This window comes from Trematomus bernacchii, unplaced genomic scaffold (assembly GCF_902827165.1).
Source record: "Trematomus bernacchii unplaced genomic scaffold, fTreBer1.1, whole genome shotgun sequence".
In the NCBI taxonomy this organism is placed as follows: Eukaryota; Metazoa; Chordata; class Actinopteri; order Perciformes; family Nototheniidae; genus Trematomus; species Trematomus bernacchii.
Window position 1 is genome coordinate 3,490,455 of NW_022987705.1, and position 70,368 is coordinate 3,560,822.

At 38.8% G+C, this 70,368-nt stretch overlaps 3 protein-coding genes across 5 annotated transcripts; 1 reads left to right on the plus strand and 2 right to left on the minus strand.

Annotated features, from left to right (window-relative positions):
• Positions 1-4,150: 4,150 nt before the first annotated feature.
• On the minus strand, positions 4,151-30,280 carry ubash3ba (ubiquitin associated and SH3 domain containing Ba). Its single transcript, XM_034140059.1, has 14 exons — positions 30,153-30,280; positions 15,825-15,878; positions 14,107-14,293; positions 12,386-12,584; positions 11,666-11,835; positions 10,784-10,992; positions 9,282-9,420; positions 7,725-7,845; positions 7,518-7,640; positions 7,313-7,405; positions 6,680-6,824; positions 6,486-6,592; positions 5,924-6,033; positions 4,151-5,194 (listed from the first exon to the last, which is right to left on the minus strand). The coding sequence occupies exons 1-14, from the start codon at positions 30,278-30,280 to the stop codon at positions 5,057-5,059; spliced, it is 1,923 nt and encodes a 640-aa protein (XP_033995950.1). The 3' UTR covers positions 4,151-5,056.
• A 1,249-nt stretch (positions 30,281-31,529) lies between these two features.
• f11r.1 (F11 receptor, tandem duplicate 1) lies at positions 31,530-42,426 on the minus strand. Of its 3 annotated transcripts, none has more exons than XM_034140084.1 (11): positions 42,290-42,426; positions 42,075-42,177; positions 37,964-38,023; positions 37,767-37,883; positions 36,806-36,946; positions 35,045-35,247; positions 34,847-34,949; positions 34,212-34,319; positions 33,677-33,689; positions 32,940-33,009; positions 31,530-32,826 (listed from the first exon to the last, which is right to left on the minus strand). In XM_034140084.1, the coding sequence occupies exons 2-11, from the start codon at positions 42,124-42,126 to the stop codon at positions 32,791-32,793; spliced, it is 903 nt and encodes a 300-aa protein (XP_033995975.1). In that variant the 5' UTR covers positions 42,127-42,177; positions 42,290-42,426; the 3' UTR covers positions 31,530-32,790. The 3 variants fall into 3 exon arrangements, with proteins under 3 accessions (XP_033995975.1, XP_033995976.1, XP_033995974.1); XM_034140085.1 differs by having other exon boundaries at positions 42,303-42,403; XM_034140083.1 differs by having other exon boundaries at positions 42,075-42,330.
• Positions 42,427-51,679: 9,253 nt separating this feature from the next.
• On the plus strand, positions 51,680-57,156 carry si:ch211-215c18.3. Its single transcript, XM_034140437.1, has 4 exons — positions 51,680-51,715; positions 52,072-52,201; positions 53,891-54,238; positions 56,848-57,156. The coding sequence occupies exons 2-4, from the start codon at positions 52,129-52,131 to the stop codon at positions 56,952-56,954; spliced, it is 528 nt and encodes a 175-aa protein (XP_033996328.1). The 5' UTR covers positions 51,680-51,715; positions 52,072-52,128; the 3' UTR covers positions 56,955-57,156.
• The last annotated feature ends 13,212 nt before the right edge of the window (positions 57,157-70,368 follow it).

A 70,368-nucleotide genomic window follows, 5' to 3' on the forward strand; every position in this document is an offset into this window, starting at 1 on the left:
GCCAGGATAGCAAACCGACGTGTTTTTGCTGATGGGAACTTGCTATGATTCACTTTTCAGAAAGGTCAGTCATCCATTTGGTACCTTTTCTAGAGTGAAATATTTAAATGACAACCAGAAATCCAGGGTAAAAAAAGAGCCCTGGATAGTTAATTTGGTAGAGACTTTGCTAATTAAAGCAACCTATAGACGGCATCTCTGTCTGTGTGGCTGACATCTGTATCTGCTGCAGTATATTCTCATTCTCCAGCCAGCTCTGCCCATCTTGAGAACATGCAGTGGTCTCACTAACTCGTGACAGCTGTGTCAAACCCTATTAGAGGTCAGGATGACTAGCTCAAGGCCAAAAGATGTAATCACAAAAAAAACCTTCTATACAGACTAATCACAGCCTTCTTCAGGTATACGTGTATAAAAGTAGCCTAATCTTACATTGTCTAAACTTATCGTGTCAACCGAAACACTTGTTGCATTGCTTTGCTTAAGTATGGGACAGGTGTTGACAGTCCAGAGGCATGAAAAGTGTGACTTATTTATGTATAAACATTTAATAATGATTTGTATAACAGTCGCACCATCTCAAATATATATTTTTACAATGACAAATTATCATCACACTATCTGTCATGCAAATGTTGCTGATCAAAAAAGTTCAGTTCTCAGAAGGGTTTTCCCATTTCATATGAATGCTTTCCTTTTATTTTCTACAACTCTACTATACTGAATGACTGTCACTGCTCTCATCAACACTGTTTCGTGCCACAGCAGAAGGTAGCGTTCGGGATAACAGGGCTAAAAAAAGTGCTGTACGTTCAGTAAAAAAACAGCCATAGTGAATTTTGGACTGAAGGGGCAACTATTTGTGATTACAATCACCATATTAACAGTATAAGGTGTAATATGTCTGAGTTGTGTCTGCAGCGTAGTGTGAAGAAAACAGGAATGAGTTCACCCAAACCAGACAACACTGTTGTAGAAACCTGTCAATCCTTAAAGCCTTAAAGCTTACTCTGCTTTATATGTATTCTATTTTAGCCTAAAAAGGACCACAATCAAAATAGAAACATGCTGTATTGAAGCAGAATGGAAACTAGTTTTAGAAACCATAAACACAAGTGAGAAGTGAGAAGCGAGAAGTAGAACCACTGTCTCATAGACTTCTATAGAATCAGACTTCTCTTTTCAACCAGTGGAGTCGCCCCCTGCTGGCCATTTGACAGAAGGCAGGTTTAAGCCACTTTTTGCGCTGCCCGTTAGGAAAATCTGTCAGGTTTAGGATAAATCACTTTCTCTTAACCTGAGTCTTATGCCAGATGACAGCTGTAAAATATTACAGTTGCTCCCTATGCAACTGAACATGCATAACTCACAAAGTAACAAGCCAATGGGGGGTAAGGTTGTCAGAAGGCAGAAGCAGTGAGTCACAAACGCTTTACAATCAGCTTTTGGATATCTCTGACATCAACTTCAAATCACTGTCAGACGTCATAATATTGCTGAAACACTCACCGAAATACAGTCCATGGAGGGAGACGGAAACGTACCTTTTTCACACTCAAAATGAAGAACAGGTCCCATTTCTTTCATGAACCTTTGCCATTTTATTTCAGGGCTGGCAGAGTGACTGCATATCTTGAAAATATCTATCTGTAATTGTATATTTTGTCTGTGTGTATTAAATGCAAACTGTATTAGGAAAACAGAAATAGAGATAAGTTATGATAGAAAACACATCAGTAAATCAGTTTTTGAAGAGGAACAATGTTAAAGTTTGAATATATATAAATATATACATTACAAATATGTTTGTTTATGCATAGACTATTGTAGGAATATTGAAACCAAAATTAAAATTAGATCATTTAAATAAACTGATGTTTTAGATCTTCAAATTTGCAGCAGAACTACTATTTTTTAAATGGTATCACTGTCATGTGTTCTGAAAAAATACCCACTCTCAGTCAAAGTGCAAGATATGTTGAAGAGTGAATGCATCAGTGAACACCTACCTGCTGCCTGCAGAGATGTCTGTCCTAGCTGCCACTGCCCTTTGACCCCTGCAGGGAGATTCATGGATGAATGGTAAATCAACCTAACCGATAACTACCACACTTGTGTTACTCTTTCAAAAAAAGAGTGCATGTAAATTATAAAATGAATCAGCTGTTTCAGTGGTATTATTAGTAAGTGGCCATCAGTCATTTGGCTCTGCTAGAAAGTTGTCTAAGGACTGATTTAATAGACATACACACTAGCTAAGAGTTTATCATTAGAATTAAAAATATATATTACTGTAATCATTTTCTGAGTGTTTCATGTTTCGAAATATACCATATCTACCATGTGGTCTTGTTTAAAACCAAACAAAGTAACCAAAAAGTATACGTAGAGTTTTCTCATCACTGTGTATCATATTTGATGAAAAAGTCAAAATCACGGGGTCAAAACTATACACAATACCACATTAACCTTTTTATTTTATGAAAATATTTTACCTTTTTTAAATGTTTCTATCTGAGAAAAACACAAATTTTAGTGCACATAACCCCATGGAAGAGTTTAGCTGTATAGTATAAGTGTGAAGGTCTCTGCAGGAACTATTACTGATATTGGTCATCGAGCAGCACCACCTAGTGTTTGTTTTGTTTCACACTTAGTCTGTGAATATGCATTAGTGAGCAGATTTTGTAGGATATGTACTGTTGTCAACATTTTAGTACACAAAAGGTTCCTTCATAATCAATTCTGAATACATTATAATACTGTTATACTTTATATAGTATTATGTCTTCTTTGTTAACAAGTCTAACATGACTGCATGCCCTGAAAGAGAGAATTTGCTCTGGTACATTTAACACTTTTGCCTTTTGTTTGTCAAATCCTAGTTGTATTTTAGGCTAATTATGAATTGCATATCCTCTAAAAACTTAAGCAGCAAGATTTAGGTCAATATAAGTGTTCAAATACAGCCACATAACTTACTAGTCTAAGTAAAAGTATCAAGAGCATTGTTAAAAGGCAGTGTTTCTAAAGTATTATTACAATTATATATTGTGTAAACCTTTAATGTAATATTTGCTTGTTTTGATTATCATATTTTACTATACAACACAATCAACAGCTTGAGACAAGGTGCTGTAACAGTGTAATACTGGTGTGGCTAAATCAGCTTCTCTCTCATCACCTGTGACGTTAGCTAGAAATGTCCAACTGGTATGCTACCACTTAGCTACACAGGTTACAGGTGCTTGTTGTCATACCTTTATAGTTAATACATTGAAAGGGTAACTCACTTGTTGAGGTTAGGGTTTCAGCAGACACGCGAACAAAAAATCCCTTACCTGAGTTAGCAAGAGACGGGCTAGGAGGATAACGTTTAGCTTGTGACTGTTAGCTAACTAGTTAGCCAAAATAAGTCTCACTAAAGCAGCATAACTTGTATGTTAATTTATCGCACAAGTAAACGCTTTGTGCAGTTTTCATAGCGATGTTCTATATTCCTAGACTCACTTAAAGCTGTGAATCCACCTCAGGGTCCAAACTGTCCAAACGTGCTTCTTCCTTGAGGAGAGAAAGTCTTTCCTGTTGGAGATCCAGACAGAGAAGCCTGACAAAGAAGGCCAAATCTTGCAAAAACACCTAAAGCCAGTATTCTGAATGTATCATTAACAATATTACCTTATAAATCTGAATTATTGAATATAACTACTCACTAAAAGTCCAATAGGATATGTTGCCATTATTGCAGCAAAAGCACAGGTGCATTTAATAAGATTAATGATGATTAATGATGCACTCAATGGAGGGACTGGTTTTGTGCATGATGTCTCTTTCGAACACTGAATAGTACAGAGGCTCCAGACATGTTTTAAATACTCCTACTACTGCTTTGAATGTGACAATTAGTGCAACCTGGTGCTCTGTAAAGTAAAATAAGATTGTCAATGTTAAGTCGGGCATAAACAGCACATTAACACAAGATTGTCGTTAAATGAGTTATCTCTTTGTTCATTGCAATGCCTGCATATCTTTATTTAATAAACAACTGCAAAGCTATTTGTGTAAAACAGTACCAAAAATTAAGAGCTACTTAATTCTCACTAATATCTTATGTAAAGAAGTGATTTTTTACAGAACACATGGCACAGGCTTATATGTATAGGCCTTCATATCACCACATCCTTGCTTTATTCATTTTTGAGAGTATCAATAGACGTTTTGACTCAAATAACAAACAGTTGGTATAGGCAGTAAGCATTTAAATCATCTGACATAACAAAAAACATGAAATTCAACAGTGCTGCTGTGATTAACAAGCAAATATTTTAGTCAATGCACCCAAAAGCGGTCTGTATTAAATTATATTAATTTTCTTAAGCCTTGGTTGCTCCTGTGGTGGTAATAAAACTGCATTGCAGGAAAGTAAAACTATTCATGTTGGCAATTAAATGTTAACTTAGAGAAAATCACTTAATGATATGACATTTACAGGAATCATAAACCACCCATCTCGGCACCAGAAACAATGAAGATCAGTTTTCCCCTGTCTGATTGTCAACATTTCTTTTGTGCTTTTTTTTTTTTTTTTTGCGGGAGGGTCTTAGCTACAAGTTAAATAATAATTTCTGACACATGGAAAAATATTTCTGTGGTGGAAGTCTTTCTCGTCTACTTCTTGTCACAGTGTGTGTGAAGGCAGCAAAACACAAAGTCTTCACCGCCCTGCCTGAAGAGGAGTCACAGACTTAACGTCTTTTTTCATGGCAATAAACCTGATTCATCAGCAAGTCTTAAGAAATATCCACAATTCTCAAAACACCAAACTGCCATTCTATCTGTGGCTTTTCTCATTCCTGAGCAGTGTGTCTGAATACATTTGCTTCAATAAATGCATTTATTTTTTTGCATGATATCTTTGAAGGAAGCCAGACGTGGTTTTTCTTCTTTCCTTTTTTTTGGTAGTTGGGCTGGATTTAGAGCAGAGTGGGTTAAAAATAAATATTTCTTTCAGCAGTTCAGGGTCACCAAAAGATAAGAGAGCCAAAGAGCAAATCCTTCAGTCTTGCATTAGCATTTCCCTCCAGTTGAAGCTGTGATTGGGTCCATGTGTCAGAGGCAAGATGGGCGGGTCGACCAGCTGCCACACCCCGGTCTCTCCCAATTCTTCACAAGCACAAAAACCCAAGTAAGGAATCTGCAAAGAGAGAAGACAGATGTGTGTGTTATCACAGACAAAAAGATGAGAAGGGGATACAAATGAACAAGGTGTTGTAACTAGAGCTGTACCAAATGGTTTGAATCTTCTTCAATATAAACGTTAAATAGGCCCTATTGTGCTAATTTGCAGGTTCATATTAGTATTTAGTGTCTCTACTGTGACATGTTAACAAGCTTTAATGTTCAAAAAGCTCTTTATTTTTCTCATACAGCCTGTGCTTCAGCACCTCTTTTCACCCTCTGTCTGAAACCAGAGCCCAGTCTGCTCTGATTGGTTTGCTGGCCAGCTCTGTTGTGATTGGTTAACCGCTTAGAGAAGTCCCGCCCTTTAGCTTATCACGTACAATATGTTGGAGCGCTTTCCAATAGAAGCGCGAGTGTTACTTAGTGATGTCATAATGTTCTGTCAGTAAACATAGAAGTCCAATAGAGGCGTTTCAGGAGTGTGGTAGAGAAACTCCCTCTGTAGGGAATTTTGGGATTTTAGCCTTAGCAGACCATTTACATGCACAAAAACCGGAAAGGAAGGGAAAACTCCAAAAAGCATAATAGGGCCCCTTTAACCCCAGAATGTTGTAATTAAATGACGTAATATTCCAAAATTCACAACAAGTTATTACCAAGCAATTTTTTCTGATTCAATTTATAATAGTTTTTTTAAATAACATTGAGTACAGCCCTTGTTTTAAGTTAAGCGCGGACTGACCTTTCGGACAACTTGGATAAAGTCCTTGGAGTTCTGCGGGCTGAGGCCCTGTATCTGACGAGTGCAGGCCTCCAGGGAGGAAGCATGGGCCACAATCAGGACCGTGTTTCCTGTGTGGAAGAGGTAAAGAAAAGTATTCCACAGATATGCATAAGCTTCTATACTGTTTGTTTATGGGCACTCAGCAGATGATGATATACAGCTTGAAAAATGTTCAGGCTCGTTAATGCATTGCCTTTTATTTTGAGATTTGGCCCACATCCAAATCAAACATCTTGATTGAGAAGGCCAGCAGAGTCAAAACAAAGTGCCTATTGTGTGACACTATTCCGTCTCAAGGCCTTATGATAGAGTGTTAAGCGTCAGGTGCATTTTTCTTTGTTTAAGGCCATCAAGGCAGGAGCCCATTGTTTAGTTTTGATTTCATTAGCTCATGCTCAGTGTAAAGTGGCCTCCAGAGATTGCATTATGCACAGAAAGAATGGGAAGCATTTAAGTGTAATCATCTCAATAAAAGAGCTGGCATTGTAGTGAATGCTGCCAAGAATTTGTACTCCATTACCCAGGTTTTTGCTGTCTGTCAGGATCTCGCGGGTTACTTGGAAGCTCCTGCTGATGTAGGTGTCGTAGCTTTCTGATACTGTCAACTTGCTTACGGGAATATGAGGTCTGGGGACAAAACAATATATATAAGAGGTTAGAATTAAATTGTAGAATCACAGATGAAGGTGTCGTGATGCTTTAGGGTTGGTGTACCTGTACGTTGTGTCCACATTCAGGTTAGCAGCAGCCAGCTCAGCTGGGGGGATCCACACGGGTAAACTTGTGCCTGAGACCCACTTGGTCCATTCAAACAACCCAGGCTCCACACGGATTTTTGTCTTTGTCTCCTGCTGGAGACCTAACATACAGTGAAACATAGAGAGAACATTGAAATATCTCTACATCTATTAAGTAATGTCACTCACCTCAGTTTTTTGGGAAATATACGAATACTTTTTCACATAAAATGTAAGACTTTGTGCAAAAAGTAATAGTTTTGGTCCTATGTTTGTTAACATGAAGAAATACAGTAAGGATAAAAAAGAAAACATGAAGTAAGTGTTTTTCTGTGGTCAAAGGAAGTAAGTATGGGAAAGATATATACCTTCCGTAAACCCCCCAACATTTTTCCTATCAGTTTTTTTTGCTAATAATTTATTAAATGTTTATAGAAAAATTCGTATTGGATGTGCGCAAATCTTAAAGATTCAGATCCAAAACTAACACTAATAGTCCAACATTGTCGTGCAGCAGTAGCTCTGAAATCAGCTCTGACATGTGAGTATAACATCATGGCAGTTAAGAAACTGAATAGATGTTGCCGTGAGAATATTAACTTGGTCTTACCCTGCAGAATGTTCTGAGCAGTCTGGACGCAGCGAAGAGAAGGAGAGCAGTAAACAAAGTCTATTCCTGTGTGGCTTTCCAACAGAGCTTCACCTGAAATAGACCAAAATACATTTAAAGTGTACCCTTTACTGTATTCAACAACCCTTCAAACTATAGTAACTTTTCAACAAGATAAAATGTACTTTACTTCATATGTACTGACCTACAAGTCGGGCCTGGGTGGAGCCGAACACAGTAATTGGACAATCTTTATCGTAGTCCCGGTAACTTCCACTTCTGGCTGGCAGGCTGGACGGCATGTTGAGGTTGGAGCGAATGTATCGGCCTACACAAACACAAATGAGGATCTTACTGAAGAAGGAAATACTCAACTCAAAAATGTGCAATTAACATCCCCCTGCATGCTTACCTTTGGCGTCAAAGCACTGAGAGACCCAGTTTTTCCCAAACACCACGTCCATCCTCTCGCCATGGCGACACACAAACAGTCTCATCTTGGAAAGGGAAGACTGACAGGTTGGCCTCAACACCTGAGAAAAAGATTCAATTTAAATCTAATATAAATAAAGCCAATAGAACCACAAGAGTTACATAGTGATGTAATTATGTTACAGAAGTAAACAAAGGAGTCTAACGGAGGTGAATCAGGCAAAGGGGGGAGTGTGTGGGAGAGAAACTCCCTCTTTTGCAGACCATTTAAATGCACAATAACCCATATAACACACTACAGCAGGGGTGTCAAACTCAAGGCCCGGGGGCCAAATCCGGCCCGCGACTTCATTTGATGTGGCCCGCAAGAGCTTGCAAAGAATATAATAAGTTTATTATACGGTTACATGCCACTTTACAGAAGCAGGTTGCCCATAAACTACATGTCCCACAATGCATCTCGTTTTGTGACATGCCACTGAAGAAACTTGCAATTATTTGCCCTGGACTTCTGCTTTCAGACGTAGTTAATTACTAAGTTATTACCCTATCCGATAATAATCCAATTCAGAGGCAATAATGTCATATAATACATTATTTTATATATATTATATATTTATATATGTCTATTTATATAGTTACCACCGGCCCTTTGAGTGCAACCATAATGCTAATGTGGCCCGCGATGAAATTGAGTTTGACACCCCTGCACTACAGGAAAGGGAAAACCCCCAAAAGCATAATGTGGCCTTTTTTATTTCATGCTACAAGCATACAGTTATAATTCGTTTTTAACACACTCAAAGAGGAATTGACAAAAGGACTGTGCTGCTTTTGGGGCTGCTAAACCTGTGTAAAAAGACAAAATAATAATTTGCTTTAATGCATCCCTAACTTCACTGCTGGGCAAAAAGTATCTTGGGGCTCCTTTGCTATTTGCACATATTTAAATTAGGTAATATGCATTTGCAGCAAAATTGGTCTCTTCGTATGCAAATGATCAGCACTAGCCGCAGGCAGTTACAGTCAAATTATTAGCATTTCTGAGAGTTGGGAACATTTATAATGGATGTCTGCTTGAACTAATTCATTTTAGGATGCAGTTACAGGACGCAATGATAGTTGGGTCATGATATGGTCATATATAATACAGATGCACGCATTTGTTATGAATTTGTGAGGAAAAACAAGGACATTAGGTTTATAAAAGGTACATACTAAGCTATGTCATGTTTCAGTTAATAATATACTATTATTTCATACTTCAGAATACTTGCCCGACATTTCTTCAGCTACTTGCTTAATTTTTTATAATTAAGTTGAATAAATACAGCATATTTTGTTAGTTAAACTGTACTTTTACTATACATGTCCCTTTTTTACTGTCTAAAAGGACACTGTTGTGGGTTGGTTTCATTACCCTCTACCAAAGGTTGCCTCTTGTACCGGTGCAAACACTTCAGAGAGAATTGTCATTTAGCATGCAGCCTGTAAGCCATAGGGAGTATTATTCACATAATACAGGAGTGCTGAATACCTGCATAGGAGGACAGAGGCCAGTAAGGCCGGGAGGATCCATGTCAAACAGACTGTCGTTCAGCTGTCCGTCAAACAATGACCCCGCCACGCTGCTGCCGGAGTTAGACGGAGAGGCACTGGTGAGCACGGAGTGAGACCTGAGGATCAGACAGAGGACTCCATTTTATTCAAATAGCCGTTTAAAAATAGCACTCATTATCCACAGTGAAGAGAAGGAACATTAGCAGACAACCAACACACCGGTACAGTCATATGAGAGTAAGGAAACACAGGAATAAGCAAGGCACAGATCAAATTAAGTGAGTAAAGTGTGTTTACGTGCCTTGAAAATATGAATATAGTGAAGAATAAATGGGTAGAGCAAGGGAGGAAACACAACCTGTTCAAAGACAGTTTTAGAAAAGAGGAAGATGACTCATTTTCCCTTTAATCTTTGCATTCAGCTTAGTAGAAACGTTGTGCATCTGTGCTTAAACTGTAGAGAACACACATTAAAGGGATCTGTGGATTGTCAGTTTGAGGAGGATACGTCCCCTCCTGACCCAGAAAGCGACGCAGCTTCTGGTCCAGGCTCTCGTCATCTCACGCCTAGACTACTGCAACTCCCTACTGGCTGGTCTACCTGCATGTGCCATCCGACCTCTGCAGCTCATCCAGAATGCAGCGGCTCGTCTGGTCTTCAACCTTCCTAAATGTTCCCACACCACACCGCTCCTCCGCTCCCTTCTCTGGCTTCCAGTAACTGCTAGAATCCACTTCAAGACACTGGCACTTGCGTACCATGCTGTGAATGGTTCTGGCCCTTCCCACATCCAGGACATGGTTACACCATACACCCCAGCACGTGCACTCCGCTCTGCATCAGCCAAACGGCTCGCTGCACCCGCACTGCGAGGGGGACCCAAGTTCCCATCAGCAAAAACACGTCTGTTTGCTATCCTGGCTCCAAAATGGTGGAATGAGCTCCCCATTGACATCAGGACAGCAGAAAGCTTACACATCTTCCGGCGCAGACTGAAAACTCATCTCTTTCGACTCCACTTCGAGCAATAAAATGAAAAACAGAAAACAAAAAACAAAACTAAAAAACTAAACAAAATAAAAAGCACTTACATACTAACAAAGCACTTATATACTAACAAAGGACTGGCTTATCTAAAGCCTGTTGAGTAGCACTTAAAATGTTTTGGCTCTATGAAACCTGATGTACTTATATGATTCTGTTTTCTTCTAGTTTGTATCTTCTTGGTCGAATGCACTTATTTTAAGTCGCTTTGGATAAAAGCGTCAGCTAAATGAAATGTAAATGTAATGAGATAACACCCACTGATGTCTTTGTGGCTTTGAGGGGCAATCAGTGATAATATGCTACGTCTGTTTTTCTACTGTATTTGCGCTTTATCAGTCTAACCCTCATCCCAGGGCCTCCCAGCTCCTCCGGAGAATTTTGCAAATGCAAGAAACACATGGCGATGGATTTACCCCGCTTCCTTTTCTTACCCGTGGACGACCCAGGTGTCAGACTCATCAGCGCGGTTGACGTAGTTCTCAGGCAACAGGCCGGACAGCCCCGTGCCCAGCGAGGTACCGAACACCCAGCCCTCACTGGCACTGCTCTGCTCCACAGGGGACATGAAGATGAAGTCTCCCTGCGCCAGCTCCAGCTCGTCGTCATTCTGAGGCACGTACGGGTACATGACTTGCAGCGTCTACAGGGGGTGAAAAGAGCCATTAGAGGGAAGCCATTTCAGGGATTTAGCCAGGCAAAAGTACTCACATCCTTTACTCAAGTAGAAGTACAGATACTCGTGTTTAAAAATACTCTGGTAAAAGTAGAAGTACTGACTAAACTTCTTTACTCAAGTAAAAGTAAAGAAGTATGGGCTTTGAAATGTACTTCAGTAAAAAGTACCCATAACTAGCAGCTGTTTTAAAGAGTACCTGACCTCCCTTTATATTAATAGAACAATAATGTCATTGTTAGCTAATGAATGTTTCCATGCTGAACAACGGCAACATGACAGCGTTTTCATTGGTCCCTCTTCTTTAGAGAAGACCAGGAAATGATGGATACACGGATCGTGTTCAAATCAATAGGCACGCAATGACTCTAAATAATAATGATCACGCCACCAAACACACATTCAAACTAAAGGAACCAGCCTGTTTGGAAAATGTAAGAAGTAAAAGTAAAAAGTCGTCAGAAAAATAAGTGGTGGAGTAAAGTACTGATACCAGAAAAATGTACTTAAGAACAGTAACAAAGTGTTTGTACTCCACTACTTCCCACCCCTGGATTTAGCAACATTTATTTGGCCAAATATCACACACAAAACACACATTTCAAGAGGAAGTAGTCATTTTCAAAGGAAACAACTCTACCTCATGATTAGCAAAGCGAATGTCCCGGGAGTAGAGCACGGCCAGCCAGTCGCAGCCTGAAGACACCTCCACCGTTTTGGCCAACTTCTCCAAATTAGGAAGGTGACTGGCTTGGAAGTGGTACGCCAACGTGACATGAAGTTGTTTCTTATGAGGCTCGACGTGAACATCTGGACAAAGCAAAGAGAGAAATGTGCACAGCAGATGTTTGTATATGTATACTCATGACAATGAAGTATTGTTTCCATTCTATGGCCTACTATATTCAATACACTGAAAATGTATGGTCTGGGGAAACTGCTAAAATATGGTTACAGGATATGCTGTAAATTCACAACTGTCTGCATGTATCTTTCTTTTTCGGGTGATACATATTTAAATAAAAAGTGTACACGTACTCAGTAAAAGAAGAAGTGAATTTTAAGTAGGAATAAACAAATAGAGAAGTATTAGGGAAGAATAATTAAAAAAAAAAATTGAATAAAAATAAAAATAATCATTATAAAATATAAAATAAATAATAGGGTTAGGGTTTACACAATACTTATTAATTCCCTATCCCATTGTTGTCCTATTGTACACCATTTTCAGGTTAATGCCCCTTCTCCCCAAACTTCGCATGTAAGTTGCTTAATTTCTTTTACTTTGTATTTGATGTTTAGGAGCAGTTCCCCCTGTAAAGACAGTATTTCCATCACAGAGACATGGGTGGTCTCTAACCTGCTTTAGCTGTGGCTTCGGTGGCAAAGTCCAAGGCGAAAGTCTTCAGCACCTCGGCCATCTGCTCCTCCACAAAGAGGCCGATGAAGGTGGAGGAGGTGTAGAGCTCCAGAGGGAGGGGCATGGGGATAAGACCCTTCCACTTGGCCACGGTTGCCTGCAGAGCTTCGGTCAGAGCCTCCACCTTCCCATCGGCACACTAAACAACAGAAGAAGTCATTAGGGTTAAATATCCTAATTCTGAATATTGAAAAGAAAAGTGGTTTAAAGGTCAAAGATGGGTTCAGGTAACAGGGAAATGTGTTCAAAATGGATGAAAGGAATATAAAAAGGTTTCAAAAGAACTATAATTTCACAGGAAGACTAGGGGTAGAGCAATGTGAGAATTTGGTTCGGGATATTGTCAAATATCTGGAACAAACTCCCAGAAACATGCAGGTCCGCTGCAACTCTGACTACTTTTAAATCCATCCTGAAGACTTTTCTTTTTGCCGCTGCTTTTAATTGAACTATTCACATCTCACACTGCACTGTAACTTTTATTCATGTACCTGAGTTATTCATGTCTTTGCTTTGTAATGTTTGTAATGTGTTTTATGCTCTTAATGTCTTTCATTTTTGTGAAGCACTTTGAATTGCCTTGTGTTGAAAAGTGCCATATAAATAAACTTGCCTTGTTCTTTTTTTTGAGAATCGGAGGATGAGACCCTCTTTAATGGTCACACATGTGCATGCACACACCACACACAGTGAAAGTTGACCTCTTAATTTAACCCATCCTCGTAACAGGAGCAATGGGCAGCTATTGTACAACTTATAGATGTATTTATTTATTTTTCATTTATTTGTATTCACTGCACTTCTAGATGGTAAAGCACTGGTTCTTACTATCATAATGCTTCAGGTATTGTGTGATCATTTTGTTGATGAGGGGGAGTGATAATGTCTGTAATATGTTGATAATAATAATAATAATAATAATAATAATAATAATAATAATAATAATAATAATAATAATAATAATAATAATAATAATAATAATACATGACACTTGTTGGGGAAATATTTTCCAAAGCCCATAACTTTGACCCAGTTGATCAGTTACTGTCCTGACTGAGCACACGCACCTGTAACCTTGGCTGCTGTGCTCTCAGTGTTTTGTCTCCCTGTTCCTGCCTGTTGGCGTCAGCTGATAGAGGTGTTATGATTCTATCTTGTTATGCTCAATGTTGATTATTCTCTCTGCACTAGCTAAATACACGGGTCTGGGGTAGAGATCTTCAGAATTGACGTGGCAACTCTACCGTGAAGTCAGAACCTCTGACTCTTTGACTTGTTTTGTGAATTCTCCGGCCGAAGCTCCAAATAAACCCATCAGTGTTTGCCATCAAAGCTCCAGCTCTCCCCGTGTCTCCTTTGAGTCCTCCTGCATTGCTACACAGAAGTTTCCCCCACAACACTTATATAGCGCATTTCTAAAAACTCAAAGACGCTTTGACAGAGAATAAAACAACAAAAAAACTAAGAAAAATACAAAAATAATTTGCACAATATAGATAGCATCAAGAAAGTGTATGTCCTTTTAGTGTCCAAGGAGGGCATGAACGATGAACCCTGATGTACAAGAGGTGCAGTTGTGGATGCTTCTCCATGTTTGTCCTATTTATGTTGTGTCTGTGAGAGAAAAACAACCTATAACGTGAGCACTGAGAGACACTGACCATGAAGAACTGGCAGAGGGTGATGTGGGGGAAGATGTTGTGGGCCTTGTTCTTTCCACAGGAGACGCGGGACTGCTGCCAGAAGTGAGAGAGCTGCTGGAGGAGGACTCCGCTGGGGCGCATATACAACACATACTCTCTGGGCAGAGGGTCGTCCAGGAAGGGGTCGTCTACGTGGGAGAAGAGCCTGGAGCAAGGACAGGAAGACAGTGAGTTACTAACACAAGTACAGACTGTACCATCACTGCTGAGCAAGAATACTTATTTTTATTTAAAAAAACAACAACAAAAATCGCACAACAACACATTTTCTTACTAAACTATTTATTTATTTACAATCTGTTAACATGAAAGGCTCCTTTAATACTTTATATATTCACTTACCTGCTACCTGCTTATTTTCTTACCATAGTGTACATATTGTTTCTCATTTATATATATTTTTTATATCGTGTGCTTTCCTTTAATCTAATATATAAGTCTATATACACTTAGACTTTTTTTTCCTTTTTAAACAACAGATTAAAAAACATCAGGAAAAGGCATAAATGTTTGTGTATTGAAAAGAAAAAAAGAAAATTAAATAAATAAGGAATAAATTAGCTTAGCAAACTGTGGGGCTTTTTCTAATATTGCACAATTGTTATTGACTTTCTATAGAGAGGCGAAGTCCCTCCCTTTCCGGGGGACCTCCATGGGACCTTATTTCTGAAAAAGTATGTATTGAAGTCAAAGGAGAGAGAAAGATTATCTTTCGATCCCGTTTGAATTGTGCCACGAATTACACATATGATGTTTGTCAATTTAAAAGATAATTTTGCAAGTCAAAAAAATTAAAATGTGTCGTAAAACTGTGAAGTAACACTTTTTTTTGTGTGAAACCGCTCAATGACCTACATCTCCCGTCTCGCACCACACACCAGGACGGCCGTCACGTTGGCACATTTCACTTCTTTCTTTCAGAATGAGGCGGAAAGTATTAAAAGACGTGAAAATCACTCCAAGTCTGGGCATGTTGAGAGCTGTACATACACACAAGGGGAGTTAGTCGGTTTGTAAGAGCCAGCATGCGGGACCGGGATTCTGGGATTTGTAGTCTTTCTAGTTGCGTATTTTTCATAGTCTTATATTTCAACAGTTTTACGACAAACTGTGACTTTTTTGACATGGAAATAATTATTTAAGATTGACAAACATCATATGTGTAATTTGTGGCACAATTCAAACGGGATCGAGAGATAATCTTTCTCTCTCCATTGACTTCAATAACATAATTTTTCCGAAATAAGGTCCCATGGGTCGGAAGTAGATGGGCGGGACTTCGCCTCTCTATAAAGCACCATGTCATTAAGAATTCAAAAAATACTGGAGAAATGTTGAGATGGAAGCATTTTTGGAAGATATGTTTTCAGTTTAGTGGCAAGGGGAAGAAAATTGAAGTGAGGACAGTATATAATCATTGGTTATGTCATTTTCTATCTAAATATGTTCATCCATTTACGAATACAGAAGGTTCTCCTGGATAAAAAAACTAAGAAGTTAAGAAGTGAAAAATAATAGGGAGAGAGGGGCAGCTGACGTCCAGCAGAGGGCAGCACTGTTAGTGACGATGTTAAGGGGTGAGGTCAGTTCATGTTATAGTTACAATTACAAGAGGGTGTGTGTGTGCATTAATAACCGTGTGGGACGGTGTGTGTAAAAGTGTGTGTTGCTCTCACCAGTCACAAGCTGCCTGCACGTTTTTCCCTCCTGTGGAAACCAGAGCTTTCAATCTGCAAAGAGAAAATGAGATCAAAGTCAGTAAATCAATAGCTTCTCTTCCGGCCGTGTTTATTAGTTGGAGATGTGCTTCCACGTGATCAATGAACAGAAATCGAACAACCCAAGAGAGCAGTGAAACAACCCTAATAACGTATTCCTGTTAAAAAAAAAGATTTCAAATGTCACAGTATAAAGACCCTCCCAAACATCAGTAAGAACATGTTTAATAATTAAACACATGTCCTACATCATGATTTATCTGTGTCATTTTATAAAACATTTCTGAAACAAGAGAGTTGATTACATGTTACTTGTTAGACGCTTTTTATCCAAAGCGACTTACATACTCAATACTGTGGGCAATCCCCACAGGAGTCATTTGGGGTGAAGTGTCTTGCCCAGGGACACAACGACATGCTGACTACAGTGGGGTTTGAACACCAACGCACACCAACTGTGCCACACACCCACGTTGATGATTACTCTTGAGTGCTCAGAATCTAATTAGCGTCTTTTTATAAAACCTCTGGTATTGCGGGCCGCCTCTGAAGGGATTCAGTGATTCCAGCAGCTTTAGAAGGCTTCAAGAGACTGACAGAGTATCCAGATGTGACTTTATTTAACACTGGGTCTCCGAGAGCTATGTCTTGACAAACATGGCACACAGTAGCTCAAACTTTCTACTCAAAGAGGACCTATTGTGCTTTTGGGGCTTCTCTCTTTCCTGTAGTGTGTTATATAGGTTTGTGTGCATGTACATGATCTGTAAAGGCTAAAAGTTCCCAGAGTTTCTCTCCCACACACTCTCCACCCTCAAAGAGCTTTTTGAACATTAAAGCATGGAGACATGTCACAGTGCAAAATACAAATATGCACCTGAAAATGTCCTCTTTAATATAGCAAAATGTGTTTATATCTGTGATTAGTCTTGGTAAGAATTGGTGCTCAGGTTTTTTCCGAACAGTGAGGTGTTCATTCATTTGAAAGGTTCTCTAATGCAAAGTAGATGTCCCTGAATAACAGCAACCACACCTTGGTGCGTGTTGGCTCTGTGGACCACAGTGGAAACTTGCCTAAGATTAATCTTTTTGATAGTTTATCGTTGTCGATGTCTTCTTAAAAGCCAAAAGATTGGATTATGGACAAGATACTTCAGTGAGAGATTTTTCTGGTAAATAGCTCATATCATTATTGAGCATCAGGAAATTAGTTTTAACTAAATTACTCAACAGTCATGCAATCCAACATCCTTTAGATTGCGTGTTGAACAAAACCTTCACAATGATTTGTGATTAATACAAACAGTATCATCTCTTATTGCCACTGCTCTGAATGGCCATTTAAGGACACATCTACAGTTTATATTGAAGTCAAATGAGCACGCAGGAGGTGTTCTGTGTGTCATTCACAGCTTGGTATAGACGTGTTGTAGCATTTCTGTGTGCGCCGACATTGACAGAGTTCATCGTGCCACTCTAGCGTACAAATTCGATTATCTATTTATAAATGTGTCCCAGTGAGAGGGTCCTAGATACGGCAACGTCCCTGAACCCTGGGGGGCAGCACGCCCTGACAGAGAGCAGCGAGCAGTGTGTGAGCACGGAGGCTGCAGAGACGCGACAGATGGCACACAGAGCTTTACCATAACTACCTCAAGCATCCTTTAGGGCGCTAACACATGGCCTTCAACCTTTACTTGCCAAAGAAACTGCTTTCAATAGGACATATTATACTCATTTCAAGGTTTCCATGTTGTGCCTTTTGAAAGAACATCCATAACATTCATCTTGTTTTAACGTATACTTATATATATCAATATTCCAATTACTTGTAGACTATTCTGCACAATTTCTATTATATTCTATTTTATTTACTTGCACTATTATCTGTGTTATTGTGTTGCACTGTTGGAGGAGCCTGTGACCTAAGATTGTCATTGTCCTAACACTGTAGCTATGCACACATGACAATAACAGCCTTGAATCTTGAATCTACTGTGTTTATAATACAGAACATTTTAAAATAAAAAACCCATATGTTCATAAAATAGTGTGTGTGACCTTTACTGTGTGTATTAAAGTTAAACGGAGCATTGTGTGTCAGCTCAGATTATATTTCTGCTTTTTTAAACTGTAGTATGTGGTCATGTGTTTCAATACTTTTGTGCGTTTACTTGAGCAACATTTTGAAAGCAGTACTTCTCCCACCTCTGGTATTACTGTTGTCTAACATCAAACACTTCAGTATTGCAATTAATTTTCTCTTGTATTAATTTGCGTTGTAGATGATATTGAGGTAATCCAAACGTAACAGAGAGGTTACATTACTTTGATATTTTGATACTCAGATTATGTTACTGAATACATTTTTTTTACAGGTAGCTAGTAAATGTAACCGAACACATTTTTACATTTACAAGTCACCCTTAGACATGCAGAAGGCTTAGACAGAGAGGCTGTGGCTGCAGTTGTTTCACTCAGAGATCCACCTGGTGCGGAGGAGTAGGAGGAGGAGGAGGAGGAGGAAGGGGATTTTCTCTCATAAAAGGAATGATAGGATTACAAGCAGATGTGACCGAGACGTCACAAAGTCCAATCCAGGCGAGAACAGTACATTTCTTGCTTCCTATCTCTTGTATTTTATATCCCTTAAGACGCCCCTTGGCATTAATCCACTGAAATAACAAACCGTGTTCCAGGTATTAGAAGGAATACAGTATCAAGCATGACATAGAGAGTGCTGTTGCTTCAAATGTGTACTTTAATCATGATGAACTTAGTGTTATCAATGTAAAGAATAAATAGGAAAATGAACTCTCCTGCAATATACCAATAGCAGATTGGGAACACATTTTCAAAAGTATTCATAACACAAACAATTAAAACTACTGGGAAGAAAACACATGGAAGATATTCATTTGTTAAATGAACAAATTAAGTAAATATGAAAAAAATGTCACTTCATAAAGTTCATTATGAACAGTAAAAACACAAAATGCATATATTTTCTGTATATTTAAGGCAAAAAAATAGTAAAATTGTCAATGGCTATGCACAAGGATCAAACTGTTCAATCTTGTTTGCTGGTGGGAATGTGGAGAGCAGAAGGCCAACCATGATGATATGTTTTGGTCTTGTAATGTTTTGTGCTGCTTCTGGGAAATAGTATAAAAGAAATGTAAAAATGTTTACCAAGCAATAAAACAAAAAGATTCCCACCTATTTTTAGTGATACGAAAAGCAATCATTCAGCAAATTACAAGGAATTTGCTAAAAATAACCTAATCGTCTCATAATGGAAGAAAAGGTTAGCAGAAGTGTCTCACTCACTTCCTCTCTCAATGAGGAGTCCAAAGCCCGACAGCATCAGCTCTGTGACACTTAAATATATTTAAAATAAATCTATATTAGAGTTAGTTTGAGTTGAACTTAGGGCTGTGCAATTAATCGTATTTTAATCGCAATTACGATTTTGGCCTGCCACAATTACGAAAACAACATAATCGGAAAAAACGATTATTTTGCTTTGCGAGGTTGTGACAGTGCACTGCAACATATTTGATCTAATTAATTTTGGTCTAATTTATTTGTATTTATCATATTTATATATGTTTAGTAGCTTGTGGAAGTGCGCTCCAAAATATTTGTTGATCTTGTTTATTGGTATTTATTATTTTGATATTATTTATTTAAATGTAAATATAAATGTATCATTTATTTTATTTATTTTTGTATTGGTTTTTCAGTTGAATTATACATTCAGGGTAATCAACAGTTAAAACGATACTGTTCAAATTATTATTTGTATTTGTTTTAAAGTTCAATAAATTGATTTTTTCAAAGTCAATGAATAATCGTATTTAATAATCATGATATCAATTATTGACCCAAATAATCGTGATTATGATTTTTGCCATAATCGCTGAACTGAATATTCATGGGAGCGGTCATGGACAAACTGCCCTCAATAGCTGCAGCTAAACCGGAGGCCTGTCTTTGCTCCGAGCAAGAACTGAGAGAGCTATTTATAAACTGCATTTCCTGTTCACAGCTAGCCCAAGATAAAAAAGATTAGAAAGCGCTAGGGAGAGAAGTCACTCTGGATTTGAAATGGCCTTTTATCAGCCGCATACTGTTTGCATTATTAACAGTGGCCATTAGATGAGAGCTTTACTTCATTTGCACATCCTGCATGTCATGTCACCCACATATGGGACATGTTTGCACTTCCTGTTTACACATATGACCCCATAGCAGATGAAATGTCCAGGCTGCCTGTTGCGTGTTCCAGCAGCGGCGTTTCTGGTTTTTCATATATGTAAACATTACTTTGAGTGTTTATTAAAGCTGACCTTTCGGCTCAACTTGGATATGTTCCAGGCCGTTGGAGAAAATGGCTTTCTATCAGGAAATCTGCACACTCTTCATAAAGTCTCATGAGCGTGCAGCACTGTTTTTATTTCCTGTAAACACTGTGTTTGAAGATATTGGGACAAGAATTCAACTACATAAATATGATGGCTTTTGTGGATTCATAATGGCCGAAATGGAAAAAGGAAATCTTCAGAGGTGGAAGAAGTAGAGATTATTAAGTAAAATAAGAAATACTACAATGTAAAAATACTCAGTCACAAGTAAAAGTACAAAAGTATTAGCCTCATAATATACTATAAGTACCAACTCGTGCAGATTTTAAGCACAATGTATTTTAAATGATTGTATTACAATTATTTATGCATTCATCTGTTCATCATTGCACTTGGTAAAAGTGGGGTTTATTTGAATTACTGTATATGCTACATTCGTATTTATATTCTAATTCTGCAAAGTAGCTTTGTAAAGTACAAGTACCTACATTTTTTACTTTACTTGAGTAAATGTACTTAGCTACTTCCAACAACTGGAAAATCGTGATTAAAAGGCAAAAGTAAAAAGCAGCTATGTCACCCTGTCTGGACGGACACACACACACACACACACACACACACACACACACACACACACACACACACACACACACACACACACACACACACACACACAACACACACACACACACAACACACACACACACACACACACACACACACACACACACACACACACACACACACACACACACACACACACACACACACACACACACACACACACACACACACACACACACACACACACACACACACACACACACACACACACACACACACACACACACACACACCACACACACACCACACACACACACACCACACACACACACACACACACACACACACACACACACACACACACACCCACACACCCAAGGGAGCCTCTCTGACTCAGCTCAAATCAACATTTCCTGTTTACAAGCTGACGGCGAACACTCATCACTAACCACTTATCCCTCAGAGCGCTGAGAGCCGCTGCCCGACCAGCCTGCAGCGCCCTGAGGAGAGCCGCGTCAGCAGAGGAAACGTTCTTCACTATAACACTCGGGCCTGGTGAGCCCACATCGAGCCAAAACACCAGCGGTACCGCCCTTCCTTCAACCTTTACACCAGCAGACAGACAGTGTGAATCACATCTGCTCATGGTGTGTTGTGGGACATCAAGACAGAGGAAATCCATCAATAAATCAAGTTTTATTTATATAGCCCAATATCACAAATTCCACATTAGCCTCAGGGGCTTTACAGAGTGTACAGCTGATACCCTCTGTCCTTAAAGCCCCACAGCAAAGAAAGATATCCAACTACTACAGGGGAAAATAGAAGAAACCTTGGGGAGAGCAACAGACGAGGGATCCTTCTCCCAGGATGGAAAGAAGTGAGATGTTTTTAAGGGTCAGCATTATTAAAGTGTTAATTAAGTATTAAATGCGACAGTAAGAACACAAAAGAGCATATATTTTCTGTATATTTAAAGGGCCCATGTCATGCTTTTCCGGTTATTACCCGTCCCCTTGTGTGTTATGAAGGTTTTTCTGCATGTAAACGGTCTGCAGAGTCACAAACCCTCAAAGTACACCCTGTAGCGAGTAAAACTCTAACACAGAACAGACCTGTCTATGCTGCCCCAGAACGCCTCGTTGGAGATTTCTCATTTTCCATTGTTTGCTTCCTGGGTTCTGTGGCGTGTGAACACCCAAATCAACAACAAATGACCGGATTGGCCCAAATGGACCAATCCGCGGAGCACCTCACACACCAGGATCCCTTGGCTAACTAACAGGGAGTCCCCATTGACTTGCATAGAGCTCCCTGAACGCTGGTAATAGACGAGTTGGGATGGCGGAGAAATGCTCTCCGCAGACCCATTCTCACAGCGTTATAAACCTTTTTCTTACTCAATATCAAGCCACACTTATTGTTTTTACTTCGGCTGTGAGTGTTTGTGTGTGCTCAGGATGAGTTTAGCTTGTTCTCGCTGTATCGCCGACACGGAAACCACACCAGTAAGCCAGCTCACTGAGCAGCTAGCCTTGCAACATCCCGACCAATCAGAGCACACTGGGCTCACAGGGAGCTCCAACAAGCCGTTTAGGACAGAGAGTGAATACACACACTATACAGAGATGCTGTATGAGAAACCAATGTGAGTTTGGGAAATTGCACAATTTAAATCTATTCTAGTAGACCTCAACAATGGAATTATGATCAGTAGAAATGGCCATGACATGGGACCTTTAAGGCAAAAAAAAGAAAAATGAAAAATGCAATGGCTATGCACAAGGATTCAATCTTATGTGTCTAATCCAAATTGGAGTTTTGCTAATGTTGTTTACATCTCTGTTTGCACACAGCTTTAATAAAGCTTGAATACAGTTGTTAGCAGTGTCAGGCCATCTGTCTCCCTATCTATGTGCAACACTATGCTAACCACCTGCTAGCAGTTAGCTTCGTGTTTACTGTTTGGACATGACCGTGGAATTAATGGTTTAAGCTAACGTCTGGCAAGAAAGTGAACGAGCGTATTTCAGGCAATGTCAAACTATTGCATTATTTCTGGAAGTAACTGTTGTTTGAGTGTTTTGTTCAGGGTCACTAACAAGGCCAGCTTGGTGTTGTACAATTATAAAGCTTTTCTTCAGAGTTAAAGTCTCAGCAGCACGCCTGTAACAAAGCTAGCTGTGTACCGCTGTGTCTGGAACTGCTTCTCCTCTTCTCACTTCATTATTTGTGAAGAAGAGGGTCGACAGAGGCCATTGAACTGTGCTGGCCTATGTGCGACTTAAGAACAATTCAAAAATCTTCTTCAGAGTTCCATCAAGTCATCCTATTAAACAAATACAAATCAAAGCATCTGCCAAACCCATACATGACTGTGTTTTTCTGAGCTTGAGTGTTATTTTTAGCACTGAGTGACGTCAGAGAAATAAGTCAAAGTGCACCAAGCAAATGTTTCACTAACTGAGGCACCGTGCCAGAATAGTGATGCATCACACACTCCTCAAAGTCCCAGGATGTGTCATAAGCAGCTTACAGCATATGATGAGATTCAAAGCTATGTTTTAAAGGAAAATTGATGTCATAAAAGGTCACTTTTATCACCCAAATCGAGCATAGAGCATTTTATTTCCTGGTCACACACATCAGCCAGGGAGCCTCAGCAAGCTTTTATTCTGTTCTCAGTAAGGGTTGCAAGTCTTCAGGAATACCTTTTAATGAGAAAAACATTGATAACCAAGTCAGAATGTCAAACTTTTCTTCCCTATGTGATTCAGCCGCCCCCATACCAGCATCTCAACAGAGCGCTCAGTAAAGGTCACAAGCCACTTCCGGAAATGGGCGACTTCCTCTTGACTGTCTCTGAGTACAAGCTCAGAGTTTGTTCTTTCAAAGACGCACACGCAGGCGCCAATGTATCACATGTATGCATGAGTTATATGCAGTATTTAAAACCTCAATAATGTAAATATGTCTCTTGCGATGCTTTTTGCATGTTAGAGTTATACATGTGGTGTGAGTTATGAAACTATTGTAAGTAGGAGAAGAGTTTGCATTCACAGAGACTTCCTCTTAACACACAAAAGGCTTCACAAAGTAGCAGGGGGGAAATAAATAGCAAACATAATGTCAGCTAGATGTGTAGCAGCTCAGTGACCACAGAGGCTTTGAAGTCTTAGTTTGAAAAACACAATGAAACAGACGATAAATGTAAGAGTAATACATGAAGTGGCGCAAGTGAAGAGAAACTCAACTGTGAATTTCCATAAAGGATACGAAACAGAGCTTTTAATAAGATTGTGTACTTGTTTTAGAAACTGAAACTCACCAAGATGAAGATGTGTAATCCTGTACTGAATATTATCAATTCAACAATTGTTTTATACAATCAGAATCAGAGCAGTGAAGTAATTTACCACACAACATTTCAAAACTCCACATGAGGAAAAATAGGACAATCACAAACATAAATATAAAAATGTGTCGTGCACGGTTGTGTTTAGGTGCCGCATCACAGGCCGCCATCATGGGATTAGTGTTGTACACGAACCATTCGTCAATAGTAGTGATGTGTCGGCCGCGAACGAGCCGGCTCGAAGAACGTTTTAAGTGAACGACGGGAGCCGGCTCGCGCCCGCGAACGAGACGTTTTTTTGTTTTTGTTATTTTTTGTTAAGTAATACAAGACAGAATGATATGATGATCTCCGCGCTACAGCTGCTCCGTGCATGCATGCAGTGACATGTAATATCCAAGGATTAGAGACTGTTGGATGCTGCTGTTTTGAGCATTGCAATACATTTATTTTTATTATGTTTTTTTATGATTAGAGACGGTTGGATGCTGCTGTACTGAGCATTGCAATATATTTATTTTCACTATGTTATTTATTTATGATTATCCTTGGGCTCAGCAAAGATTTGATGTCAGCTGTTGCTGTCTTTTTTTCTATAGTTAATACTGAAATAGAGCCCTGCTGTTTTGTCAGGGCCTTTTCTTTAAATATAATTTTAAAATGTCGATACAGTAGCCCCTTTTTTTAAATGTCTATGCTTAAGTTTTTATAGGTGTTGCTATCTGCTTTGTGTAGCGTGGTTCTACAAGCAAGTCTGTGCATTCATTGGGTGGTGTCAGAGAGATACAAGGGTCTGTAAATGCAATGAAAACAATTGGCCACAGCAAATAATTGATATTAAACATGTAATTTTTACTTTTGAATACTTCAGTACAAAGGATGTATTGAATAATTTAAGTGATATGTGTACACATATAAATCATTAGTCAAAACAGGGCTATTTGATTGAATTATAAAAGGTATAATATGTGGTAAACTGAAGAGCCGTTTGGGAGCCGAAAGAGCCGGCTCTTCTTGGTGAGCCGGAATTCCCATCACTGGTCAATAGATCACTTATTTAACCAGCACAAAATAAAACGTGCTCTTCTCAGATATGAGGATTGTCTGCTTTCCTTCGTGTTATACCTTTGTAAATTGAACATCTTTGGGAGATTTGGACTTTAAAATTCTATTAACTAGAAAGTTAGGCCTTATAAATGTGTGATAACTGTTAGGTTAGAAACGCCGGTCTCTTCACCTGCGCTAATCACTCCAACATTATTGAAATGCCACCATGTTTCTGTAAACAAATGACGTAAAAAAGGGAAAAAAACAACAACATTTTGGCCAGTAACTCAGAATATGTATCAGAAATACTTTATTTATCACAGGAGAATTTTATATTCGTATGCCAGCCCCGATTCCAGATTTTAGGTGATGATATTAGTTGTTTATTATCTTCAATCAGCCAATCCTGACTGCGTTTATGTGAATTCAGATCGTTATTGTTTGATCCTCTCAGAAAGAGGCCATGTTGTTGTACACTTCCCTGTATGGTATTTGAATTTTCCACACACCAGCGTGACTGTGAGAACATCTGCGATTGGTCCTAAAATATCACATGACGAACTTCTCCTCCGCTGACTCTGTCTACATGTTGTCAGTACCAGATGAAGTAAAAAAGCCTCAGCCTCCGTCACTAGAGTCAGTTTTGTTGCATTTTGGTCATCAACTTCCTGTTTCCCTTGCTCAGAATTGCCACATTATTCCTCTGAAACAACACAGAGCTAAAGTGGATGATTACACAAATCTTTAACCCTCGACAGCATTAAACAGGTTTCTATTTCAGTCGAACGGTCTTCCACTGTTGCATGGCTGACATGAAGGAGCCGCAGACATACCGTCTGTTTACTTAGGGTCATAAGGCTGCTTCTAAAAACCACTTAGCCCCTCATTTGTCTAAAATAAAGTGGTTAAAACTCAGATCTCCGCTTGGTCTATAGTTCTATTACTGTAGTACAGGTCGTAGGTTCAGGGTGATGTTTTAAGGTGTGACTGCTCAAGTTATTTTGGTCACAAACATGACATTTAAAAACTGCACACCAGAATGTGTGTGTCTAGTTCCTCCATCCAACACCAATTTACTTCACACAGTATGTTCTGTTTGCAGAAGTTACAGAAGCTAACAATGTTTTGGAAGTCAAATCAAGCTAAATGAGGACCTTTTTAGGATTTTTAATTAACTGGTAATCCTGCACAAGTCCAATAAAAGTAAAGATTGGAAAATATTAGGGAAAAGAAACAACCAAGAAGGAATATTTAACTATGATAGGCTGGGGGGTTGGGAGGCTGTGGCTCAGTGGATAGTGCACTGAACTTTGAATCAGGGGGTAGCAAGTTCGAGTCCCACTGCAGTCAGCATGTCGTTGTGTCCCTGAGACACTTCACCCCAAATTGCTCCTGTGGGGATTGTCCACAGTACTGAATGTATGTAAGTCACTTTGGATAAAAGCATCTAACAAATGAAATGTAATGTAATGATACAAGGAAGTCCCATTTTCACAAGTGCAATCTGCAACGTCAGGGAACACATAGTAGATTGTAAGGCTAATCATTAAATAGGAGCAGGTTCCCAGGGAATAAATGGAAAACAGGCAAAGATATAACGTGACAACAATACCTGGCCATGCAAAGTTCTCATTTGGTTATTTATCTCAAAGCAGGAGATAAAGTTTGCTCGCTGGACATAAACAGAGAGTTATTTGAAAAGGTTAGGCCATTGAGGATGCTGATAACGTTTTGTGGGAATTGGGGAGTGTTATTCAGCTCAGGTTGAATTCTACAATTAGACTAATCTATATTTTTAACTGGATTACATTACCAACAAAATAAAGAAATGCATTGTATGTACAGTATGTTCATACATTTAACGGCAATGCTTTATTTGACCTGTCAAATGTTAAATGTGATTGGGTATTAACATGACAAAGATGTGTTTTTAAGGTATTGGAAACTCATGTTTGTGTTGGCGCAAAACATATCCATCCTATTCTCACATATGTCCCTATCAATGTAATAACTACAATAACATAAGCTCCAGAGAGAAAAGTCCCACCAAATGAATACACCAAACTCAAAAAACTCAAGTGTTCCCTGTGTTGTATTTAAGGCACTATGTATCTGTATTATTCACAGAGATGGAAGATGTACTCAGATCTTGTACTTGAGTAAAAGTAGAAGTACCAGAGTGTAGGAATACTCTGTTAGAAGTAAAAGTCCTGCATTCAAAATGTTACTCAAGAGTACAAAAGTATTAGCATCAAAATATACTTAAAGTAGCGACAGTAAAAGTAGTCATTGTGCAGATTGGTCCATTTCAGAATAATATATATGATATGTTTTATAATGATTGATCATTAAAGTGTTCTCAAAGCTGGTAAAGGTGCAGCTAGTTTGAATGACTTTGTATACTGCAGGGTAGCTGGTGAATTTACTCCAGGTGGAACTAAAGTCTGATTTAACACTTGATAACATCCAGATCTGTAAAGTAACTAAAGGTATTCAATACATGTAGTGGAGTAAAAGTACACCATGTACCTCTGAATTGTAGTGGAGTAGAAGTACAAAGTAACATAAACTGGAAATACTCAAGTAAAGCACAAGTATCTCAGAATTGTTACTTTACACCACTGATTATTTGCTTATCTTATTGTTGTTTTGTCTCCACAGCTATAACAGCAGACACACGCTGATTATTCTGCTTCATTATTATGTTATCGCTCGGAGAGTATAAGTACATCATCAGTACTAGATGCGAGTCTGCAAATATAACCAACCACAGTCCCTCATGTTGTCTGCAGCGGTTCATTAGAGAAGGAGCTGCAGTCTGGAACAAAGACAGCCTGATGACCTCAGACAGCTTTTCAGTAGATAAGAAGGCTTCATTTTGGAGATACTGTATCCGTCTAGCTTTGGCTTACTTAGCAAAACTGCTCCTAGTCATTTCTAAATTCCAGTCTCTTATTTCACTCTCAATTCAGCAAATGAAACAAGTAATCGATCTCAGGGGTTTATCACGACACTCTGAGACTTCTGCTGCTGAGACTCAAAGTATTTCACATCTTTTGTTACATGATGGGACACAATTTTGAGGCCCGCTACACATACAGAAAAGGCTTTTGTGGGCGAAGAGGCTGTTGAAACCACCGGGTTTGATATATAATGTGGGAGTCATTGACAACACCAACAATGGGAAGGCACGTTATGATTATAGATTATGTGATAAGATAGAAGTTACACAGTGAGGCTGAGATGTAAGGCCATACAGAACTTCAATTAAAACTGTGTCTGTGGCCATAAGCACCGTGTCAAGATGACAAAGATTGGTTTTATAAAGCATACATGTTATTTTCTGCAGTCCATATAGGAAATCTTTTTATTGAGATGCAACGCCTCGATGTTGCACATTTCTCTTGTTTCTGGTTCTAAAAGAGAAGTGCTTCTGTTGCTCAAATGTTGTGACATCATGCCAAATACTGCTTCAATCGTATTCTTAACCATCTACAATAGTCCACACCAAATATTTAAACATGAATGGTTCAACTGTGATACTATGCCCCCCAATAGCAAGCAGACAATACATTGTCATTTTTTTTATAGGATTAAATAATCCATAGACTACATTCACAAGCCAGCGATCCTTGTTTCCTGGCAACTTCTTCTCTCAAGGATGAATGAAAAAAAAGTGTAGAGCCGGAGCACGTAGGAATGCCCACCGGATCAGGTTTTTCAATGAAAACCAAGAGCGTTGGCAAAGGAAACGCGTGACTCAGAAAGTACTCAGATGTTTTTCTTTTGTGGTGGGGAAACATGTCAAAACAACATATGGACACAAACGCACCCCCACAGAAACACAAAGACTGAACATACAAGTGCTTCTGTTATTCTGTTGCATTGGTGTGGAGAGTCAATGAAGTAGGCTACAGAAAAAAAGCTCAACAGAATACTAGTTGTGCTTTTTTTGAATGCTTTCGGAGTCAATTTGTATTTATTTATTTGTAGACTACATTCATATTCAGCTATTAGTCATATTGTGCTCCCCTGATCCCAACACCAACGCACTACCCACTGCGCCACACGCCTCCCAATAAGGTTCACTATCACCAACATTAAACTGCAGCTTTAACATGAAAGCCTACACAAGTACTTTAGGTGCATTTGGCAGCAATACATACTTTTTGTACTTCAAATGAACTATATTTGCATTGTTTTCAATCACAATGATCTGAATACGTCTGCATTTGGTATCAAAACAGCGTACTAATAATAGCATGTTATTATGACTTTAGTTGCACAGTATTATTTGACACTAAAGGGGAAACCAAAGTCATGGCTAAAAAAATATGCAGACTACATTCATATTCAGCTATATGTAATATTGCAGATAATAACTATAATAACAACACATAATAGTATTTGTTTTACAGTATGTTAAACTACATGACTGTACAATTAGGTTCACTATCAACAACATTAAACTGCAGCATTAACATGAAAGCTAGTCCTTTAGGTGCATTTGGCACCAATACATACTTGTTGTACTTCAAATGAACTATATTTGCATTGTTTTCAATCACAATGATCTGAATACCGTTTGGTATCAAAACAGCGTACTAGTAATAGCATGTTATTATGACTTTAGTTGTACAGTATTATTTGACACTAAAGGGGAAACCAAAGTCATGGCGATGGCTAAAAAAAACACAAAAGGGTCAATCAATAATATTGCATAAGCCTGCTGTGATACAGGCAGGGCAAAAGCTACAGTTCAATAAAAGTGAACATGTAAACAACATGCATCTCAGAGCAGAGGTGTAGCATCTCTACCAGCTGCTGAGGACACTGACACACAGACCAGAGGAAACTTTGGCTACAGACTGACTGTGAGGGATGCTGGTGTGAAGCTTGGTTTAACCTCGCTATGAGAGTGTGTGTTGGTGTGTGTCTCGGGACAGTACTCACGCCCTGGTCTTGGGGAAGCCCATGGACAGCAGCACGTCCAGAGTGGTCCCATGTTTGACGGTGCTCGGCCGGCTCTGGCGCTGCCTCCGCGGCGTCACTTTGGCGTACAGTTCCTCTTTAGCTGCCATAACTCACTGCTCCATCGGTATGTCAGGTCCTCGGCTCCTCTGATGTATTTTCATTTAATTAAAAAAATAATAATAAAAAAGAAGGATGAAAGCGGCTTAAACCAGGGTTAGTTGTGAAAGGCGGAAACACGCAGGAAACCTTCGGAGGAAACGAGCATTTTTCTGGGTTTGACAAATGCTCCGAGCTGGATCAAGCTGCCTCCTGATGGTTCGCACATAAAGTCAAAACCATCAGCAGGGGGGTCAGCCATGGGAAGTCACTCCTGCTCTCTCAGCTGTGCCCCCGATACACAGTCCCCGGCCGAGGTGAACATGTCTGATTTCACCTCGCCCCTAGTTCCGATTAATTAAAAATCAGATGCTGTATGAGCTCTCTTTTCCACACGATGTGTTATTTATGAATGGGTCCTGAGTGAGCGGAGGAGCAGCCTGTAAAATATTGCAGCTTCAACTGTGCGGCCCCCTTAGTTAAAGGGACAGTACACAGATGTGTGAGGGGACCGGAAGTCCTGTGCGGTAAGATCTCATGCAGAACAAGAACTAAACTGAGCAACCCACCCAGACCCACACACACGCGCTGTGTGTACTCTTGTGTGCTTAAATTAATCACGTTAGATGAGGTAGTATGATGAAAAATGTCGAGGTAGGGCCATACGATGGAAAAAGTTAGTCACACTTCCTGTCTGGAAAGTGGGTGTCGACACTGCACGCATGCGCAGTGAACGATTAGGAGAAAAGAACGCCATCCTCAGTTGCCTTAGCAACTTGGATGGCAAACTTTGTAAACACATCATTTTAACATTTAAAAAAATAACGTAATTTTGAAGTTTTTGTCTAATTTATTATCCTCTTTACTCAACCATATAAGTATATGTGTATGTGGCAAACAAGTAACATTGTTGTTATTGTTAGGCTATGTAACAGTTTCTTCTGAACTGCATTGGCTCTTTTCGGCTGTAACAAATGTACATTTCCCCTCTGTGGGACGAATAAAGGTATTATGATTCTGATATAGGCCTACATTTGGTTTGAGTGAATAACTTGGGATCATTTGTCACAAGATGTTTCATTGAATAGACTTGAGTCTTCACCACTCATTACCTTATTTTCAGCCAGTGACCTTGTCTGTAAAATCATCTTCACAAAAATAGAAGTAGCAAGATAAGCAATCTATAGCCTACTGTAGCTCAAATGTCTTTATGAAAAGTTAAATATAACCTACTATAAACATGACAGTAGACACAATTTATCAACAACATTTTATTAACCAAATATAAGACAAAGTTACAATCATCAGCTCTAAATTCTCTACCATGGAAAGGTGAAGTAATGTAGAAAATAGTGTTTTAAGTGTGAATATTTTAACTGAAAGATTATATATTATAAACTCATGATATATTGATGTCTGACATGATCGTACCACTAAAACACATGACCTGAGAATTAAAAAAACGTCAAGGGTAACAAATAATATAATCTTTGTGCATGGAGACAGACAGAACTAATATTAGGACCATCATCTCACAAGAGTTTGGGTAATTTATCGTTAATATAAGGCAACACAAGAGGCCTTGCCTGCATTGGGTTTATTGCATTTTGATTACCCTTGCACTTTTTTATGAACTTACATTTCCTTTAAATTTAACCCCTTGTTTAATACTCTTTCTAAATTAATATAAACTTTTTATTTGCAGGGTGTAATGTTGAATGTTCAGAGCTTTTACATCTGTTTTATCACTCTTATGGAGAAAAAAACCCAAGGCAGGCAATTATTTAAAAACTTTTTTTAACACATCATCGTCAACTTCCACTCAACAGGAAGGCTGATGTCCGTTTGTTTCAACAGGAAGTTGACTGAAGTGTCAAGTCTACACCCTGATAAATACTAATTAGTTGAGCAAATGTAATTCAAAAAGTTTAAAATACTTACAAATCAGACACCAAGACCAGACAAATATAATACAAGTTTAACTAGAAATGGGAATGTGCATCTAAATGGTTAATGTCCCAAAAGCAGTAGTAGTATAGTTTCAAGTTAATGTCAGGAAGCTCAGGGATAAGATGATTTTAAATTACAACTGTAAAAACTGTTTAGTTATTTACAAGAAAAACAAACTTTAATAGAAAAACAATATTGTACATTAGAGAAGTTTGTGTAAAAAGATAAACGCAAACACACACAGTATGAGGATGCACACAGAAACACAATCCAAACATAGATGGTAAATCGTTTGAGGCTGAAACAGGTCACAAGTAGCCATGAGTAATTTCATTAAAACAACCTATAAAAGAATTAAAGCAGTCTCACAACCTACATTTGCTAAATGATGTCCTATAACCTGGAAGCATGTGAGACAATAAAGCAGACAGTCCAATTCAACTCAAACAATCACAATGGTCCATAAAAAACTGCCATTTAGGAGCTAATAAAATGACAGACATCACTAAAAACTTCAGAAAAGTCCCACGCCGAGAGACATTTAAAACAAAGGTTATCTCCCTTTTGAAGACTATACCACGAACGACGACTTCTGTTTGAATTCCCCCTAAAAAAAGACATAAAAAACATCAGAACTAGAAAATTCCTCCTGCAAATGTCCTCAACTTAACATACAGACGTGATTCATTTATAAATCTTTTGAACAATGCTCATACTTACATCTTCTTCATCACCACCGTCACCAGAATGCAAAGACGTCGGCTGGTACACCACGCTGGGCTTTGGTTTGCTGCAGGGAGAATTGAAATACTAATTTGAAGCTCATCACAAGAGACATAATTATAAAAATTAAATTAAAAGTGGAATCGGCATTTCATTCATCACAGATCCTGTAACATCAAACATCTTCACACTAGTTTTTCTGCAGTCTAAGCCACTGTGTGCAAATCTTTGCATGTTAAGTATTTATTAAAAATCAGAAATGTGGTTTTGAGGATCAAGATATATAAATATTTGTATTCAACCCGAATTGGGAAATAGTTTTGTTACAGCAGCATTGTTAACAAGAATTACACAAGTTGAAAATATAAAAAATGTAATAAAATACAATTAAAATATATACATATCCACAGTATATGGAAGTACATTTATCTCGTTATTATCCATGTGTTATTTATGGAATTTGTTTGTGTATTTGGAGATATTTTTGTGAGTTTACACATCTTTATTTATGCATTTGTGGAAGGTGTTTTACATTTACAGATTACCCATTTTAGACAGATTATTGAGCTGTTCACACAAATAACATTGAAACAAATCTACCTCCATAAGACTAGAGAAGACAAAAATCAATCGAGTATCAAAAAACATTTTCTACTGATGGCAAAGCAGTTTTTGGATTATCTCCTAAAATCTACTAGAAAGTTTAAAAAAAAAAGGGGGGGAAATCCTCTTACCTCTCAGCTTTCTCTGTAAAGGAAAGAATGAGAAAAACGTCAGTGGGATAAAGTACTTTGTTTATATTGCAAATATACAAATGATATGCAATACTCTGCTTATTTTATCGTTGTAAATGACAGGTAGTATTGTCTCCCAGAAAATGATTAATATTTCAAATTTTCTATTGGACATCCAGTATTAGGCTTCCATTATATTCTGTGGATTTTGAGTTGCATAGCATGGCTAAACATTAGCTCAGTCTGTAGGGAACAAAAGGGTCTCCATCTTAAGTACTGATTGGAGCAAAAACAATATGGAGTTAATAATGATATGAATAATAAGTCAAATATGGAGCGCCCCAACTGCTCCCCTGGCACTATTTCAATAAACTCTGTGCTGACTATGTGTGGGAGTTGAGAAACTTCTTCAACTTGTGAAAAGAGGGAACAACTTTTCAGATGTGAACAGTTTTTGGTAATGTCAACGCTGAATGTCAGAATATTGATGATCACAGATATACTATAATTTGTGTTTATAATGTGGAAAACTCACTGGGCAGGTATCCTTTCTTGTGGGCATACCAAATGCCAAGTCCCAGCAGCAGCACGAGCAGCAGAGCCACAATAACCCCGGCCACAATTCCTCCAGTGTTCACGTCAACTTGAAGAGAAACATCACATTTTATATTGCATTAGCTGAATTACCATCAAAGAATGTGGAGTGTTAAAAACGTAATAATTGAAACAGTTGCAACACCCAAATGATAAAAGAAAACTGACAGCTGTTTCTAAATTATGAGTGTCTATTGGTTCCTTCAAAGCAGCTAAACCTGTTCATAAACCTTTAAATAGCATGCTGCACACTGCACAGGCTGAGACTAGAAATGACTGTGTCTTTAATAAGTAAGTTCCGCATGTTTTTTTAAGAGGACATAATATGTTCATTTTCAGGTTCATATTTGTATTTTGTGTCTCTACTGTGACATGTTTACGCGTTTAATGTTCAAAAAGCTCTTTATTTTTCTCATACTGCCTGTGCTGCAGCACCTCTTTCACCCTCTGTCTGAAACCAGAGCCCAGTCTGCTCTGATTGGTTAGCTGGCCGGCTCTGCTATTATTGGCCAACCGCTTAGAGATGTCCCGCCCCTTAGCTTAATAGGGCCTCTAAGAAGAACAAAAAGCACTTACGGACTTCCATTTTCAGGCCTTTGCAGCGCTGCGGAGGACCAGCATCGTTGACAGCCTCACAGTAGTACTGTCCGGAGTCCATCTTGGTTACAGCGGGATACTCCTGAAGCGGCAACAGGGTACATCTTTCATTTTAAAGGCCATAGGGACCACAGCTTTCAATGTAAATATTCTGCAAAGTAATAGGTTGAAGCTCACCAGGTTGCCGCTGGCTGCATTCAGCTTGTAAGTGGCGTTTTGGAAGCCAGCTATCTTGCTGGGATCAGTGGGCATAAGGATGCTGTCTTTGTACCAATTGTACGTGGGGGGGGGGGAGCCGTCGCCATCATGGCAGGTCAACATGGCCACCTTGCCCGTCGTCACTGAGGACGGGATCCGACACATGGGCGGAGATGGAGGCACTGCGGGAAACAACAGTCAGTTCAGCTGGTCTCCATGTACAGTAATACACAACCTGCATCAGTCAGAGGTGGAAGAAGTACTCGGGTACTTTACTTACTAAATTGTTAAAATACTTTTTTACAAGTGAAAGTCCTGCATACAAAATTATACTAAAGTAAAAGTAGTCCCGACAATTTCACGTTCATACATTTGAAATGATTGTATCGTGAATATCGATTATCTATAAACTGCTGCTTTATATCTTAACCTATAATTATGTGTCTATGTTAATTCATTATTTGATTTATATTTTGAATGAGCTAATATTCTGAATCTGTAAAATCAAATGTTTTATTTATAAAGCACATTTAAAAGCAATTTTTGGTCGAGCCAAAGTGCTGTACATGTAATAAAAACACATTACTACAATCACAATAATTTACAACAGAAATATAAAAAACAAAAACACAGGGAATAGTCAGGAGTCGTGCTCCACTCTGACTAAAAGGCCAGAGAGAAGAAGTGTGTCTTTAGTGAGGATTTAAAAACCCCTAGTGTCTGGGCCGACCTCACATGGAGGGGCAGAGTGTTCCAGAGCCTAGGGCCAGCTGCTGCGAAGGCTCGGTGCCCTCTGGTTTTGAGCCTGGTCTTGGGCACTATCAGCAACAGCTGGTCAGCAGACCTTAAAGCTCTGGCTGAGGTGTAGCGCTGGAGTTCAGCTATATAGGCCGGAGCCAGCACATTTAGTGCTTTGAAAATAAATAAAAGGATTTTAAAATCAATTCTGAACCGAATTGGAAGCCAGTGTAGTGAGGCCAGAATTGGGGTGATGTGGTCACGCTTTTTGTGGCCAGTCAGAAGATGTGCAGCTGCGTTTTGGACTAGCTGCAGGCGTTTAATTGAGGCCTGGTCCATACCCACATACAGAGCGTTGCAATAGTCCGGTCTCGAGGTAACAAAGGCGTTAATAACCCTTTCTAGGTCTTTAAAAGATAAATACGACTTGGTCTTGGCCAATAGTCTTATTTAAAAAAAAGTAGGATTTGACTACGGTGCTGACCTGCTTGTCGAATTGAAAAGTGCTAGTGAAGGTCACTCCAAGGTTCATGACAGAGGGGAGGATGTTTTCAAAATAACAAAAGCTGTCAGATAAATGTAGTGGAGTAAAACATATATTATTGTCTTCCATATCGTAGTGGAGTAAAATACAGTTTTAAAAAAACGTGGGTAAAGTACAAGTACCTCAACTTTTTTAAATAAGTAGAGTACTTATTCAAGTTCAATTCCACCACTGATTACAGTAGATACACTTTAGAACTTAAATAACAATATTAGTACAATATGATACCCTGCATCTCTGATCCATAGAGCTTCGAAAATGGGTTGACTTTCAATATTTTCGCTGATTATCGATTCATGAAAAAGTTTTTAGTTTAAAGCAAGGGAAAAACACTTATACCATGGAGTATTGCAATACTGTAGTCCACTCAGATGCAAAAAATAGGAAACGTTTTATTGTAAAAATGTGAGTCAAAGTAGAGTATAAATGTTTGAATGCAACTAGAAAAGGATCCTTACCCAACACAGTCAGCTGCACTCGGACATCCCCAAACTGGCCTACGGCGGACACTTCGCAGATGTACACTCCGTTATCTTTACGGGTCACTTTGGAGATTCTTAGGTTATTGCCGTACATGGTCACTCGGCCGGCGTACGGCTCTGTGGGCGAATGGAAGTGTTACACGGACTGACGGACATCTAAAATGTCTTGCCAACACATTTTGGGGAATTGCTTTTTTTAGCCAACAACCAATTGTGTCACCGTATGCGTGTGCAATTCCATAATGCAAATGTTTCCTTCACTGATTACATTTTTTTAAATAGAAATTCAAAGATTATTTTCAGAAACCTCAATAGAAGCTTCAAATGTAAAAATCTAATAATATTCAGAACCACCCTTTCCTATTTACGAAGCCAGGTCTGTGTATTAACACCAGAATTGTATCAGCATACACATAGAATGAACAGATAAGGAAGTATTCGCTGAATTTGACAAAAATTGAATTTGGATAACAATAACAACCTTAAAATATGTCTTAATATATAAAATTCTAATTCAAATGATGGAGTATTTACGACTCAAAAATGACATAAAGATGAAAGGATAACAACCACTGGCACAATGGATTTAGAAAATAAACTCGTATTACCCCACACTGTACAGGCTAAAATAACAACAGTGTTTTACAATTATAGCTAAATAATATGTGTGTTTTTAAAGAATAACTTTTTGGGATGTTTTGAAGAAGGATTGAGATATATCGGTGTGTTTATAAAAAAATCTGACTAGATACTGCCCGCTTTGAAAGGACTATACTCCCGTCTTTCTTGACCCCACTTTACACCAAACTTCATTGAAATCTAGAAAAGCTTGGTTCATTATATATAGTATTCTTACTCAAAACAACAAACAAATAAACATAACATGTACTTTGTGAAAAGTCATTAGTCAATATGCTCTAAAAAAGACTGTACTCACGTGTTGGTTTCCCATCAAACACCACATACGTCTGTGAGCCTTTTAGGTCTTTAAATTTCCACTCAACCCTGGCATTGTTACCGAAGTCGGCTGAATACTTGCATGTGAGGTCCGTCCCTGGAAAAACACAATTCACAATTACGTTTAAGTCATAAGCAATAAAAAAGGTAATATTTTTAAATGAATCTCTGACTCACCTTCATTCTCTTTGACCCGCACATTGTTGTTGTTGGTGGTGACTGCAAAGCCTCTTACACCTGGACACAGAGATTAAAAGGAAACATGTCATTAGACGATGAAGTCACATGTGACCATAATGCATCACAGAAAATGTGCCAAAGTGATCAGTGGACAGTACAAACATATTGTATGTAAAGGTATTATTTGTACACATTTAAAAGGTTAGTTGCATGACTGATTCAGTCCAATAGTTTGCACAGGATGTTTTTATTGCCAAGACTTTTGGCAGATGTTCATCAGCACATTTTAAGCTGAGTCTAAATTCTCACTTCCTGTAAATACAGCTTTGGTTTTTAGGCTGATTATGGAGTCAGTGACGGCAGAGTCTTCTCTGTGGGTGTTATCCACTTACTCTCCTAACATTGTTAAATAAACATGAAAAAACAAAAAAAGGATACAATCATTTAAAAGGATTGGAGTAATGTGGACAAGTGGACACACCATAGGCAGTGGTGGAGTGGAGTGAAGTACCTTTACTTAAGTACTGCACTCAAACACAATTTAAAGTATTAGTAATTTAGCGAGTATTTTCATTTGATGTTACTTTATCATTCTAGGGAAGCTGTGGCTCAGTGGATAGTGTGCTGGACTTTGAATCAGGGGATAGCAAGTTTGAGTCCCACTACAGTCAGCATGTCGTTGTGTCCCTGAGACACTTCACCCCAAATTGCTCCTGTGGGGATTGCCCACAGTACTGAATGTATGTAAGTCGCTTTGGATAAAAGCGTCTAACAAATGACATGTAATTCTTATTCACAACATTTTAGAGGCAACTATTCTACTTTTTCCTCCATTACATTTACTGTATCTGACAGCTTTATTTACTTTACAGATTGAGATAATTAGCCAATACAAATGATAAAATAGCAACTACATATAATTATAGGTTCAAATATCTAGCAGCAGTATGTCATTAAAATTAGCTCCACGAATGCGCCTAACAGGTAACTTCCCCCCCCCCCCGGTACTTTAAGTACTTTGAATGCTAATACTTTTGTACGTTTACTGAAGTAAGATTTTGAATGCTTGTAACAGCGTATTTTTCCAATGTATTATAGCTGCCTTTACTCAAGTATCATATCCGAGTACTTCTTCCACCATTGCTAATTAGGTACACCCGTACAATCAGCTGAAACTCATCTGCCATACAGTTTATCTTTATGATGCCTATCAATCAATCTGAAAGTGGATTATTGTGGCAGTAATGCAATTACAATTCAAGCAGTTTCAAGCACTGTATTTAAAATACAAGTGCTTCTCAATCGCTCCACATTAATAATACAAGTATATTAAGCATCCAGTTTATAGCAGCATTGCCTGCAAACAGTTTTTTTCAACTAGAAGGAAGACAGGTTTAGGTCACGTGATTAATAATGAGAGAAAGAGGTGGTAATAAGGTGTGGAAATTAATATTTTCAGTATTTTGTTTAACAAACAAGCAGCAAGGAAAAGTATCCATTTACAGAATAAATCAGCAAAAACGGCACCTTCGGATATGGATTATATTAATTAATAATAACTTGTTTTATTATTTAAATAGTATTATTATTATTGTGGTTTCTGCCTTTTTATAGATTTAAAAAAGCCCCACAAACAAGATTTGAGAACGCGATATAATAACTGAGCTTGGCTTCAATAGGGTAAAACAATCTACCACAGCAATAAATATAAAGTGTGCAATCAAATCTCAGAGGCCAAGAGTATTTTGTGAAAGACTAAAACACTCAGAGCATGCTCACAAGCCTTTAGGGTGTGGGAGAAAAAAAAGAGTGACACATTCCTGTCCGCTGAGCCAGAAGACTTCCGGTGAAACCATCAACAGTCGGGTTGAAACTGGGTCTTTTTCAGGCTGAGCAGTGCAGCGGAGACACCTGACTATTAAAGCCTGTCTGTCACATAACATTAGCATCTATTACCCCACACTGACATTACTTTAAGTGTTGGGAGTTACATGATTACCACCTTTTTGGTCAGACATGCCTGTGTAAGCTCCAACTACAGCCAGTTAATCATTAACTGTGTGTGGGGTCATTCATTGTAAACATCACCACATTATACTACAAAAGGAAATCATACAAAAGGAGAGACTTGAGAAGAGTTTAAAGCATTTGGCATGTGTACTGTGGCTACTTAAATGACTTCCTTGTTGCCCTTCAGATGTCTCTCACTGGCGGTCTCAGCTGAGATAAGAACGCACAGTCACAGTTTTGGTTTAGATAAGCGGCTGGTGTAAAATGAAACCGGAGCACTCCGTGACTTCTTCTGTTTGCATACTTTGCTTTGTTTCAGGGTTGGGGAAAACTCAAGTTTAAAGTATGAGAAAACACGTGTGAAGTGCTGTGTAGCGTCCGCTTCATTTAGCAGACTGTACTGCAGGTGCAATGATGAGCATTACAGCAAAGGCAAACAAAAACCAGCCGGATAGCAGCTGAAAGAAAAAACACCAGGTATGTCAACTGGTTTAACCACACTCTGCCTTGGTCTACAATAAAGTCCCTTGATGCCAGTCACTTGTGCAAATGTAGTTTGATGAAGTGTTTAGGTTAGCACAGATCGAGTGATGTTGTACATTTCATGATGTTCATGAAAATCTTTACAATGCTGCAACTTTTAAGGTTCATATAACCGAATATTGTCAGTTGTATAATGCAAACATTGCGTAACGGTTGAAATAAAAAACACACCCATATTAAAAACCAGGACCTAATTACACACTAGCAGAAATGAATTAAGCACACCTGCCAAATACAGGGTAATGCAATGTTTGCTTTTACTCCATGGCAGTTTTTTGTAAGGAATATAACATAAACTAGTAGAGGATACGGTTATATGCGTTTTTCCCCCCGAGGTTTAATGTCTAGTGCTTACTCAGTGTTTTCATTTCTACTAGATAGATCTCAGAGTGTCCGGCTAAAATAACTGGAGGAGGGGCTCTGTAAGGAAGTGGCAGATTTTTTCCGGCTGTGTATTTTCAAATTATAGCGCACTCGAGCTGGTTTCTCCAAAATTACCTACCCCACCTTTAAGATACAAAAATAAAGAGCTACTGCACAGACAAGTGACTGGAATAATACAAATATGGGATTTTTACACACTCAGATGCAAGGTTGTTTTCTTAATAAACCTTCAGGGACCTTGACTGTTCATTATGTGGCCACTGTAAAGATCAAGAGTAGAATTAGGGAACCACACATGTGTATTTAAGAGCATTCTTCCTACATTCAAAAACAATGGGTAACGAAACAAGAAGAGCTAATGCATCTGATCTCTCTGGTTTTACAGCTCAGGGCGTAGATTCATTTAATGTCATGTACACAACTACGGTGAAGTTATGTTATGAATGAAACATTTGGGTCACAGGTTCCTAAACAATGCAATTACAAGACAAAAAAAAAAAATCAGTGCAAGGTTTAAGTAGTCTTAAAACCTGTGGGATAAAACTGTCTTTGAGTCTGGTGGTAAGCAGAGGTGGGAGAAGTACTCAGATATTGTACTTGAGTTAAAGTAGAAGTAGCCTACCAAAGTGTAAGAATACTCTGTTACAAGTAAAAGTCCTGCATCATGCAGATTGGTCCATTTCAGAATAATATCAGAGTGCACGATGTACCTCTGAATTGTAGTGGAGTAGAAGTTCAAAGTAGCATAATATGGAAATACTCAAGTAAAGTACAAGTACCTCAAAAGTGTACTCAAGTACAGTAGGCTACTTGAGTACATGTACTTTACACCACTGGTGGTAAACTACATATTCTGCTTCTTTTTCAAAAAGGGACGAAAATATTGAAGTATCCTGCAAATGATAGACTACAAAATGGGGAAATCCTTGTTTAAAGTCGCTTTTGTCCAATTCACATGCAGGCGGACATGTTGTTGCGAGGACAAGCCCCGAGGTTCATTTGGGGATTCAAGCAACAACACATACCAAAAACATTTTATTATTTAGGGACAACATAGCCATTAGTAGGCTATTGGCATTGTTGAGTTAATCTATGCAACATTAGATTATTTTATCAAATGTTTGTCTTTCCTAAAACGTGAAATGATACAACGATTTCCAAAATAACTCACCTGTTGCAGAGAGGAAGAACAAAGCCACCGAAACCAACCCGGTGGAAAACATGTCGACCAATTCGGTCCTCTTCCGCTACACGACGCGTCCCTTACTATAATCCTGGAAAAAGCAACAGAAAGTTGAAAATAATTTTCCTTACGTCGAATAATGAACCAAACGTGTATATTTCGCAACTCTTAATTGACTGTATCGCTGTTTCTTCAGCATTTACCGTGAGCTCTCACCTGAGGAGTCCACCCAGGTGACAACAAGCTATGTAACTTCCGGTAATAGGATCCTCTCTCAGGTGCCTCGGTGACGACAGAGTGGAAAAACTAGTTTGACCAGAACGAAGCTGTTACAAAGCACATTCACAAGCAGAGAGCACAGTGGTGTGTTTCTACACCATATTTACACAGTAGGTTGGGTTCAGGTCTTTGAACCCTCCCCCACTTTGACATGGATTTTTGTATTCGTTTATTTAATCTCTTTCAGTTCCCTCTTTATTCTTGTGGTGAGGTATTTTTCTGTCAGAATTGCACTTTAGAATTTGTATTTGCTTTAGTATGTGCACACCCATAGCATAGGCATCATGTCCCCACCACTTTTTGAAATGGCCAATTTTGTCCCCACCACTTTTTAAAAGTATAACTTGTAAGAAATGTAATAAACAAGAACACTGGTTTAGTTTCAAGATGTGCAATTTGGACATGTTAGTAAACTTAAGCAACTTTTTAAATGATTTTGTATGGCCAGACAGATTTTTTTTAAATATTCAGCCTTTTTTTTCGTCCCCCTTTTGTGTCCTTGCCAACCTTAAGGCTGGCAAGGACACAAAATATCTCATTACATGAAAACTCACAAAGATGATAAAGGAATGAAAACATAAAAAGTCCTGCACCTTTGTGTATGTTTCTTTCTTAAAGCAGCAAATATAAATCATTGCCCCCAATTACAAAAAAATTGTAATTATTATTTACATTTTTGTTGTTGTTGTAAAACAGTTTTGAATGCAACGTTTTTTTTAATTAATTATTATTATGTTATTGGTGGTGGGGTGTGATTGTACTGCCTACTGTATGTTTGGGATTCGAAACCACATTTGCACAGCAATAATGGTTATGGGCTCACCGTCCCTCACCGACGGGGGACTGTCCCTTGGAGGTTTTATTATTACTATTATTATATTTATCTATTAATATTTTTTATATCGTTTTGTTTAATTTATAGTTTACCATTCTTTGTGTATGTCTGTTGGAGGTGCACGGCCCTGTAAAGCTGGCTTGCACACATTTTTTAACGTTTTCTTTTTTAATTGTTATTATTATTTTAAATGCTGTATTTTTTTATTATTATCATTTTATTATTCATTGTATTTGTTATCATACTTTTTTATTATTATTATTATTATTATTTTTAAATGCATTTCTATAATGGTATTCTATTTTTTTTATTTTTTTTTATGTATTTATTACATGGTTTACTTTCTTTTTATTATCATTTGTTGTGTAATTGTATTATTATTGTTTTTATTATTATTCATTTATTTAAATATTATTAATATTTTATCATCATTATTCCCACACAATTATTTGTTTTTAGTTATTCAATATTTATGTATTTATATAATTTTTGTATTTACTTAATTTATTCCTTTAATTGAACTTTTAATTGTTTTATTGTGATTATAATTGTGTATGAATTTATTGTATTATTATTATTATTATTATTATTATTATTATTATTATGTTATTTATTATTATTTTTAAGGTTAAGTTATTATCTGAAAACCATATGAAATCAGTCATAATATAATGAAAAAAACAATACGCCAATATGGCAAGGAATACAACTTAATTATTACATTACTAGTATTACCATTACTATTATTGTGGGTTATAAAACCTTATAATAGGAACAATATTAGGTTACATTGCCATTTTTGTATTCATTTGGACTACAATAAATGCATTTGGAATAGTGGTTACCTGCTGTGGATAAATGTAAAATGCACAATTTCTTAACAAAGAATTAAGTAAATCTAATTCAATTTAAAGTTATTATATCATCCGTACAAAGCCCACACACAGCACACACACAGTACACACACAGTACATCAGATATTCACAAACTTCTGGCAATATAGTTTATCATCAAAACTCCAGAAAATAGTGAACACATGAAGAAAGATGTTGCTCTGCACAGACAAATGATAATATTGCTGTATAAAGTTTATTGCATAATTTCAGGATAGTTGTGGTATTCAGCAGCTCTCATTTGTAAAGACTGTACTCCAGCCATTGAGGTAAACCTTTTTCAGGATATTGTAAAAACACAAACACATTCCTTTAGCCTGTGTAATGCAGTCTTTTTCAAATGACATGCTCTAAATCTCAAAACCCATTGCTCAGACACAATACTCAGAAATTCTGGTATTTCCTCATGTTTGTAATTCCTCTTTCTTGTTGACACTTGCAAGTACAATCCTGTGTCACCCAGTGCTTCCCTCTACAGGAAACCAACAGCATAGCAGACATACTAACTGCACATGCACAGTAGAGATCATGCATAAACATGTGTCGGTTAGCTTCGTTATTAAGCGTGTTTCTTCTTTAATGCTGTTACAGTTTATTGTCAATATACGGTGCATAGTACAGCAGTGCTCTTCAGTGCATTTAAATGATTGTGCTCTGGCTACACACCACCTACTCAACTATATACACAAGTACAAATCCTTAAGACAAGACACTGCACGATATAAAGCATATTCAGCGTAAATAGAACCATGTGGATCTGACTAAATGTATAGCCTTCAGAAACATACTACTGGATATCAATGACGGCAAGCCTCGGCTGAACATGGATCATGTGTCTCAGGCACAAGTGAAAGGCGAAATAAAAACAGAGTTTGTGTTTTGTTTTTGTTTGTCACAACAATCGAGAGACTGTATACATCGTCTCCTTAGACTAGTAGAGTAGATAGAAACTTTATTGCTCATGCATACATTAGAAGTCAGTCAAAACCAGTTTTAAAAGGGCCCTATTCTGCTCATTTGAGGTTCATATTTGTATGTTGTGTCTCTACTGTGACATGTCTCCATGCTTTAATGTTCAAAAAGCTCTTTATTTTTCTCATACAGCCTGTGCTGCAGCACCTCTTTTCACCCTCTGTCTGAAACCAGAGCCCAGTCTGCTCTGATTGGTTAGCTGTTGTGATTGGTCAACCGCTTAGAGATGTAGCGCCCCTTAGCCTATCACATACAATGTGTGGAGCCCTTGCCAAAAGCAGCGCTAGTCTTACATAGTGATGTCACTATGTTACGGAAGAAAACTAAATAATTCAATGTAGGCGTTTCAGGCAGGGGGGGGGGGGGAGTGTGTTGGAGTGAATCTCCCTCTGGAGGGAACTTTGGGATTTTAGCCAATGCAGACCATTTACATGCATGAAAACCCATATAAAACACTATAGGAAAGGGAAACCCAATAAAGTACAATAGGGCCCCTTTAAAGTTTTTGTTTCTCTGCTTGTCATTAGATGAATCCCTGCCAAAGCTATCTGTGTTGCCCTACCCAGTTCCTATCGACTGATACAACACAATCTGCCCCTGTTGGCCTGTGTGGCACAAGGTCGCCTCTGTCTGCCCTCATCATGCCAAGAAGGACTCACAGGGGACGGATTTCATTCAAGCAAAAATAGATTGCTCACTTCAAAGAGTGATGATAGTCAGCAATAATGTCACATTGCGGAGCTTAACGCTGCATCACTTCTGAGCTCCCCAAATTGTAATTCCTCGCTGGGTAATCCGTTTTCATCTCTCTGTAAAACCCCCTCTTAGTCGCTGTCCTCATAGATAATTATTTCTTATTATTAAGACTGAAGGCTAAAGCTCTTTAAATGACATTGAATAACTTCTAAATTATTGAATGTAAATATTAAATATTACAGAATATAGACTTTCAGTTTAAGTCACATTCATGCATTTTACTCATCACCCTGTTAATGATGTCTGTCAGAAATGCATCCAACAAATTTCTACTGCACATTGCAATAACTGTTTATATGTGAGAGTACTGTAGAGTATAATGCAGTAGTACATGTGCTTAGTATTGTGCATGATGCAGGCCTGTGTGACATACCAAATCTACACTATACGTTCATTCACTTCAGCTTATTGCACTTTGTGCATACACACAACTTCAGTCACCAGTCACCGGATGAGTATGGGTGCAGTGTTAACGTATGCAGCAGTTTGGTGACTCGTTCACAGCCAGTGAATATCCAGCAGCATCGGAAGTGTCATCAAGGTCAGCATCAGGCCACTGCAGCTTTGAAATAGGACACTCCACGCAGAGCATGGGAGGAGGAGCTCTGCAATAGGAACAATTATACAGGTTTGTTTTGCAGTCACTCAAATGTTTTATTTTTTCCAAAACAATGACTGTGAGCAGCTTACGTTTGAAGACCACTGAGGTTTTGGTTGCTGTGGCACCCGTGTCTGCAAGTTTGATGCTGCAGGTGAAGTTGGACTTGCCGTTGGGCAGGTTTTTAAACAGCAGGCGACAGATGTTGCCAGGGAAGATGCGGGCCCTGGCTTTCTTCTTGAAGGGGGCATGCTGCTCCTCGTCCGGGTCCGTGGTGTCAAAGAGTCGCTCCCCGTTTGAGTACTTGCAATAAGGTGTTGGTGACTCAGCGGGAACCGCATATTTGCAATCCATCCTGAGGTGGTGCTCATCTATTGAGCAGTAGTTCAACTGAATCACCTTCTGGGCTGACGCAAAGCCTTTGTGGAGTTTAAAACACAGAGAAAAACTCACTCAGGTTAGAAAATGAATCTATTATGTCCTCTCTTAACATTATGAAAAACAATGATCTTACCAAAAAGTAAAAGTGTGGAAAGGAACAACATTCTCCCAATTTCCCTGCAAAAAAAAGGAAGGCACAAGAAAATAAAAATATTCACCACGCAATTATAAACCGAACCAAACAGCAAGCTATTTATTTGGCTGTCACGTCTTTACATTATTGAGGTTTGAATCAAATACAGCTGACTGTGCTTTAAAGAGAAGGGTCAGATTTCATGAATAACACACTTAACTGCGGAGGTTACTGTAGAAAAGTCACTGTACCATAATACTGAGAACAAGACAGCCTCACTGTTTTACGTTGCAAAGAGATGAACTGCAAACTTCTCTGGTGATTTGCCAGCACTGACACATTTCTGAGCTTAACCCCCCTCGAGAACAATGCTCTGATTCCTTGCCTACTTGTATTAAATATGTTAAGAAAATACACATAAACCAGTTCATCTCTTTCTGATTGCTTGATGCAGAGCGTCTCCCGCCTTCATACAAATATTTGCTTTAGTGCTGCTTCCAGTGTTAGAGCTAATATTTCATCCAGACTGCAATGCACAGTTCAATGTTTAATCAAAGCTCAGATCCAGCTAATAACAGTATATGAATCATTCTCACCTTGTCTGATGCAGTTTGAGCTTCCCTCAGTGCTCTGCAGTGTGATGCCAGGGGTAGATACAGTAGAGGTCGGCTTATAGAAGAAACAGAGGAGAGAGGGAGGGGAGTGGGACAGAGAGGGAGGGGAGTAGGCAGAGAGAAGGGGGGAGAAAATGCTGCTCCAGTGGACTTTGGGGACATTTCTCAGTATTGTATACGAATTTGTATTGATTTCTGCACTCTGTTTTACCACAGGACAGAGGATCGCATGTCAATACACAAACCTTGGCCTCATTTTGAAGGATTGAATTTGATCTGAATGAGAAAGAAAAAGGAAATGTTGTGATGAGGGTTTGATTATCTGAGACACCTCAGCAGCTGTTCTACATTTCCTCATTCAGTGTGGGAGTACTAAACGTGTCAGCACTTTCTCAGCTACTTTTGCCAGCATAAATTAAAATATATACATATTAAACACACATTTACAGATAATTCCTTTCACCTAATGTATTGGAAAACTTGTACTACATTTACTCCTGCATACAATACAAAAACACACTATAAAAGAAAACAATAGAATATACATGGGTTTGAGTATTCTGCAATTGGCTTATCGTTCATAACTTCAATAATATTACATTAAAGAGTAAAAGTGGTCTACACCAAAGTTGTAGCTGATCAGTACAGCCCATTTAATGTATATAAGAGGTGGACCTCACTGTGATGACACCCATCGGTTGGTGGACTGGTTTTAGCAGCCTAAAGTTTGGCATTTAAGGGTCGGCCATCTTGGTTATTGGGTACAATAATGTTGGTTTGTAATGATCGTGTTTAGATTTGTACAAACTCTCGCTGCCAAGTACCTACCGCAAATACAGGCTTACATTCTTGCTGAGCACCGAACTAGATCAAAATATTACAGTTTACTCTCATGACCTGAGGGAGGCGTGTGGTGTAGTGGGTTGTGCATTGGTGTTAGATCATAAGGTCACAGGTTCAAACCCCACTGCAGTCAACATGTCGTTGTGTCCCTGGGCAAGACACTTCACCCTAAATTGCTCCTGTGGGGATTGTCCACAGTGTTGAGTATGTAAGTCGCTTTGGATAAAAGCATCTAACAAGTGACATGTAATGTAATGTAATGACCTGAAAAAAGATGTTTCTCATAGCCTTCTTTACTTTTGGACTTCCTTTTTGCAACCAGTTTAGTCACACCCTTGCATGCTATTAGAGAAATGCAGGTTTAATGCACTTGCATCGTTTTCTGACCCGGACGTTGCTGGTTGGTACACCCATAATACATTTGAAACTGTGTTAACTTTGGGACAATGTACAGGTTTAACTGAAAAAGAGTGGCCCAGGTGAAGTTTACAGCTACAATAGCAGCTCTCTGAGGCTTTACATAGGTGGGTGCATTTCTGTAGTGCCAAGTGGTGCAGTTTGGACATGTGACACATTAATAATTAGTTCTCTTTTAATAGAAAATAGAAAACCAGACATCACTCCCACTTTTGCAGCAGCATGGCACAGGCACTGCACCAGTCCCCATTAGCCTACTGATTCTAAAATGACCCAAAAACGTGAATGCTCAGAGCAGAAGACATTACATGTATATCATGCCCCTAAAAAGCATAAAAGGCCCTCTAAGTTCTTTACATTGTTTGTTCTTGTCCAAGTTTTCCTTCTCTCTCTCTGTGATCATGACACACAGACACACTGTTGACTTGTGTTTGCATAATAGCACTACATTGCAAGTGTATTCTGCGCGTTTCTTTATCTGAACATGTGAGCATAGTGGAATAACGTGACAACATATTCATCTACATTTTAGAAACTGGGAATATGTAAAATGATTTCACATCTGTTCGTTTTGCCTAAAAAGACTTACGAAGAACCAGGTTTTAATCGAAGCAAATCCACTGAGCTAGCTCCACTGAGTCCTCTGTATCCTCTCACTGTATCCACTGTATCCTTTTCACACTGCTCATCCATTTTTTCAAGGTCCTTCCTAAGACAGTTGCTGAACTCCTGCCATACTGAGGCAGTCTCCCAGGACACTGACAGAAATGTTGCAGAGCTCTCTGCAGACACAACCCTCAGCGAGCAAGGAAAGCAGAGGCTACTGTACACTGCCTTTAATACACTAACAATACATTTTCTTTTACAATGCTGTCTCCTTCCTTCTAAATACCAGGTGTAGTGATCCCTGCCAAAAGGATTCATTAGAGATTCTGTAGCAGCTCCTCTGCTGGATGCTGATGTTGATACACTGCAGGTGAAACACAGCAATTCCTCTTCAAAGATGTGCGCTACACTATTATACTAAACAATCCTTATAGTGTCAAACTACACCAAGTATCGATTCAGACTTTAAATCCATGCATTTTCCATTATTTTTCAACTAAAACACTGTTTAGCAAAGTAGAATTTGTGCATTTATAAGGAATGTTTTGAATATATCAGCGTTGACCAGCAAAACATTGTGGTTCCATTTCTGCATGATTGATTTCCCATTACATATAAATCCCTTTTATTTTGAATAAAATGATCTTAAAGCAATTTGCTGCTGCAGACTTCCCTCTCTGCAAAGTGTGTGGAAAGTCTGATGGTCCAAAAAGCAGACTGTGTCCTTTAATAAGCAATGACTTATATCATTGATCAGGTATCCTAACAAAAGACTGACTGGATTATCATAAATTGCTAACATGGTAGAAGAAATGCCCATTCACTGTTTTTCACCATGTCTCCTACTTTTGAGCGTCTTATTTCTCTTGCATGTTTAATTTGTATCTCTACATGTATAAGGATAGTACGATGATTTTCTTTAATCAGTAATTGTTTTCTGGGGCTGTGTGTGTAACTTTATTGTCCTGTCCCATGTTAACAGTTGGAATTCATTCACAAAAAAACTCCCCCTTCTGCTATAGAGGAGCTATTAAATAAACTATGGTCCATTTGAATATTAAACAACAAGAACAGATCAAATGTTGTAAGTCTCTGTCTGTTATCAGACCAATATTATTATTATATATTTTTATTATATGTACAGCACTTTGGCTCGACCAAAAATCGTTTAAAAATGTGCTATATAAATAAAACTTGATTTGATTTGATTTGAATATTGCAGTGTAAAAACTACTGCAGAGGTCAGAAATATAACCTTTCAATATGCTTAAACACTCCACAGGCCTTTAGTCAATGAATGGTATGAAAGTGGAGAGAAGACATTTAGAAATAAAGTTATCTAAAAAAAACTCTGATTAAAGGTGGGGTATGTAATTTATTTCAGAAACACTTTTTGTTATATTCCATGGAATGCTCTTAACATCCCGATAGCAATGAATATATTAAATGCTTTGACAATAAATACATAAAAACATTTCATCTGTGGAAGCCGTAGTACTGTAAAAAGCACGACCAATCATCTGAGCCGGCCCGGCTAAAATAACTGGATGGCCTACCTGCCTGTCAGCCTTCCATCTGTGCACAAACTTCTCTCGTGCCCTCATTGGTCATGTGCGCGTTCGTGTGTGTTCTGAGGAAGTCTGAAGGAAGAGGCAGATTTTTTCCGGTTGTGTACTTTCAAATTCTAGCGCACTCGAGCTGGTTTCTCCAAAATTACATACCCCACCTTTAAGTGAAATTAGGTTTGAATGTCCTTTCACCACACCTTTCTTTTTACACTAGATGTCACCATTTGTGGCTTCTTCCAACTGTTTGTCATATTTATGGTGCTGTTCCAGTTTCTGTCCTGCAGAGGGAACTCTTCTCTTGCACCAAGACATGACAGCTCTCCAAAAACCATTAACATCTGGATGAGTGGTGATATTATTTTTTAAAGTTTTTAAATTGATAGCTTTCATGTATAAAGTCCCACACGACACTTTTAATGTAGGAGGACATCACCTCCTCGTGAAGCTTGAGCCAAACGTCAGGGGTTAATGAGCATTACATCTCTGCTACAAACTCTTAACTTTTCTACCTGATAAATAGAAGGAAAGTGGGATGAATTTCCCTGCTCCTGGATGTTTCTGTGCAATAACTTAAGGATATGTTCCTGTGAAGCTGATGTGTGCGCGTTTGAGTGCCTACGTACAGACGGAGCAATAGTCTGTCCTCAGTCCAACAGAAAGCTCTGCTGCTGCTGCTCCTCCGCATACCGGCACACCGGCGCAGCTCCACCACGGGACAGCGAGCACATTGCCAGGTAAGACTCATCTGCAGAGTGTGGGGAAAAGCTTAGGCATGTCATTGTAGGGAATGTAACATGTGCAGATCGGGTTAGCGTGTATATCAGGAGTCTGCATGGCCGTCACCTGCAGTAAGGAGCAGATATCCGCATGAAGTGAGGGGCAGTTTGCTGCATTGGGCGTAGTCATAATCTGCATTTGGGCTGCAGACGGAGCAGCACCACAGGGCCCACTATCACGGCGGTCGAGGACACACACAGGCCTGATGGAGATGGATGCTGCAGTTTTTTCATGCATGCTAAGGCTGTCTTTGTAGCATTTGGTGTTTTTTTCTGCTGCAACTTTCTCATTGTCCCATGTTGAACTCTGGCAGGCAGTGAGGTGCTGTGAAGGTTATTGATCTGATCGGACAGACTCTCACCAATCCGCCATGGAGCTGCAGCTGTTCGCCACCGTCTGCATCCTCTTTAGCAGGATTGTGGTAACACATCAAAATACTCACAGTATGTGTCATCCTTTGTTTGTTTATGTTTATTAATGTGGAGGGCACTCAGCTGTTTCAAGTTGGATGTATGACAGGATATGGGTGATTCATTTTAAAATGAAAATGGTTGCAAAAAAAAATCTGTAAAAATGTATTTGAGTAAATAAAATACCTGCATGTGTTTTTATATTGTGATTAGGGTGACAGACACACATTCAATAATACTGCAGTAAAGGTGTCATTACCCATGTTCACCACAGAGTTAAAAATAAGTTTTACTAGGATGATGTCATCTTAATGTAAATGTGTCACAAACACTGGTTAAATATTGTAAAGGGGTGTGTAATAAGCAGCTACTGTTGGTCACGTTATCTCAAATTAGCTCTAACAGTGTCCCTTAGACTTGGTATTTTCTTGACATGAAAACATTTTCAATATTAAATAAATAATTAATGATGACGTAAATAATTGAATTAATAAATTGTGTACATTTGTTTGTGACTCAGCATCAAGGTAAAGAGTTAACAGTAGCAGCTAACTTTCAGAATAACATATTTGTTTTTCTTTCTGACTGAAGCTACAGCTCTGTTAGCAGTTGTCAAGCTTTTAGCCTAAGAAGTTAACATAGTAGATTCAAAGCTGTCATTGCTGCACACATTTCTTGAAGTCATTGTGCAGTTTTGGATTTATGTTTGGGATCATTGTACTCCCTGAAAACTCGTTTAAAAAAACCCAAATTCAAATCAGAATCTGCTTTATTGTCAAGTAGGTTTTCACAAGGAATAAGCTTTCGTGTATCAATGCTTAACATGACAATTAAAAGATACATTTAATAGAAAATAAAGAAACCTCAAACATCAAGAAACATAAATATATAAGACACGTTTAAGTATAATGAAAACATGAAAGAAACCTATATAAATATGTCTGGATTACAATGAAAGCTGTGTAATGTTTAGAATTGGTAGTTTTGTGCAGGAATGTGGAAATGATTACAGTTCTCGGTTCTTGTGGGTTATATGTTGCCACTTTTTTTGTTTTTTTCAGACTGCAAATATGCTACCCGCTAAAGTGGTGACAGATAACCCACAAGTACCCAGTTCTCTTGCAGTCTACAGTACAGCAACATGTTCCATATTATTTTCTGTATTTTGCTACTTAAAGATCACCTATTATGCAAAATCCACTATTTCATGTCTTTTCAACATCAACATGTGTCCCCTCTGTGTAAAGAGATTCTGAAAGTTTCAGGAACAAAGATTCTCTCTCTTTTTGTCCTGATCCATTTATATAAAAACCTGTCTGAAAATGAGCTGATCATATTTTGTCCACTTTATGATGTCATAACGATTTTTTGGCTTGTGTAACCATTAGCCAATCACCAACCAAGGTAACCCCCCCCCCCCCACCTTATCACCTGAATCTCCTCCTAGAGAACCATTGTGTTCTTTTTAACCAAATTTCTCTCAGAGGGGCGTGGGGGGTGGCTCCTTATTTTCATCTAAAGTAACAGACTTTTGAAACAGGGCTGAAACAGAGGGGATTATGGGATGCTGCAATGATCTGTTTGGTATTTTGAGCCAAACACTTCAGAGTGTTTTGTATATATCTGAGACCTATAATATATTGATGAAAAACATTATAATAGGGGACCTTTAAATATCAACATGTAAAAAAAATAACATTGTCCTGTTTGCATCTCTTTCAGTGAACTGGTTTTATACGCTTCTGTTCGCTCCTCGTGGGCCTCAGATGTTTCCGTGTCTAACGTACCTGGAGCGAAATGTGCGGGTGGACTGTGAGTTCCCCCCCACCTACCAGGTGCCCGGGCCGTACTGCGAGTACCGGCAGGACAGCCGCCTGGTGGGCAGCACGTTCCCCAACGCTGTGGTCTACGTGTCCACAGAGGACCGCCGGAGGAGCAACGTAAGCTTGGTGTACCCCAACCTGTGCCGCCTCACCTGGGCCCCGCTGGCCGACGAGAAGCCCTTCACCTACACATGCAGGGTGTACCAGGGGGAGAAGTGGCTGGAGAACAGCATGGCCGTCCATCACAGTGAGTGGAGTTCACTTATTCTTATTCTTTATTAGGATCCCCATTAGCACTAGCATGAGCATTGGCTATTCTTCCTGGGGTCCTCACACACACAAAACATACATAAAACAAAACTAAAACAGCTCATAATTTCATGCAATTTACAATGCTATATGAAGTGAAAATTAAAATGGTCATTCAACTCTGGATCTACATTTCATTTCATTTAGCGGAAGATTTTATCCGACTAAGCTATTTACAATAAGTACAAGAAAAATGCAGATATGTTTGCTTCAAATGGGCCAAATCGGGGGGTTTAATGGCCAAAGTACAGGCGAAATAGATGAGCTTTCAGTTCGCTACAGAACATCTGTTGACTTTCTGCTATCTTGGTATCAATTGGGAGCTCGTTCTACCATTTTGGAGCAAGGATAGGAAACATGCATGTTAGCGGACACCTGGGATTAAACAAAACGCAAGACCGCACGCTCTATGGGCTCAGATACTGGCACTATTCTCTCTCAGTCAGGTCATTTCGGATTCACGCATCACAACTCTCTTAGGAATGAAAGGGGTCCCGCCTCGGACGCTGTTTCCAGTTCTCTTTATACATCCGTTTAACCATGTCCTTGATGTATAATGCTGTGTTCACACCGGACGCGATGCGACGTTTGGGGGCGGCGCGATTACATGTAAAGTCAATGCAGAGACGTGGACAGACGCGAATTCGCTCCGACGGCGCGCATGAAGCGGTGGACGCAGCGCGAATCACACGATTGAGGCGATTGAACAGTGCCGCGTTAAACGCGAGAGTTCAATTTTTTCAACTCGAGCGTCAAATTCACGTGACGCGTTCTCGCGGAAGCCAATCAGCGGTGAGGATCTCAGCCGCCGTCACTGACGTTCAACCACACAACATCAGCCGTTAGCTGTTAGCAGTTAGCACACAGAGCTCACAGCTCCTCATATCCGTTCAGAAACTGGACAAAAGTTAAACAAGTACAAACCACAGACTGTCTGTGTCATGGTGAATACAGTCGCTGCTTATTTATGTCTGTAGGCCGTTGTTGTGAGTGTGGAATGAGCATATACAACGTTAGCTTAGCCTGGTTGACCCGATCTTCATTCAGAAAACAAGCATTTTAAAAGGTGTTTTGCCTGCCGTCTTGTCTGCAGACTTGTCAAAGCATTAATTCATGGTTGTTACTAACCGGTATCAGTATGTTGTTACTTCGGCATCATTTAGAAACGTGTATTACAATTTAATCACGGTAAAATATGTTCATTTGTTGTAGTTGTAGCTCCCGAGCCAGCGCGTCTTGTTTGAATGATGCGAGTAAACACAGCTGGCAGCCGCGGTGAACCTCCAGCGTTTAGAGCGATGCGATAGGAGCGATTAGAGCGAAGCGAATAGTCGCATCGCGTCCGGTGTGAACGCAGCATAAGAAGGACCGGATCCATAGGCGGAGTTTGACATTTGCGCTTGGGGGGGCAAACCTTTTGACTGACGTCAGTACACAGTCCCAACTATTGCGTGGGGTGCTAAGATACAGTAGCAATAAAGCTGAGTATGACTTTTCCATGCCCGCCATACACACACACTCATATGGAAGGGGCGGTCTCTCCCCCCAACAACAGTGCATTACGTAACTGTAAAACGTATCATAACTGTGCACATCTTATACTTATTTGATAACTACTATATCCCTTGGTTACTTGAACACGCTACAATATTATTAACCAGTGTCCTACCTTATTAAAATATTGATATACGAAATATTTGTATTGGAACAGTTTTCGACGTAGTAATGCTATAACATATTTCAGCCACTAGGGGGGGCAATGCCCCCCCTGCCCCCCCGCAAAATCCGCCTATGACCGGATCCCTTCACAGAACAATAGGCCTGTACCAGTGTTTTGAAGCTACTTGCAGCCAGTGAAGGTGGTGTAGTGTGGGTGTAGCGTGGGTGTAGCGTAGGTGTAGTGTGGGTGTAGTGTGGGTGTAGTGCAGGGGTGTCCAAACTTTTTTCACCGAGGGCCACATACAGAAAAATATACGAAGGGCTGGGCCGCTCACTCGAGGTATTTTGCCTCATAACTCATAAATTAGAAAAATCTATCAAATTTAGGTAAATTATGGTTGATATTGATGAACAAAACACACAGCTCTCCGTAGGGTTTCAATTATTGTGTTAGCAGCTCATTCCTTAAAACAGGAATTGCTTATAATACGTGGAAATATGAAGGGTATATTTCAAGGTTGTTATGTAAATGTATTATTGGGCTTTTTTCTTATAAACTAAGATTTGTTAGAAGATGTTTTCAACTTTAATTGACTGAATTTATTAGAAAATTGGGCTTATTGATTGTTGTGGGTTTTTTTTCTTAATGTGTGCATATGTGTAAATGTGTCGGTTGATACTGTGTTATATATTTGAACATATATATTTAAGAAGTACAATAGCAGATGTTTAATTTGTTGGCCATATTTCATAATAACTTTTTGAATTTGCTGAGGGCCGATAATTTTTTTTCCATGGCCGTAGTTTGGACACCCCTGATGTAGTGGGATCTCTGTTCCCAAACCACACCTGAAACAATGTCTAATCAAAATTTCTGCTCTGTTTCAGGGATTCTTCCAATCTGCTCTGCGATCAGCGTAATGTTCAAGTCCTCGCCGTGGTATTTGTCCCTGCTGATGACCCTTCCTGTCGCTCTGGGTCTTCTGAGTCCATGAACTTTCACATGGTAACGCCTCAATGGCCGCTTCCTACATGATTTGTGACTCACTGGTTTGGTGGTTGACTCTATGAAGACTTCTCAATACTCTAATTTCCCCTCCTCACTCCTATCTTCGACTCCTATCCTCGTGTCTTAGTCCCGCCCACAGGAGATGCGAGCGTAGGAGTCGAGGAGGGGAACCGAGGAGAGAGGAGGGGAAGCAGCAGGCGTTTAGAGAAATGAGAAATCCTCTCCTCTGAGCGGTCATTTTAAAGAGACGTCCGTTAATGATGACAGGAGGCACAGCAACCCTCTGTCTGATGGACAGATGTGTTCATGACGACTTATATATTTACTTTTAATTCATTGACAGTGCGGTATAATGAGACAATAACAGGCTACAGATGCGGACACACACACAGACATATATTTATATAAATATATACAATTTCAGAATCAAACAAGTATGAGAGCACTCTCATAATAACGTTACACAATCAGAGACTGGATATATCCCCCCCCTCTCTCTGGTCGCTGAAATGGGGAATTGAAATTATGGGACAAAAGTTGTATTTACAAGTATTAAAAGTAAGCATAGGACACCAAACCAACTGAGACCCGTCTGTCCGCCGCATCTACGCACTGTACAACACGCACCTACACACTGTACCACACACACCTACAGCTCCTAAAGCATAATCAGGATACAGCCGTTGTGTATTTTATTATGTGAAGCACTAAATGGTCTTAGGTCTTTGTTTGTAGATATCTACTAAACTACAGCATACAAATACAGAGAGTAATGTAGGCCTGTTATACTGAGTGATATATATTTTACACACTGCTCTGCTTTCTGCACGGACCTCACAGCTGTTCTCACTGTAAACATCGCGTCGCGATGAAAGCAGTTACTAAAATAATATCCAGGGGATGCATGCAGAGCTGTCATTGGCTGAGATAAGTCCGGCCGTGCGTCACGCCTCCACCGTTCCCGGAAATGCATCCGCGGAGGAGCCGTGGAGGACCCATCAGTGTATCCTCGATCATAGCTCCTCCAGAGAGCCTCCTCGATGCTCGATGCTCGGTCCTCGATGTACATTTAGAGAAATTAGATGTCCTTCAACATGGCGCGCTGAAATCCATTTCCGGGTCTCTACCTGAGGACCGAGGAGTCGAGGAGTCGAGGAGGGGAAATTAGAGTATTGAGAAGCCTTCTATGTGAGATGATTTTATTTTAATTATTTAATTTTTTTAACAGAGAGTAGAAGCCATTGAATGAATTAGACTGGATGAAATGAACCTTTCTTTGGGCATTGGGCTAGAAAATGTACCTTTGAGGTGTGAAATATTCTATGTCATAGACCTCATTCTCACCACTGTACCTTGATATTTCACAATGCTATCAAAAGAGGAAATAAATCATGACAGTATCAAATGAAAGACAAACAAATGCAACAGTGTTTATTTTATTTATTTATTAAAATGGCAGATTGAATCCGTTGATCAGGTCTCCCTTGTAAATAAGATTAATCGTGACCTATATATATATATATAAACAATCATATGTTAATGGCTGGGTAAATATTAATTATGTTGAAGAAAATCAGATGCTTCCTATAGATTTATATAACATGGTATCCCTGTTCTGAACACAAATGGGCTTGATTAAATACACAAAAATAACGTAAAGATCTTCCATTAAAGGTGGGGTAGGTAAGTTTGAGAAACCGGCTCGAGATACACTTTTTGTTATATTCCATGGAATGCTCTTAACATCCCGATAGCAATGAATATCTTAAGTGCTTTGACAAAAAATCCATAAAAAAATGTCATCTGTGGAAGCCGTAGTACTGTAAAAAGCACGACCAATCATCTGAGCCGGCCCGGCTAAAATAACTGGATGGCCTACCTGCCTGTCAGCCTTCCATCTGTGCACAAACTTATCTTGTGCCCTCATTGGTCATGTGCGCGTTCGTGTGTGTTGGAGGAGGGGCTCTATAAGGAAGTGGCAGATTTTCTCCGGTTGTGTATTTTCAAATTCTAGCGATCTCGAGCCGGTTTCTCAAACTTACCTACCCCACCTTTAATACACAAAATAAATAGAGATTTTGGATTGGATTTATAAAAAGGGACACACTATAAAAGAAAAATCACCTTTTCAGTGCTTGGGCACTCACACTAGGGGCCTTCCAAGCCACAAACTGTGCAATCATATTTTTTAAAGACGGCATATAGATCAGATAGACGGTGTTCAACAAGACATTCAGAATTGTCTCTCATTCCTTTGTGAAGCTGCACAATATTTTTCTCTCAAGCCATTAAAAGCATACTGGCTTGTTTAGTACGGGGTGACAGGTGCTAAAACGGGTCATTTCAGAGGGTTCACAAGTGTATTAAGATCGTATGAGAACAATGATGTGTTTTTTTTTACTTTAAAGCATGTCACAATGTTTTAGTAGAAACCCGAATGACAAGTATGAACTTGAAAACCTGCATAGTATGCTCCCTTTAAGTTACAGACTCATTAGCGTCTGTCAACACCCCCCCGTAATTTAATTTAGATTACATTACAGTCTCACCAGTTTGCTCAAGTATATTCAAGTGGCTATTGAGTAATAGTAATGAATAACTGTTTAAACACTGCCTTTCCTGCAAGCAATGCTAATCTATGATACCTGCAGTACCTTTCAATAGATTTGAGGCGTCTGGCTAGCAAAATGGTTCAAGTTTAGTCTGTTTTCTACTTCCAATAAGACACATACTTGATTGGGATGACATGAAAATACTCACATGTCAGTGCACTCAGAGCTTTGATGCGAGTCTGCCCTAAAACACAAAAAGATGTGTGCAGAAGAGGTTTGAGGGTTGATCTCTGCAGCCTTTAGAGGGAGGGACACTGCAGCTGAATGAGTAAGCTGTTTTTTTTTCTAGGCAGCTCAAGTAATAACTGATGGACAGACATTGCATAGATAGTATATGGTGAAATCAAATGTCATGTTTTGCACAGGTTCATTGTTAACCATCACTCTCTTTCTACAAGTATGCTCATGCTAATGTATATGTGTAGTACAAAAGAGACAGAACCTTGCACACACACATTTAAAGATCTCTGTGCTGCTTATTTATGTTGTTGACTTATAAAGACAATACTTGTGTCTGCTCTGCACTTCTGTTTTACGTTGCTGTCATTTTTTTGAATACTACACTGCTCAGTTATATTTGCAAAGTAGTTATTGTAATAAAGATGTCTTTATATTTTTTAAATAGATAGGTCAACTTATTTTGTTTATTTTATTCTGCCACCAAAGCTGTTCTAAATGCTATAGCAAAACTATAGTAACAAATAAAGGTTATGCACAGTAAAAGGTTCCTGTGTGTTTTTTCTGCCCGAGACGATTATTGTGTAGAATACATGCTTGATGCCAATTCATATTTGTTTTTGCTCAAGATAATTTAAGTATTCTCTTAAAACAACAAATAAATCTCTGGATTTAAATGCAGGGTTGGAAGATCTGATTCCTTCCTCACACCTTCCTCTTATACAAGATGTTATTGAAGACGCCCTATTCAACTTTTTTGGGTTTTGTCTTTCCTGTAGTGTGTTATAAAGGTTTTTGTGCATGGTCTGCAAGACTAAAATCCCTGTGTGCCCTCCAGAGGGAGTTTCTCTCCCACACACTCCCCCCCCCCCCCCTCCCTGAAACGCCTGACATCGATGTTCAACACTTGCGCTTCTATTGGCTAGCGCTCCAACACATTGTACATGATAAGCTAAGGGGCGGGACATCTCTAAGCTGTTGACCAATCACAACGGAGCCGGCCAGCTAATCGATCAGAGCAGACTGGGCTCTGGTTTCAGACAGAGGGTGAAAAGAGGTGCTGCAGCACAGGCAGTATGAGAAAAATAAAGAGCTTTTTGAACATTAAAGCATGGAAACATGTCACAGTAGAGACACTACATACACATATGAACCTGAAAATGAGCATTATGGGGCCACTAGGAAGCAAGTTGCTGTATTCGTCAGTGTTTTGGAGGTGTTTCCACTTTTTGTCCTGCAGATGGAGCTCTTGTTTTGCTGTTCTACCATTTGACAGCCTCCTAAAGCACAGGCTATATTCATGGTGTTGAGATCAAACAATTGAGCCCCAAAAAACATCAGGATCCACTAGTCTTTTTGTTCAATGTGCGCTGCAGTTTAAAACCAAGTTTAAATAATATATTAACATTAAAGAAACACGAAAAAAAGATAGGAACAAAAAGCACATCACATACTATTGTATCCCCACTCATACCAACAACAACAACAACCCCCTTTTTACAAACTGACACACACACACACACACACACACACACACACACACACACACACACACACACACACACACACACACACACACACACACAGACAAGCAGAAAACAGTCAATATCTATAAAAGGCCTATTCCTGAAAGACAGTGTGACATTATTCTTGGATACATTTGAGGACAAAGGGAGGATGTCTCTAAAAAAAAGAAGAACTAAAACCTCTGATGTTTTTATCAGAAGACCGGATCTGGTGAGGAAAACTCGTTCTTTGGTTAGTTGCAGCCTCAAGCAGCATCACGTGGTACAGCATTTGTACAAAAGAGAAAGTGTCTTCAACTCACATGCCTCCAGAGTATTCATAAAAAAAATGTAATGTCAGTTTCAAGCACTATTATAATGGTGACCAACTCCAGGCAGTGGTTAATAAATGTCCCACGGTTTTATTAATAATTGAACAATAAGGGAAATATGGACTATGGAGAAGCATTGTAGTTCTTTTTTAATTGTAATAGTTCAACCAACAGTGCATCTGAAGTAATAGAACAAAACGTGTTGAAGGAATTATGGCTTTTTGAGCTGTTCTAAAAACTTTACACCATAACCAAAGAGAGATATGAAAGAATAGCAAAAGCAGCTGCCACACAAGTCACTTCCTGTGATAATAAGCGTAGTGCAGATCAGAAAAACCAGTGGAAATGTGCTTTGTATGGGAATTACAATCTCTCCTAAAACAAAAGAACAAATACTGTGCATGGCTTCCTGTTTTCATAAATAACCTTCGACTACACTTTAACACAGTCAGACCCAGATAATAACCTTAATGATAACCCTGAAATAACCCTAGTTTGCTTGCATGGCATTTCTTCTTTCTGAAATAGATCAGCAACATTTCTTACTAACTTTTTCTATTTGCTTTTGTAGATTTGACAATACATTCATCAAAAGCTGATTTAGATAATGCGACATCTTTATACGAAACATGTAAGAGTTTCTTAATGCAAGTAATCAACTGGGAAAGGTTATTAGTGATATTATTATTTATTATTAATCGTTTATTTGGCAGGGACAATGCACAGTAATGAACACTTAAAACATTAAAATGTGTCAAGCGTAACAGTGCCAGATTTAGTTTGAGCTAATTTCCATCCGCAGTCCCTCACATAAAACATTTAAGAAGTTTACATTTTACAAACATAGCAAAAACAAAATACATGATATGCAAAAGGTGCAAAAGAGACAATCCCGTATCTCAGTTGGGAGGTTATTCCACAATGAGCTGCCTTTAATGGAGTGGACATTTTGTCCAAAAGTGGTCCGTCTACGGTGGACTTCACAGTCTCCTCTGGTTTCTGACCTAGTGCAGCGTCCAGTGTGTTTTTTGTGGATGAATTCCCCTAAGGGGGGGGGGGGGTCCATGTAAACATTTATAAAAAAAAGCACATACTTTTAAAAGACTTAAAATTGTCAAAGGAGTGTTTTTCAAGGATGGTACAGTGGTGGTATGAATAAGGCTTATATCTAAGCATTAATTTATTTTACCCTGTTCACCTGTAGTGTATTGACGTGCACTATACATATCTTTAAAGGCCGATCTCTCAAGATTAGCTTATTTACCTTATTGTTTGCAATACATCTCCACTATATTATATACAAACAGAGCACAACAAGTACGGACATTTGTGTTTGGTGGATTATTTATTTGTTCTAACAATGCTTCTTGGCAATAATTCTTAGACCGTTGGAAAGCCTCTTGTAACACCTTGGGATTACTTTTAGCAATGAAAGGTGCTTTACAAATAAAATGTATTATTATTAAAGCCTGTTAATTTCCCTTTAAATGGTGCCACATTTGTGAGGAACATGCATTTGTGTGATGAGCAGCAGAGCTGAGTATGTGGGTTTCGCCCATGAAAAATGTGCCAAATCTTCTTTTCCAACGCCAAACAGCTTCTTTCTGCTGTTGACTCTTGTTGTTTGGTGGATTGGATGATTGACGTCTGATGAAACAAGACATAATGGCAATTTAACAATTTATTCATTTAAGGGCAGTCATGGCAGGCCTCCTGGCAGCAGGTCCTGAAGTTACCTCGCTAACCCCAAATCCTGCTTCGTAGTACAGGCCTCTGATTTCCTCTGTTTCCTGCTCAACAATCGTGCGATGGGATTTGATTGGCCGCCGCCAGGTTAATATCATCATGAACTAATCTGTATCCTGGCCTCCCTCTGAGAGATACAGAGATGCAGTGCAGGTTTAACGCCGGGTGTGCTTGTGAATATTGTGTTTAATATTAGCAAAGCTCCGATGGCCCAGACCCCCTAATGTCCTGGCTCTGTGCCTGGGCCTCAAAGATAAATTAGCTTCAGGCCACACATACATGGCAGGAATAGTCTCTATCAGCTCTGAGCATTAAACACGCATTTATCTTCCAATGTGTGCAGATCTTAATAGAGTCAATTAGGAGCATCAACCAGGAGTGGGAGCACAGGAGGACACCTTTAAATCACATCTGTGTCACTGTCTTGAGTGTGTTACTCTCTACATTCAGACTCACAAATACATCATTAGTGATAAATGCACGATGAATTACAGATACAGGTTATAACAAACCAACATTAAATGAATGCAAGAGTAGTATTAACTTTCAATTGAATGATACATACATGTATTTATGAATATATATGCATGTTATGTTTAGAAGTGCTTGTTGAATGAGTATGATTCTGGAAAAAAAACACTGGATGAACAGAGGGCAGCAGTAAAGACTTTTCCAAAAGTAAAACAAATACTGCCTACCAGTGAGTAAAAAAATAGGCTATACAGTATTTACATAATTACAAAGTTGCTGTGTTCAAAGAGAAATGTATTAACTGTTGGATTAAGGTTTTAGCTGTTTACTTCATGCTAATACCTGCTACCAGTCTTCATGCTAGGCTTAGCTAATCATCTCTAGTATGCGTCTTTCCATTGACTTTGTGTGTAAATGCCTCAATCTTATTCTGCAAGTCTGTCAAATATGGGTCTAACAATGACTTTAACCGAATATTTTTAAGAACAACAAAAAAACTGTATTTTTAAGAACTAAAACCTTGTTAAAGTGGTCTGATTCCAGTGTCATTACGCTAATAAGAAGGTGCTTAGCTAAGCGCGAAGACTGACAACAGAGGATAACAGCTAGCATGGTGTTGTCCAAAAGTTAAATTAAAAAATAAAGTACGAGCTCGTAAACAAATTGAAATGTATACAGAGTTGCTGTTTTACAGGGACATGTATATACTGTTGGACAAAGCCAGGTTTTGCTGTGTTCTGCATGCTAACTCCTGCTAAGCTAAGCTAATCATCTGCTCTAGTTTGCATCTTTCCATTGACTTTGTGTGCAAATGCCTACAACTTTTTCTGCAAGACAAGTCTCTCATATTTGATCTTGAGTGTACGTTGAGATGGCAGGTGGGTCATATGTATGTCAGAGAGCATGTTTTGTAACCATTGAGGCTGAAAAGACGTGCCCCAGTGTCAAACAAATAAATGACAGCGAGCGTCCCTTTAACCCCACTCAGCCACTCACCTCGCTGCTACTAATACACTTTATTGAGCAGTCAGGCAGCAGAGGTGACCCAGCGGCTCTGGAAACAACAACCACTTAAGGGGTATGGGCTTTGTGATCTGCCTCCATGCTGTTGAATGGCTCTGATTGTGTGATTAATTGTGTGTGAAGCAGGCTGTGTGTGTTAAACAGACTATTAAGGGAAGATGTTGGAGGTATAGAGTGATAGAGGAAGAGAGAAATTAGCCTACATTCTTTTTTTTTACTCAGTGTTGACTAAGAAATTATCTTATATCGACAACGAAAAGTTTATAAAATATCCAATACTAAAGGAATTAACAAAGTCAGAAACACTGCCTCGTATTGTAGCCGCAGGGGTGGAAGAAGTCCCCAGATCTTGTACTTGAGTACAAGTAGAAGTACCAGAGTGTAGGAATACTCTGTTACAAGTAAAAGTCCTGCATTCAAATGTTACTCAATAATATATATGATATGTTTTATAATGATTGATCATTAAAGTGTTATCAAAGCTGGTAAAGGTGCAGCTAGTTTGAATGACTTTGTATACTGCAGGGTAGCTTGTGAATTTACTCCAGGTGGAACTAAAGTCTGATTTAACAATTGATTATATTTCACATCGTTCATCCAAATGTACTAAAGTAAATCTCCTTACGTTCTTCACACCACTGTGTAGCTGTAACATGAACTCATTTCATACAGGAAGCAAACCTGTTATGTCACGTTTGCCACCAACCAAAGTGTGAATAGATGTTGAGATACTGTGATGACCTGCTTCCTGTTCTTTTATTAACATAACATGACAAAAAAACAGCCTTGATCTTTTATTACAGTAGAGAAACAGCATCAGGTGTCCACATGGAAGACGACTACCATCTAAAATCTTATCTGTTTCCTGGAAGTATTACTGCAGTAGTGGGTTGTCATGGGTGTTTGCAATGAATAATCATTTTAGCCAGCAGCTAAGTCTCAAAGATGTTAAGTGAAAACTGGATTTTATTCGAAGCTTTTTGATATATTAAGAAATTACAGATTATTCTGCTCACCTACTCCAGTTTTAGGATTGTACCTTTAACGTCTCGTGATTATTTTCTTTGCCTCAAGGTTTTTCTTTATACAGACTGAAAACTCTATATTTACATGATACAAATATACTTTTTGTCCCCCCCCCCCAGTATGTTCATTACGTTAATGTAACGGAGTAAATGTCACAGTTAGGTTATTAATTGTAGTAATTGATAATAACTGTGACACAGGCAGTGACTGTAAACACCATAACTGACTGCTTCAAGAACTACTCCCATCAGTTTAGTTAACTTACATTAAAGGTAGGGTAGGTAATTCACTTCAGAAACACTTTTTGTTATATTCCATGCATACTCTTAACATCCCGATAGCAATGAATATATTAAATGCTTTGACAATTAATACATAAAAAAATGTCATCTGTGGAAGCCGTGGCGCTGTAAAAAGCACGACCAATCATCTGAGCCGGCCCGGCTAAAATAACTGGATGGCCTACCTGCCTGTCAGCCTTCCATCTGTGCACAAACTTATCTCGTGCCCTCATTGGTCATGTGCACGTTCGTGTGTGTTGGAGGAGGGGCTCTGTAAGGAAGTCTGAAGGAAGGGGCAGATTTTTTTCGGCTTCGTACTTTCAAATTCTAGCGCACTCGAGCTGGTTTCTCCATTCTTACCTACCCTACCTTTAAGTACGAAGCTTTACATGTCTTTTGGGAAGAGTGAGAAACCTTCCGCAATTATCCCTATAGCTGTATGATTCAGTGCATCCAGAAGACGAAAACATCTGCTTTAAAGGCACAATGAGGACTAAATAGAAACCCCAATCTGTTTGAAGTTATGGTTTTAATGTTTATCCACTGCAAAATAATGTATATTTACTGCAACATAGGAGACCCTAAAACCTTCATCCCACAGCCCATTCAATGCCAGTTGGTGAATAAACAGTGTAAGCTGAATGAGCCTCAGTTTGAATGATTGTAAAAGTGCTCCGATAGTGATCAGCGTTTCGTGGAGAAACCAAAGTAGCTTTTAATTTGGGGGCCTGCCCTGGGCCGATAACCTGGGAACTGTTTGTACGCAGTGTGTTGGAGGTACAGCTACAACAACTTGATTCATTCATTTATTGCACTTCCTACGATAAATGCCTAGATGTCCTTTAGGATAACACCCGCATGACTCAATGTTGTGCTTTTATTGCAGAAAGACTTGCACACACACACTTTTCTTACCAGCAGGGGAAGTAAATGATGTTTGCCAATTTAAGGACTCAAATCTGCAGCGTTAATGAGCTGTAGGAGACACTTAGAGAAGGCTGCCGTATCTGCAGTGGTGACTCATAACTGTCTCACTCATCGAAGGAAGGCTTTTAATTTGCAAAAGGGTGTTTGAGGTCAGCTGAATAACAGACAGAGGTGGAATAAGTATTCAGTTCCTATACTGAAGTAAAAGTAGAAATACTCTGTTGTAAGTCTTGCTTTTAAAATGTCCTTACACGGTACTTAAGTAAATGTAATAAGTTATTGACCACCACTAACAATGGACGATCATATTCTAGATATGTTTGTTGTATATGATTCATATTTGACTTGGCTGTATCGTTTGTGTTATAATGTCACATCTGAAAAAGACCCTTGACTCTAAGGGTTGACTGACCTCAGTGACCTGTGTGACCTCTGAGGGTCGGGATGAGAGCATCTGGGCTGCATGTGTGTTTAATGGCGGGTGTCCTTTCTGCACGAACCTCATTCCTCACAGCCAGCATCACGGTTTAAGATGTACTGGAGTAATAATAACCTCAAGTCACGCTAGGTCAAGCTGTTTCTAAAAGTCAGTCTTGGTGATCCCCAAATCCAGTGATCAATGGAGTGAAGACTGAATGTTTGTGGACAGCAGCAAAAGATAACATGAAGTAAATGTGGTAATGGCTTTCATAGTGCAAGATAAAGAGTTGCAGCCTACAAATTACATTAATGCACACAATGTTGAAGGTTGAATATATCTGTTTTTTTTTACATTTTATTCCATTCTATTTCAATGTATATACATATACATTTATTTTACTATATTTTTTCTTATTTTTTTTTAATGTTATTATAGTGTTCTTAAAATAGTTCGCTGTCTGTGTTTTTTAATTTTTGTTTTGTTTTACTTTTATGTATGCACCACGACACCAAGTCAAATTCCTCGTACGTGTCAACCTACCTGGTAATAAACCCGTTTCTGATTCTGATCCTGATTCTGAAACAGTGAGGCTGAAAAAAAGGATCTTAAAGAGGACATATGCAAATGTTCTGGTTCATATTTGTATTTAGTGTCTCTTCTGGGACATGTCTCCATGCTTTAAAGTTCAAAAAGTTCTTTATTTTTCTCATACTGCCTGTGCTGCAGCACCTCTTTTCACCCTCTGTCTGAAACCAGAGCCCAGTCGACTCTGATTGGTTAGCTGGCCGGCTCTGTTGTAATTGGTCAACTTAGAGATGTCCCGCCCCTTAGCCTATCACGTACAATGTGTTGGAGCGTTGTTTGGGAACTTTGGAATTTTAGCCTTTGCAGACCATTGACTTGCACACAAAAAAACACACTACATATGGGAAACCTGGATAGCATAAAGGGGCCTCTTAAAATGTTCCAGGTGTTCATTAAAAACTCTGAAAATAATGTGTTAATTGGCAACAAAGCAGCTGACTGATTAAATTAAACTTTAAAAATACCTTAAATACAGATCGTTTCAATAGCTGCTGTTGTGCTAATATATGCTAACATCCTTAATGTTCTCAAAGACAGAGATTGTTGTCAGCGCACATGGTGATTGGATGCACTGAATAGATGGAAAACAGCATTTTTATAAAATACCTGTGCGTGCTAAAACAGAATTGTGTTCCACTTTCCCTGAAATAAATTGCGCACATGAGTAGGTTTCATAATTTCTTTAATGTCAAAGATTATAAAAATGCATTATACTCTTTTAAAAAACAAAAGATAACTGACTAAAGCACCTAACAAAATCTCTCTTGTTCAAGGTAGCAATTTAACCCATAATATAAATGCTGCCATCACACATTCATTTTGATAAGCGTTAATAATAATTACAAAAGTAGAAGTTTTATTCCATGAAATAAATTAATTCTCTTTAGGGAATCATTTTCCTTGAGTTTTGTCTAAACACATGAATCCACTTTATTTTTTCTTACATTTAATCTTTCAAAATAGTTTTTTTTTACACAAATACACGTCTATGGCACAATACATTTACTAGAAACTAATGGCTATAATCCTCAAGCACAAGAAAATACTAGAAATAAAAAGGCAAACGGTGCGTCACAGGTCCAATCAGCCTTAATCAAATACATACAAAATATGTACAAAAATATGTGAGTCAAAAATGCAATACACTACTCACTGAGGAAAATGTCAGGAGAAATTCTTTCAACACTTCAGAGGTAAAATATTTTGAGGTATGAGTGTTTGTATATTTATTGATATGATCTGGACTGAGATATGTAAACAACCATTTCTAACACAACCATACATATAGTATAATACTCCAGTTTAATCATAAAAAGTCATTTAAACCCTTCATATACAAAAAGGTACTGCTAAAGAAATAATTTGTACAGCATTAAAGGGGACCTATCATGCAAAAAGCACTTTTTGATGTCTTTTATACATAAATATGTGTCCCGGGTGTGTCAGGGAACTCACGCAGCGTCAGAAAATAAAACCCTCTCTCTTTTCCTCCGTACCCAAATCTCTAAAAACGGGGCTACAACGGAGCTGATCCAGATTTGCGTCCGATATGACGTAATATCGGAAATGTAGGCTGGCTTTACACCCACGGCCCTATCAGAAACGTTGCTATCAGAAACAATGCCCGACTGTTTTGGACGTAATATGGTCGTTGTTTACATTAGCATCGCTAACACTCAGAGCTAACCTGTACTGGAGAGCATGTGTGTGAAGAAGCAGGAAATAAAAAGGAACTCACCTTGTGGTATAACCGGCAAGAGAGAAAGCCTTTGAGCTCCATACTGTTTCAGAAATAATCCTTGATAATCCATGATATGGCGTTTCATCACGGCAGTATTTAGTTTAGACAGTAGCTGCCGGGTCCCGCATGAGCTCAGCCCCCTCCTTTTTTATTTGTATCAATTTATTTTTATTTTTAAAGCTTTATACCCAAAATCAGCACTTTTGAAACAGGAAGTGAAATAGAGGGATATGAGGCATGGCTAGAATGGGTGATCTGTTTGGTATTTTGAGCAAAACACTTCATAGACATATTTTTTATATATCTGAGACCTATGCTATTGCCTAAAAATAGCATGATAGGTCCACTTTAAACTGTGAGACAGTGTAGGCACAGATCATTGGCACACTTTCTTTGAAATGTGAGAGTAAGATGGCTTTCGTGCATACAAACTGGGAGGTGAAAAATGATTTATGAGTCAACTAAATGTGATCATCCGTTTCCATCATCAGCCTCTCCGCCTACTGCGTCATGCATTTTCAGGTGAAAATCCCCAAATACTTAGAAAATTGAT

Coding starts and splice junctions, on each gene's coding strand:
- ubash3ba (XM_034140059.1), bottom strand. CDS start 30,280: ATGGCAGCTAAAGAGGAACTGTACGCCAAAGTGACGCCGCGGAGGCAG. Junction 7,641..7,724: donor TCAGTGCTTTGACGCCAAAG/GTAAGCATGCAG, acceptor GTGTTTGTGTAG/GCCGATACATTCGCTCCAAC. Junction 6,593..6,679: donor AATGTGGACACAACGTACAG/GTACACCAACCC, acceptor TTTTGTCCCCAG/ACCTCATATTCCCGTAAGCA.
- f11r.1 (XM_034140084.1), bottom strand. CDS start 42,126: ATGTTTTCCACCGGGTTGGTTTCGGTGGCTTTGTTCTTCCTCTCTGCA. Junction 34,950..35,044: donor ATGCAGCCAGCGGCAACCTG/GTGAGCTTCAAC, acceptor TTGCCGCTTCAG/GAGTATCCCGCTGTAACCAA. Junction 34,320..34,846: donor AGGCCTGAAAATGGAAGTCC/GTAAGTGCTTTT, acceptor TTTCTCTTCAAG/TTGACGTGAACACTGGAGGA.
- si:ch211-215c18.3 (XM_034140437.1), top strand. CDS start 52,129: ATGGAGCTGCAGCTGTTCGCCACCGTCTGCATCCTCTTTAGCAGGATT. Junction 52,202..53,890: donor AACACATCAAAATACTCACA/GTATGTGTCATC, acceptor CATCTCTTTCAG/TGAACTGGTTTTATACGCTT. Junction 54,239..56,847: donor CAGCATGGCCGTCCATCACA/GTGAGTGGAGTT, acceptor GCTCTGTTTCAG/GGATTCTTCCAATCTGCTCT.